Source organism: Carassius auratus, chromosome 1, assembly GCF_003368295.1.
Source record: "Carassius auratus strain Wakin chromosome 1, ASM336829v1, whole genome shotgun sequence".
NCBI lineage: Eukaryota > Metazoa > Chordata > Actinopteri > Cypriniformes > Cyprinidae > Carassius > Carassius auratus.
The window spans coordinates 17738243-17809853 of NC_039243.1; the positions used below are offsets into that span (position 1 = coordinate 17738243).

Consider the following 71611-nt stretch of genomic DNA (forward strand, 5'->3'; position numbering starts at 1 on the left):
CGATTATTGTTAGATGTATAAGTAATACTAAAAATCATCTTAATTTAATTTTGCATTTATTGTACATTTACATAAAATCACAAACAAGCTATCAAAAGACTAATCGCTCCAAATCGTTTGTTGTTTTATGTTTTCACAGTTTTTATATATGACACTATATATATATATATATATATATATATATATATATATATATATATATATATATATATATATATATTATAAAAGTGTTTGGCTTGAACATAAAATATGGATACGCTTCACGATTACACGTGTCATCTTTTCTCTGTATTTGTCAAATTTTTGTATACCCAATCTCGAGCACATTCAAAATAATAAAATCTCAAACCTGTTTGTCGTTGTTAACAGTCCCCCCAGTTTGTCTGCAAAAGGCTGTGTATCATCAAATTGTCTCTGGTATCATGCAAACCATTGTTTAGTTGCTTACAGTATTTAGAAAGACATATTTCATAGCAGTTTCAACTACTGTAACGTTACATTTATAAATATAATACATTAGAAAGGGAGCGTTCTAAAAAGGCTGATGTTAGAGTTTGCAAGCAGGCAAATCCCTAATATAAATGTTTAATAATTGTGTTTTCTTAAATTTATTTAATTTCCCAATATACTTAAATCCAGGACTTTTATCAAGCGGATGTAGTAGGTCGTAAAATGGAACCGGAAATACATTTACGTAAACAAAAATTTTGCGCGAAAATTTCTATTGTCGATTCGTGTACGCTCTGTGACTTATTTATCTATATGTCACATCAACTGTAAATTTCTTGTCCGAACATAAAAGAGACCACAAACATGGATGAATATGATGAAATGTACGGGATTGAGGATGATTTTGAACAACAGTTTGCTGATGAATTGGAAGTCATGGCTGAAATGGATCGTAAGTTCCACGTTTAACGTTATGTGTAACTTATGTGTAACTTATGTGTGCTTTCTGTCTGATGGTAGAACGAGCAGTCGCTCCTTTTAAAATTATTTAAAGCTAGTTTACATGCATTTGAGTTATCTTTGTTATGCCTAAAATACATACAGTGGGTATGGAAAATATCCACTCCGGAAAATAATCACGTTTTGTCGCTTTGCAGCCTGAAATGACGACGGAACCAGTTTCTGTTTTATCCAGCTGTATTTACTCCGTGCAACTTGTAACAAGTGAAAGAAATAACTCCAACATACAAAAAGTTGGAATAAGGATTACCCCCTTGTGTCAGTATTTAGTTGTTTCTGTTGGGATTTGTCTCTACTAACTTTGCACATATAACGTTAGACTTTGCAATATTTCCCTGCTCTGCTTTGCAGAACTGCTCAAGTTCCATTACATTGGTGACTGTTTGTGGACTGCAAGTCTTCAAGTCATTCCACAGATTTCAATGATGTTTAAGTCTGGGCTGTGACACGGCCATGCAGGGGACATTCACCTTTTTCTCCTTCAACCACTGTGCTCAGTTTTGCTATGTGCTTTGGGTAATTGTCATGTTAGAAGGTAAACATTTTTCCCATTATTGACAGCTTTTTGGCATTTCCAATCCACCAGACATTGTTTGGTGTTAAGGCCAAATAATTCAATTTTAGTCTCTTCTGCCTCAGAATCACCAAGGTGTGTTTTGGCAAAGTTCAGACTTGTGACTGCATGTGGCCTCTCTTGAGGAAATGGCTTTTTTCTTGCAACCCTCCCCTACAAGACATATTAGAACCCATATTTGATTGATTGCTTCAGTTGCACTACCATGGACTGAAAAGCTCCAGGAAAGCTCTTTTCATGCTGAGCTAATTGAAATGACCACAGCTGAATGTCAAATGGCTTTATGTGCCATTGAGAAGGTGATTAGCCACAACAGAGTTTACAAGACATTTTTAGGAGGGTTGATTCTTTTTTCAAGTTAGTTGTTCTGTTTAAAAAAAAATTCTGACATGTTGGTGTTATATTTTTCACTGGGATGATATAATTTGCACTGAGTAAATACAGCTGGATAAAACAAAAACCATGTTGTTCATTTCAAGCTGCAAAGCAACAAAATATGATTATTTTAAAATGGGGTGATCCTTATCTATACCAACTGTATACCTTAGTGGTAAATATTATGTGCCAAGAAGGTAAACATTGCTCTTTGTTAGTGTCAGAAAATGATTCATGATATTGCCATGAAATACATGTTGCATAATTTGTAAGTGTGTGTGTGTGTGTGTGTGTGTGCGTGTATATATTTAAATGTATTTTTTTTAAATCAATTTTGAATGTATGAATGTGTCTGTATGTGTCTAGGTGAACATCCTCCTGGTGTGAAAGTGTCTGAGTTCCGCAATAAGAAGCCGATTCCACAGACGTTTGAGGAAGCCATTGTGTCCGGTGACGTGCCATTGAAGAAATCTGTAAATAACCAGTATCCTGAGAGCATCTCACCTCCAGTATGTGAGGAGGAGGAATCTCTGAGTGAGTGTGTTATGTTTTATTACGTTTCATGTATTGAAACAATAATTCAGAGCTACACTATTGTTTAAAAGTTTAGATTCGGTAAGATTAGTTTTTTCATGAATTTAAAAGAAGTCTTGTAAACTCACCAAGACTGCATTTTAACTGCAAAAATACAGTTAAACAGTAATATTGTGGTTAGTACAAATTAAAATAACTGTAAAATATATTTTAAAATGTAATGTAATGTGATGGCAAAGCTGAATTACTCCAGTCTTCAGTCTACCGTGATCTTTCAGAAATCATTCTAATATGCTGATTTGGTGCTTAAGCAATATTTATCATTATCATTATCATTATAATATTTTTGTGGGAACCATGAGGCATCTTTTTCAGGATTCTTTGATGAATAGAAAGTTCAGAAGAACAGCTTATATATTTTAGCCTTTTTTAAATGTACGGTATTTATTTAAATTGTTTGGTAATATTAACCTGAATTTATTTTAGATCTCAAGTAAAAATGTTTTATATAATAATTACAAACATTTATGGATTATAATGCTGATTATGTTTGCCATATTAATAGCCCAGATGCTAACATACTATTAAAAAATTAATGATCAAACAAATTTAAATCGTTTGTAATATATGTTCTTATTCTCACTTTTGATCAATTTAATGTATCCTTGCTGGATAAAACTATTAATTTCTAAGAAAACGAAACAATCTTACCCCAAACATTTGAATAGTAGCATAAACTTCGACTGTGAAATGAGTGCGTATAAAAGTAATGCAGTGTCTAATTAGTTTGTGGTTTTTCACAGCTCCTAAACCCAAGAAAAGGAGACAAGATGTGGTGAAAAAGCTTCAGTTTGGTGTGGAAAACGGTGATGACATCACTCCTCCATCTTCACCTGAGGTTTACGACAGACCAGCAAGAGAAGGGTAAAAGTTTACGTACAGCACAGTTAAACTGTACTGCTGCGTGGAACACATTTCACATCATAACATTACAGTCATTGATCGCAGAGTGAGTGTTTTTATTTTATTTTTATATATCTGTTCACAGGCCTGAATTTTCTCTGTCACTGAGTCCAGATAGACCAGCAGCCACAAAAATAACAACCAATGTGTTGGATATTAGCGGACTGGATGCATTACATGAGTCCCCAAAGCAGGTTACCACAGCAAGACGCCATGCCCAGAAACGGCCCCCTGCAATCGGAGATTACATAACCGTCACAGACTCCATGGGAAACAGAGTCTACCTTAACAAGAAAGAGGATGAGGAGAAGGTTTCAGACCACACCAGCAATTCTACTTGACATCTTTGCTGAAATACAATGTGTATATTTCATTTATTGACTTTTCGAAAAAAATTTTCCCCAGGTACCAGACCCAAGAGCCTTCCGTAACTCACTGAATGGACTAGGACTGTTAGCGGTTCCTGTTGAAGTGCTGAAAGAACAAATTGCAGAGAGAGTAAGAATATGTGTACACATGCAAACAAACCTAAATGAGTGATTTGGAGGAATTCTGTCTGAATTGGTTTTGTTTTTCAGCGCCATCGGCAAGTGGTGGAGGAGTCCCAAAGATTGACAGAGCTTATGAATAGGTGACATTTTTGTTTGTATTGTATCTGTCACTCAGCCTCAGGCCTTCCAAGAGCAAGTGATGTTATGCTAAATTTCTCCAAATCTGTTCTAATGAAGAAACATCTACATCTTGGGTGGCTATTCCTGGAGCACAACAATTTTTTTTACTCTTAATGTTTTAGTGGTATAAGTCCAGAGCTTCTTGCAGAAGAGCAGACAGACTCTGGTGTGGATGGTGATAGTGGGGAAGATGAAGGCTCGTCCTCGCGGCTGTGGGTGGATCAGTTCTCGCCACAGCACTATACTGATTTACTCAGTGATGATGTGAGTCACAGACACTCCGCTTATTCAAAAACTAACTGCTCTAATCAGAGACGAAGATTATTGGCAGGAATTTGCCTTCTAATTATTTACATTTGTCTCTATCTCTATAGTTTACTAACCGCTGTCTGCTGAAGTGGCTGAAACTCTGGGACACCGTGGTCTTTGGGCGAGAGAGGAAACCCCGCTCTGTCCCTGCAGATGTCAGATCCAATTTCACGAATGCTCAAAACCAGAACCAGTCCCAGCGTTTCAAAACCAAGTCCCAAATGACAGAAGAGATACTAGAGGCTGAGCTGGACCAGTACAAAAGACCTAAATTTAAGGTGAGTAAAACGGATTTGTTATATTTATATTGGGTTTGATATCGGTAAATGAAACTTTTTCTGTTTTATAAACGTTGTACTTTTTATAAACCAGTAAATATGTAACAACAATTCTCTTTTAGATCAGTATTTTATATTTTGGCAGTTTAGGTTGCTAAAATTTTTTTTATTTTTTATAATTTACTAATTTTGTTTGTCAAATGTCAAAGGTTGGATATTTGACAGTGAATAGGTGATATTCATTGTAAAATATGAACATAAGCTGCAGTGTGCATGGTCTCACCATCAGAGAAGTAGTGAATGTAATGCGCAGAGTTGTGCAATTCTTATTTTTACCATGTTAAATGCAGTGTTAATTTTGACACAAAATTTTAATTTAGTTTTAATCTTAGTCTTTTGACTATAATTCTTTTTAGTTTTAGTCAAGTTTTAGTCATCTGATTTGTTTTAATTTTAGTCTTATTTTAGTCGACTAAAATTGCTTGATATTTTAGTACCAAGCAATTTTAGTCGACTAAAATAAGACTAAAATCAATAACAGATTTACTAGACAATTTTTTACAGCTGGTATAGGAAACAAACTTAACCAAAATATATAAAACACAAATTCAACTTTATTTCAACACAACTGTGTTTTTATTTCGATTCAAAAGCTTTTATGCAGCAACAAACACTGTCATGATAATGTAAACAATAACTAGCTGCCAATTGACCATCAAAAAAAGAAAAATAAAGTTAGGTCCAGGACCTTACAGCTGAGCTGAACAATAAGTGCATACATTTAAAGTAAATATTTAATAAGTTGGGTGGATAAAAAAGTAACAAGATTTTATAAGGTATTCATTTGTCTAGCAATATTGTATGTTTTAAATACTACAATATTGCTAGATTAGTATGTATAATGATAGGATGTGAACATTCACGTTTCACATGACTAATATAGAAATATTTGTGATATTGTCAACAAGTAGAACATTATAAAATATACTAAACATTAGTATTAATCAAATGTATGTATCATAATATTACGTATTAGGATTGTGCTCTCATCTAACTTGAAGAGGGGGCTATTTTACAGTACTTTTCAGTTCGTAATATTTAATGCTACAACATCTACGCACTGCAGTTTTCCAATTTTGCTTAGCTCAATAAACAAAAGAACATCGTTGTGAAATTACATTTGAGAAAATGTCCAGGTGGCTCGTCTGTAAATGTGTTTTCAAATTGGTTGTGTTCTTGCCACGAATGAGCGCTCCGCGTGCTTTACGCTTTGTTTTGTTTTGTTCGTCGTCGAACGTGAAGTGAGCTGTGGACATTTTGTCGCTCTTTTAGACATCACCTCTCTGAATGTCGACTTCCCGGGAGCTCATTTAAAAACTGAAAACCTTCGCTTCACGTCTCAATAAGTCAGGCTCGGATTGGTTCTCTTCTCTCATGCAGTCTCGCCTGTTCCGTTTTGCCGGTTCTTTTGTTCATTCCTCGCATCTCTCCCATCTGCTGATTTGATTTTCGTCACAGTCTATTTTCGTCTCGTCCTTTATTCGTTGACGATAATGTCAATCAATTTAGTCATAGTTTTAGTCTCCATCAGTGCCTTCTTTTTTAGTTTTCGTTTCGTTTTCGTCCGCAAAAATATATTCGTGACGAAAATAATGACGAAAATATTTAGTCAACGAAATTAACACTGGTTAAATGTAAGATGTTTAGCTGTGTTTATCAATCTACACAGGTGGCACTGTTATCGGGTCCTCCTGGACTGGGGAAAACCACGTTGGCACACATTATCGCAAAGCATGCTGGCTACAATGTTGTAGAAATCAACGCTAGGTAAGAGGATGCAAGCCCTGATGGTGACCAGTCAGAAGCATCCACTCACAAGCTGATATGTGCCAATCTCTTCTCAGTGATGACCGCAGTGCAGAGCTCTTCCAGAAACGTATTGATACCGCAACACAGATGAAGTCCGTCCTGGGAGCCAATGAGAAGCCCAACTGCCTTATTATAGATGAAATTGATGGAGCTCCTGCTGTAAGACCACCTTTCGGTTTTATCGTTTACTTTTGATTCAGTGGCTTGTCTAATTTAAGCTGCTTCTCATTTTTTTGGCTCAGGCTGCCATTAATATCTTATTAGCGACATTGAACCGGAAAGATAGCAGAGAAGGGGAGGAGTCAGGTGTTAATGCCTTGAAAAAGAAAAAGAAGAAGCAGTCTGTACTGCTTAGACCAATCATCTGCATCTGCAATGACCTGTAAGTCCCACGGTTAAGTGGCATAAATAAATATTTTTGTAGGATGTAAAATATAATTTACTTATTCCAGTGAACTGTTAAACATTCAGAAAACACACAAATAATATCACTAAATTAAATAGCACAACATTTCTGAACATTTGATTTTTGTTGTGCATCCCCTTCACAATGGATATTATGACTGGAAAATCAATCCAGAAACGTTTTACATCGATGAAGGAAAACTTGTTTACTTGTACTTTTGTCAGGTATGTTCCAGCTCTGAGGCCCCTGAGACAGCAAGCTTTCCTATTGGCCTTTCCTCAGACTCTCCCCTCTCGCTTAGCTCAAAGACTAGCAGAGGTGATACGCACATACACTCACGTGTCTACGAGATGATTTTGTAAGCTCATGAATACGAACCCATGAATGCTTTTGTTTCTGTTTGTAGATCACAAGACGTCAGGGTATGAAAGCAGATACTGGCACTCTGATGGCCTTGTGCGAGAAAACTGACAATGACATCCGAGCGTGCATCAACACATTACAGGTGTGAGAGATGTGTGCTTTAAAACATGTCAGAATTCATATATGGGTTTGCTTATGCTAATGGTTTAAAATATGGGTTTGCTTATTTCTATGTTTGTGCAGTTTTTACACCGTCGTGGACAGAAGAACTTGGATCAGCGCAGTGTCAATTCAATCTCAGTGGGATTGAAAGACCAAAACAAGGGACTGTTCTCAGTTTGGCAGGAAATCTTCCAGCTTCCTCGACTGAAACGGTACTCCAAAACAAAATATGCCATACTCAAGCTCATGCTCTTTGATATCTCCCTCTGATATCTTTAAATGAATGGTCATAATAAAAGCATTGTGTGTTGCTGTGTTATACAGAATCTATTAAATTCTTTAGTATTCTTACACATTTATGACCCCTTATTAATGGAAAGTCTACATGGATTATTTGTAATTAGTAATGGTGCATATGTACCATTTTAAATATTCACTTGTAACAGCATAGGCCAACATTTAAACATAATTCTCGAAACATAATTTAAATTGTAAATAATTTACCTGGCTTTGGTGTTTTTACATTTGTATGTTTTATCAGATTGTAACCAAGTATGGCATTCTTCATTTTATTATGACCTCTGTAATTGTTTACTGTTGTTGTGATTTAGGAAGCGGATTGGTGGAGATCCTTTTGGTGGTTTAGATGAGGCAGGACTTAAAGATGGCTCACAAAGGCTTCAGCACATCTTACATTTAGTCTCATCTAATGGAGAGCACGAGAAACTCACTCAGGTAGCTACAGACATGCTCTACTTTGGGCTCCATTTGATGAAGAGTTCGAAAAACATACTTGAACCCTGGCTCCAAAAAGCATTCAGACACAAATCACACTTCAAATGCTTGAATTACTTTGCTTAAGATAACAAAATGTCAAAATAATTTACCACAAATAAAAATGGGCATGTTCCTATCATGCTTGACAACCAAAAAGTGTAATTTTGTAATGACCATGCCGTGTATGTTTTGTCATTTAAAACTTCACAAATTTATTTTTTTGTGAACTCCTTTTACTTGAAAAGGGTGCTTTCTTCCTTTTTTGTTTTATTTCTTCTTCTTTTTTTCAATGTCCTGCAAAATGTGTGTGAAATAGTGACGTTTCAGCCAAAAGTAATATACTCTCTCTTCCATAGGGCCTGTATGATAACTTCCTCAGCATGAAGCTGAAGGACCCTGGGATGCTGGGTGTGTGCTCAGGTCTTGACTGGTTGTGTTTCTCTGATCTGCTGAATGAGTGCGTCTTACACGGACAGAACTATTCGCTCATGCGCTACTACCCTTTCCTGCCTGCTGCCTTCCACCAACTATTTGCTGCAAACTCTGTCCCACGGATCAATTATCCACACAGTCACTATGAGGTGAGAGAATGCAATAGACAGAGAGAGCACATGCTGACTGTCCACCCTTATCCTTAATAAGCTAATGTCCTGTGGTTCCCTCTCTACCTTTCATCAAATAAAGGCACTCTGTCCCAGTTACACACTTGACTATAGAGCCTCAAAACACGCCACACGTGTCTCTATTCACTATGACTGCAGTTATGCCACTGAGCATCTGTTTTTCACATACACTATTGTTCAACAATTTGGGGTCATTTATTATTATTATTATTATTTTTTTAGAAGTTAGTGCTTTCATAAAGCATGGATGCATAACAGCTTTGTATATTGCAAGTCCAAAGGACAGCTGTGTGCCCACCAGTGTAAATTTCTGCATGTATGTTTGACAGCCTACATCCTTCATAGATGGACACGTCAGTAATTTAGATTAAAAAAAATATGCATAAATACTCGGTACAAAGCAATAGTGACCACGTAATAAAAACAGTTACTAAAAGTAGTGTGATGTGACATGTCGGATCCAATGTAGTCGACATAGAATCGTCTTTTAGTTTCAATCTTTATGAAAATCTTGCACCAAATTGTGCTTTGTAAACGAATCCTTTAGTCCTTTAATTAAAAAAGTTACAAATGTTACAGTTTTTTTTACAATTGCAGCAGCTGTGTTAATTTAAGCCATTTTACTAGCTTCAACCATATGCCAAGGGCATGCCATTTAAAGACGTGTTGGCAAACTCCGATTCTCTGAGAATTAAAAAATGGCCCACACTTTCAAAGGCACTCAGAAAACTAGCCAGTCAGAAACTTTGACTCTAAATAATTTTGCATGTTTGGGATTGATGCTATAAAGATATATGAAGTGATGTCACAGTGTCAGAAAAAAAATGTGCGAAAATTGCAAATTTAGGATCCTCAGCTCTAGCCCTTGATTTCCACTTTCCACCAGAGTTTAGCGCCAACCTTAATGAAACACAGATAATCAAGGCCTTCAGGATCACTAGAGAGGTACAGGCAGGTGAGCTTGATCCAGGTTGGAGCTAAAACCAAAGCCACTGAAAGGCAGGACTGCAACCTTTTGCTAAAAAAGCATAATGGCTAATGCTAACACTTCCGCTTTGGTGGTATGCAGGGAAGGATACCAGAGGCAATTTTGTTTGAATGTAAGTCAATGGAGGAAAGGCTTCACTGCACTAAATAAACAGCCTTTTTGAGGAAACAGACAGCCTATCGGCTAATTTCCAACATGTTTTACACTAAACAATAGTTTTGGACTATTTTTAGTTTAAAATGGAAAAGAAAAGTTTTATAAAACAAGTCACTGACTTTTTGTCACCGGTGGGATTCATCTTACAGCATTTAACATTCATTCCTGTAGTATCCGTAAACGGCAACTGAGTGTCACACAACTCTTTGAATCTCATGATTGGGTATCAAGGCACACGTGATCCTATTTGAGGGTTACACTTTCTCAAATAGTAAGTAATACAGACCCTCTCATCTCCCTATAGTAAGACAATCTCTGGCTAAACAGCAAAAAGTGGACCTCGAGGGCCAGAGTTGAAAACTCTTGTTTGGGGGGAACAGCAGTCTATGACTGGGGCAGTAGGTGTTCCTTTGAAGGTACTGCCCCATTGACAAGCTGTTGTGTATTTGGATATAAATTAAATTCATCTTAAATTCATTTCTAGGCTTTCACTAAAACTCAGCACACCAAGAACGCCCTGCTTGCCATGTTGAATGAGATCCCACCTGCTGTACAGAGCCGCATTTCCATGAGCTGTCTCTGCTTGGACATCCTCAGCCTTCTCCTGGAGCTCATCTCCCCCAAACTACGGCCGGTGAGTGATGTTAAACTCCTGCAGCCCGCTGCTTCTTTCAAACTTTGGATTTATCAAAGAATCCTGAAAACACTATATTACAGTTTCCAAAAAAAAGCAGTTTTAAACACTGATAATATTAAGAAATGTTTCTTGAGAAGCAAAGCAACATATTAGAATGGTCTCTGAAGGATCATGTGACACTAAAGACTGGAGCAATGATGCTGAAAATTCAGCTTTGCCATTCCTGGAATAAATTAAAATGTAAAATGTATAAAAACAGAAAAGTTGTGTATTTTAAATTGTTATAAAATTCCACAATATTGCTGTTTTACTGTATTTTTGATCAAATCAATGCAGACGTAGTGAGACATGTGATGTGTTTCTTACAGGTCAACCCACAGCTTTACAGCACTAGGGAGAAGCAGCAGCTCTATGATTTGATTGACACCATGATCAACTACAACCTGACCTACAGACAGGACCGCACACCAGAGGGACAGTACACTTATGTGCTGGAGCCGTGAGTACATGCACATACAGTACACTAACAACATGATCTACAGACTCACTGAACATATTTTTCTGTTTTTGGGCAGATAACCGTGCTTGCTTGCTGACAGGACTTTAGTTATGCAAATGAGACTCCACAGCAAGAATACGCACTAACACACACAGCGCTTGAGAGATTCAGATTAGATGGGGAAAACCCTGTGCATGTTTGTCATGATCATGTTTCTGAAGTATCTCATTGATATACGCGTATGTTTGTTCTTTAGAATCATGCAGCAAGGAGATGCCGGTCACCTTAAATTAAATTAAATTAATGCATTGAGCAGACGCTTTTATCCAAAGCGACTTACAGTGCATTCAGGCTATCAATTTTTACATATCATGTGTTCCCAGGGAATCAAACCCCCAACCTTGCGCTTGATAGCGTAGTGCTCTACCAATTGAGCTACAGGAACACGTTTATGCATTTCCTATATCTTCCTGCCATCTCTTATTAAGCTCTGCTTTTTTTTTCTCTAATATCCCTCCTCGTTAGATTCCCTTGTTCAGGTTCACCTTGGAGTAGTGCCCAATAATAATATTATAATGTTATGTAAAAGTCTGTGCTGTCATTGTATTATATTGCTTTCAATGACTAGTTGTCCATTTAAAATGACCTGTGTGTTTGATCAACAGTAATGTAGAAGATGTGGTGCACTTTCCGGGTTTGCCTCCCCGGAGACAGTTAACCTATCAGGTGAAGCAGCTGATCGCCAGAGAGACCGAACTAGAGAGGATGAGGAGGGTAGAGAGAGCCCAGCAGAAACGAAACCCACAGAAGGTAAAACACACACACACACATATAGCCTGTACACAAATATGAATAGTTACTTAAGTATTGAAATATTATAATATATATATATATATATATATATATATATATATATATATATATATATATATATATATATATATATATATATATATATATGTATATGTATATATATATATATATATATATATATATGTATATTAGTTACTCTTAAAAAACTATAAAATCAGTTATATCAGTTTTTTTTTTCCTTTACTGCAAGTATGATGCTTGGCTTTAAGTTTTTTTTTAATGTTATTTTGTTTGGTTGTGTAGATAATTTTTTTTTAGTCTTAAAAAATAAACAGTCTGTTTATCCATCATTTCCAGTGTAAACTTGAAATACATTCACATGCACTTTTTTTGGACTGCAACATTATGACTTTGGAAGTGTCTACAGTTTTGTCCGACTTCAGTCATACCAGTCCAAACCTTTGCAAAGTTGGACTAACAGACCTAGATAATGACCTCGACCTTATCTAGTATGTACACTAGACAGAAGTGAGGCTCAAAATGTATTTAATCCCTTAAGTGTTGGGTTGTGTGTGTGTGTGTTTTTATATATATATATATATATATATATATATATATATATATATATATATATATATATATATATAACACAGGCTTCAGCTATACAGCATATAATATGCAGAGCTGTAGACAATCATGTTTTGTTAACAGGATTATACAAGTTACGAAACATTTGTTCTCTGCATTCAGATGGAGACCGGTAAAAAGGATCAAGAGGAGAAGAAGACCGAAGTGAAGAAACAGACGAGCAGGAACCATCAGCAGAGGCTGGAGAACATAGTTAAACAGACTGTGGTGGAAAGCAGGGTAAAGCAACTATATTAAACCACCTTAAATCCTTTACATCTGTCTTTAAACAACCTCCCTATACTCATAAAAATCCCATTTTAAAATGTATTTTCCACTCCCCCATTGAATATTATCATAGCTAATTCAATGCTGGGATTGGTGATTCACAACTTCACTCTGACATTTTGTCAAACTGATCTACAACTAATGAGTTTTACATTATTGAAGATAATATTTACAAAATATGTTTTTAAAAATTAATAAGTAAATAAATAATTTGTAAATATATTCAATAATATAAATCTAATTGTGAATGGGCAAAAAGCAAATAGATTATTGAATATAACCTCATTTAAAATTCGAAATCAGAGAGATGTTGGTTTTTGCTCTGAACTATTTTGAAAAACCAATTTTAAGTGATTCTGTGCCGCCATGTTATATGATTGTCCTTATACTGGCTCTCTTTGCATATGCTTGACTTATGCTTCATAATAATCAAAGATTAACTGGTTAATAGCGGATCAGGGTTGAAGTGCTCACATGTGATGACTTATTTATCCTTTTCATGTTTATAGCCTGAATTGGATTTCTTTGGACGAGCCATTGCACCCAAGGAGAAACCTGTGATCACCACTACAAGTGAGTTGCTGTTTGTGTGTGTGTGTATATACACACATTCTTACAATAAATCGTCTAAAAAAAAAGTCTCAAGCTGATCTCATTTCTCTTTGCAGGTGAAGATGGCAAAGTAGGTGGAGTGGTGCATATCGGTAAAGCTGTGGGTAACAGTGATGTATGGTTTCGTTTCAATGAAGGTGTGTCCAATGCAGTGCGCAGAAACGTTTACATTCGGGAGCTACTTTAAAGTGATGTGGGTGAGAGAGAGAAGATGAAGCTTAATGAATGTTCATTTACCATCTGAAAACTTAAAACCCCAAAATGTTCTGAACCTTGTACTTCATTGTTAAAAATCAAATATATACAGTGTGTGAAAATGACAAAAGCACTGGTTCCTCTTTTGTTTTTTGTTTTTTATTGTTGTATAGTTGTCTTACACTTTTATAAATACATGTTTTCACTGAATAACGACAGTTTTTTCTTTCTTTCTATTTATAATGTCGTGGCATGAGAAGCGTACACAACAAAGCAGATTAACATTTGCGTGTTTGTTCATCCTAGTCAAAGTCGGGGCAATGTAACCATGAGAATGGGTGGAGTCACTCTTGTTGCCATAGTGATGAGTGACAGCTCTTGCGCTATGTTATAACACATTTGCTTGACTCCACCCACGGGTTGTCCTTCAGTATATCTGGATTCAGAAATGGATCCTCATTCATTTTCTCCTCAGTCCATTTAATTAATCTGAAAATGAATAGATAATTAATAGATAAAAAAAAGCAGCCTGAGATTTCTTGCTCCCATCAACCCGAAGGACTTATTTAGTTCACAAACTTGCAACTTCACAAAGCAAAATACATGTTTGAATACCATATTTCATATTTTAATATTTTGAGCACAAATATATTGATTTATATTTATACACAATGATTTGCATTTATAAATGATTATTATCTGTGCAAATAAAAATACTTAAGTGTGCATTTTTAAATAGATAATCTTTTCAATTTCTTTGAAGTTTTATGACAGTAGTTTAGGGTTTGAAAAAAACCATTAGTTGGAAATCCCTGATTTGAAACAATCCATTGCAGTAGGTGTTTTATTTTTGATACTCACTCTGGAATCGAGACAGATGTTTTCTCTCTGTTAAACTTTAGCTGCTGCTTCAGACTGTCCACATGATTCTTCAGCTGAGTCTCATCCAGCTCATCCATCTGAAAAACCAGCCATCATGTTCGTTTAATCTTATGTCAAAGTCTTAAACCTATATTGTCTGTATTTGATGGCTAGGTAATATAAAATAATAGTATTTAAAATATACAATTAGCCTACCGTGATAAGGTCCGAGTTAAGTAGCTTAGAAGTGAAGTGAAAGGATTGTTTGAAGTCCTCCAGCAAATAGCCTGAGTATGAATGCTTGAGGTTATGCAGCATTCAAACTACTTTGTTACTCAAATTCTCTCTCGTCAACAATCGTGAGTTGTCGTGGGAGGGATGTTTGGACTCTTTACATCTATGTAAAATACATGCAAAACTGTTCAATGATGTCCTTCTGGCTTCACCTAGTTTTTACCAGAGAAACGATAGAGTAAATGTTATGATGTTATCAAGAGGCTAATAGTCACTTGATAACATTGGTAAAGGTTATTTAAATGTCCCCCAAAAGCATGAAGTTATATTTTGTGATTTTATTATTATTGCACATTTAAATTTTTACACGATAGTTGTCTTGATTTTGACACTTGATTTTAGTGCCGGGGTGTCATCTATATATATATATATATATATATATATATATAATGCGAATAGGCAATACCGCCTATATCTATATACGATCGTTTGAGCACATCTGAAAAATTGCAGAGGACACCGAGTGAGCTACAGCATAGAGTGCATAATCCAATTTGTTCCAAATGAGACATGCTTATATTAAGGGCCTTAAAATAACTTAAGTTTAACACGTTTAGTTTAAAGTGGCTCGCCCCATCAGATGATCTGACAGACTCATATGCTGCTGGCAGAGATGCTACTTGTGCTGTTTATTGAGATGTGCTGTTTTCCTCAGTGCATAACTTGCATTTCACAGATATATTCTCTATCTTTAAATGTTAAAAGCCATAGAAATATTCCCATTTTGCTCTCAGGAGTGCATGACCCTAACTTACGCAAAACTTCACAGAATTCACTGAACTAGTGCCGCCAAACAGACAGAGCAAAATAATTCTGACCCAAATATACATTTCGCTAAAATATTTGTAGTTGGACATTAAATGTGCCATTTGTAGAATTTTAATATTTTATGATAGCAGTAACTGTAAAGTGACTATTGCAAAGGGGTAATCAAAGTGTAATGCAATTAATCTGTGCCTTTGTTTTTATTCTTTTAATTTTTAGTCAAAATATTTAAGTCAGATCATACCCAAAACAGTGAAATGTTCCTGTGAAATGTGAAAAATCAAACAAGGATTTTATCATGGTTGTTCAGTGAAGAATATTTTCTACATAATCTGTCCAGAACTCTTAAAGGGGTCATATGATGTTGCTAAAAAGAAAATTTATTTTGTGTATTTGGTTTAATTAAAGGTTTATGCTGTTTAAGGTTAAAAAAAAACACATTATTTTCCACATACTGTACATTAGTTTCCCTTCTATGCCCAGCCTTTTTGAAACACATCGTTTTTTACTCATCGGTCTAAAAAGTGAGGTGTGCTCTGATTGGCCAGCTATCCAGTGTGTTGTGATTGGCTGAATGCCTCAAGCGTGTGATGGAATTGTTACACCCCTTGCCATACTGTGATGCATGTCCCAGTCAGAACACCGGTGAGACCAGACAAAAACAATAAAACCCATTACAAACGAGCAGTGGTGTCAAAAGTACTGGCATTCATTACTCAAGTAGAAGTATAGATTCTAGGGTTTAAAAAGACTTTTGTAGAAGTTGAAGTATCAACTCAAGCTTTTTACTCAAGTAAAAGTGTAAAAGTACTGGTTTAAAAAACTACTTAAAGTATAAAAGTAAAAGTAATGTAAGGGGAAAAAAATGCCATTAAGAACAAAAGCTTAGGCCGCACCACAGGGGCCTATTGTGCACTACCCCTACCTCAAAAACCATTTTTCTAAAGGCCATAGGCCATAATGACTATAATGTTATATTAAAATGTTCATGTTGAAAAATTTGGGATGCACTAGGCTTCCTGTTTCAGCCGCATATATGAAAATACAAAAATGGTGTGCACATCCCAAACATCCAATAGGACGCAGGTGCAAGACAACTTAATTATATAGACAAATGAAGAAGTGAAGTCTGAACACTGAAAACTACTGCTCCAGAGGAATTTAATCAAGCAACGTTTCGACCTTCAGGTCTTCCTCAGCCGCATATATGCCCATTTAAAATGAACGCACTTTAGTACAATGCAAATACATTAAAGGACTAGAGATATTATGACTAGTTGCCAATAAGTATTGTTATGGTGCAAAAAGTCAAACTTCAGAGGCTTGTCATCAATAACTTTTAATGGAATGTACATCCATGATTAGCTGCAGGAAGCTGTGAGGGCAATGGACAAGAACATTGGTGCAGGCTTAGTAACAATTACACTTGTATGGGTGTCTATTTACAGTAAACATTATAGTGCTGTCAAAATGAATGATTAATCCAAGTGATTAATCAAAAACTAAAACTGAAAAAGAAATCATAATCCTGATACTTTCTTGATTGATACCTTCTTGTATTTGGTACATACGTCTGCTATGTCCAGTGTTCGGGGGGTAACGAGTTACAAGTTGGTATAGCCTACTTATTACAACATTGTCAATCGCATCGTCAATCGAAAGCGCTAATTTATTAAAACGTCTCGCTACCGAACTACCTACAGTAGCTTAATTTGTGGAGGACGAAGAAAAAGCACTCATTTGGTTAATGAGCCAGTGAGAAATAATAACTTTTAAGTACGGTCCAGTGCCTTTTCAATACTTTTAAAATGGTACCGGCTCCTAAACGGTGCCTGAACCGATACTTTAAAAAAAAGAACCACAAAAAAACTATGGATAACTTTAAACAACATTACAAATATTTAAAATAAATCCATAGCTTGTTGTGCAAGTTGTGCTTCCCTTAATCTAAGGCTAATGTATTTCACAATCTGGGTCATTATTTAATACAAAACCACACATAATGTTTCTACTGTATCTCTGTCACTCACTCTGATATTTAGTTAAGATGAGTGCTGTCTGTCACTGTCTTAAATCAGTTCTGTGAATTGTTGTATGGTCATTAATGAATTCTTTATAAAGTAGCAACAATGTCGTTTTTAAAATACAGTACTGTGCAAAAGTCTTATGGAAAAAATAGTATTTTCTCCCCAAAAAGGGTTTTAAGCCAGTTATTTATATCTGTAGTGTGTCAGTAGGAAATATCAGTTTGCCATTAATTTTAATAATAATCTAGTGCGATTTTGAATGCACAAGCAGTCTGACAACGGCAAAATGAATGTTTGGAAATGTAAACTGATATTTCATACTGACACACTACAGCAAAATATATAAATAACTGTCCGAACACCATTCTTTTAAGTGAAAATACTAAAGTGTCTAAGACTTTTGCACAGTAGTGTATGTATAAAGTACGTATGATTAAATTAAGTATATTTAAATAAGTTTAATTAAAGTATGTGTTCGTTCATATGTGTTAAGGGCTTTACAGATGAGAAACCGACTGCTACCTCGTGACCTTTTGTAAACTGTATTTATGACAAAAAACTGCACAGATATGGATATTCTAACAATCTATCGATAAACACATACCTTGTGTCCTCTATTTGTTTAAGTGCGCATGCGCTGCTCCGTTCGCGGTCTGCGCCTCTGCGGATTGAAGAGCGCGCTGAAAGACGGAGAGGAGTCCGGTCTGACGCTGGTTTCATGTGAAATTTAAGCGGACTGACTCTGAGGCGATCGGATACCGGTTCCATACCCAACCCTACTTTTAAGAAATATATTTTTTGATAAACGAACCCAAAACTGTCTATGTCCTGGCTGGACTGTGATGTGATTTGTGTCATGTGCAGGTGCGATGGATCGCGTACAAACCAATAGGGTGTCGGAATGGTATATGTTTATACTTATCATCCAACCACAATCAAATTCACTCCATCCGGATGGCGCGATTTATCTGGATAGGTTTTTTTTTTTTTTGAATGATGACAAGCCGGAATGAAAACAAGCAGAAATTAAATAGCAGTAACGAAGCTATTTTTAAAATGTAAGGAGTAGAAAGTACAGATACTTGCCTGAAAATGTAAGGAGTAGAAGTAAAAAGTCGGCTGAAAAATAATCACTCAAGTAAAGTATAGATACCCCAAATTTCTACTTAAGTACAGTAACGAAGTATTTGTACTTCGTTACTTGACACCTCTGCAAACGAGGCATTTGCTGCATCCATTGGGGACATAATTACCGATTATAATGACTTATACTGTGTTTTTACACATAATCCCATGCATTTGTGATCTGAGAAACAACAAACAACAAGTGGTACTCTACTCCAGCGGTTTTCAATTCCAGTCCTCATGCCCCCCAGCTCTGCATATTTTGCACACACCTGATTCAGATAATCAGCTCATTAGAAGTGAGCTCCGTGAATGAACTGTGTTCCCATTGTTCATTGCTGACTACTCCCTGAGCAGGGGAAATCTGTTGAAGTTACCTTCTTTAATCTTTCAAGCTGTTTAATGAGACTCAGTGGGTGTTGCAGTGCATAAGTCCAAAAGAAGTGAAATTAAAAGCTCCCTGCCATAAAATAAATGTCTCCTATCCCCTGGGGGGTGAACAAAGGTCTCCTGTATCGAATAGTTATGTTTTTGTAAGAAATAATATCCATTTTGAAATGTAATAATCACTTTAATGTAGCTTGCGCCAACAGTTTTACACGGAATAAGGAGGACGAATGAGGCCGTTGTTTCATGAAGTTTCATGAAAAACATTTGTTAACAGGAGCAAATGAAGCAAAGTTTCCTTACTTTAGCAAAGGAAAACCAGTCTCCTCTTGGCTTATATCGAAATCATCTAACTTTCTTCTTTACAGAATTCTTCTTTGTACTTTTAATTAGTGACTTGTTTTGTTTTGAACTCTCGCCTGCGCTTCCATGTTCATCACTTGTGAGCGGCTCATGCTCAAAGCTGACCTCATGTCATTTCCCGGAGCTGCTTCCATGTACTACTGTGAGTGCAAGTTAGATTAAATTGATTATTACATTTTAAATATGGTTATTTTTCTTAATTTTTCTTTTGCATTGATTCGCAATTAATTTGTTAACCCCCCCCCGAGCCATGTAAGAATTTTTACTAAGGATGGGCGCTTTTTATCTAACTTATTTAGGACTGATGCACCTTCGAATGCCATTAAACAGTTTGAAAGATCGAACACTTTTTTTTTCCTTTTTTTTTTTACTCCAACTGGATTTGTTTGAAAGACACCAAGGATGACAAGAGGGTGAGTAATTTAAGGCCCAGTTTTTTTTTTCTCGGTGAACTGACCCTTTAAGGTAGTAATGCATGTGCACTAAGAGGTTGATTGATTTACAAATCTTCTTTTTCATCAAACAGGCTTGGGTTTAAACATTTAAACCCAACTTTGGTATTTTGGTATTGTCGTTCTAAATACAAAATCCCAACATGACATCAGACAAGATTACAGCATGTTTTTTTGTAAACGTTGCAATTTCAGATCTAAAAAGGCTGGCCTCGGCTTAGATCAATGTGCTTGTCAAGTATTAGTATATCACGTTTTTAAGTGTTTTCCCAATTAAAGGATTCTAGAGTTTACTGAACCTGATCTATTAAAGAGGTTCCGCAATCTCTCTCACATACAGTCTGTAACTTTAGGTTTATTTTTTGGGATCAGGTAAAGGTTCCTCCTTCATGCTGTAAGTCTGTGTCATAACACATCTTTTTCTTTTCTTTTTTTTAAGGAGTTTAAGTTAAGGAGATATTTGTAATTACAGTACCTGGTGCTAAAAAGATCTTTCTGGATTGAGTAATGGGAGTATATATAGGCAGAGTTCTCATTCAGTTGTCGTTTTATTAAACAAATGAACTGTCATCATTCTACATGAAAAATTTTCTCTTACTGTGGGTACATAATTTGTGTTTCTTTAGCTGTATTGACTAGTGGTGTAACGATATTCAAACCAAAAAACGTTAAACTCCCACGTCTGTTTGTGTATATGTTTTTCAGTGCTCTTGATAAAGAACAGAGTAATTTGACCAGTCATATTCCTTGACTAGAATCCATATGTGCTTTGAAAAAGATCATATTACAACATATAGCCCTCAGAGACCTGCAAGTTGTTTTAATGGTAATATGAAGTTGCAATGATCAGTTTAGGGTGTAGGCAGCACTTTGGAACAGAGGCTCCCTCTAGTGAAAATTAAGTGTGTGTGTGTGTGTCAATTGTCTTTTAAAAGTAGATTGTAGTGGCTTATGCTGTACAGAAAAATAATATCCTAAACATGGTATCAGTGGGTATCCAGCCAGCGCTATAAATATAGCGTCTTGATTTCACACATGTACATATGGAAAATACTACTTGTTACATTCATGATTACAAAAAAATAATATATTGGAAAGAGTTAATGGTAGTTTTGAAGAAATCAATAAAACTGCTTTAGTTCTTGTGATTACAGTGAGTGATCAGAGTTCCTCTTTCACAGCAGCCTTCTGTTCATTCAGATATTTCTTCCTCCGTTCCTCCTCCTGTAGTATATACAGTGTGAGCGTGCATAATGAATACAATCCATGTCTATTAATATGAGAGTGTGAAAGCTTACCTTGGCTTTGTCCGTTTTGGCTTTTTCAATCTCTTTTTTCATAAATGTTACAATAGGCTTCAGCTTCCTCTTGCCAGAATATGGCACAACCTGGCAAATATTACAAAATACTCATGGACTGTACTGCTAAACAATACAATACAAGCATAACTAGTTTCTTTAGCCCAAAGACTAACACAGTAATGTGGCTGTCCTAAATTGGGATTTCCAGTCAATGTAAGATCTGAAATATTATGCAGAACAATGTAAACCGTTAATTGTAAGAGATTGCTTACCCTTTCTGAATAAACAGCAGGAAAGAATTTGATGGATGGGTATTTTTCCCTTAGATGAATGTTTACATCATTTGCAGTAACATCAATCTTGGCAACAACAACATCTTCATTTTCACGAAAGTGTTCAGCAAGCTCTTCCCACAATGGAAACAGAGCATGACTTTCGCTGCTCCAAGGTGCATCTATTGAAATTCGGTGTACATTTTTTCAAAATGGAAATGTCAGATAAAGAGGTACAATCATACTTAATAATCAAAACAGCTCATCTAAAATCTGAGGTACTTACAGAACAAGACAATGACATTTTTGTTATGGTTGAAGGCCACCAATTCAAAGTTCATCCCGACCAACTCTTTCACTGGCTGTGTATCCCAGTTTTCAGGAATTGACTCGCTCTGCAGTTTAGGCTATAAATTACAGAGATATTTGAGCTTTGAATATTATAATACAAACGTTTTGTATAGATTAGTTTTTTAATAAATTAAAAAAATATCTTAATTTCTATTTTAGTAATTGTTTTAGTTTTAATTACTATTATTTTTTAATTAAAAAAAATAAGACAAAAGATACTCACCTTTGCTTTCCCATCCAGGTACTTTAGGCAGAAATCTAAAAGAGTCTGTGTGTCAAACTTATCAGATGGCAGCTGGTATTGAACGTGGTCTGATAAATTGACCATACGGATCTGAGGCACTTCTTCTGATCTCACACGGAAATACTCCATAACACGGCCATTCCGTGGCTCAATCACATCAATCATCACAAACAGAACCTAAAGATAGAGTTTAAAGAAAACAGAAAGCCTTCACTACTGCCATCCACCAATATCATAATAGTAATACACTATATTCCATTGGTATTGCTATTGTTGTTCGGAGATGTACTGACCTTCCCTCTGAGTTTTTCCGCAGTGGTTTTAAAAGCAAGGTATATCTCTTCAAATCCTTCCTCAGTCTTATTAATAAACAGAAGGAAATGGTTCAGCACCACTGAGTTCAGGATCTTGGATGCTGTCTGGGAGGAGCACAAAAAGGAAAAAGGTTTGTTTATTTCTATACATCTATTATATGTCCTAATGCCTATATATTAAAACATACATATATAAAATTACCTCGCCATTGTACTCGGTCACAAGTTCCATCTCATACAGTCTGATAAACTGAACAAGATCTGTCTTCACCGTGCCGCTTCCCATCTCAAACTGCTCGTCAGGTTTAGACTAAAAGGAATGATAGACATGGGTGAGAGAGACATTTCATAATGTGCTGTAAAAAGAAGGCAGCTTATTCTTGTTTTTGGGACATTTTATTGATATGTGGGGGGAAATGTTAAGTGAAATTCGTACCTTTCTGATGAGGAGAACGGTATCTCCACTGATCTCATACTTGCTGAAGATCTCATCATTTCCTGTGACTCCAAAGGGCAGGTCTGCGATGTCAGCGGCTGTTTCATAAAACACTTTCACCATACCTTCCTCAAGATCCTGTAGTGTATGATCATCATTAAAAAACTGTGGCTAATACAACAATGCAATAAAAGATCTTGGAGTTATTTATCCTTCAATTAAGCTTTTTCTTTTGAAATAATTTGTCAAAATAAATGTCCACATGCTTTAAAACATCTTTAGTTATGACTGAATTATCAATGGATCCTTCATTTGAACGGTTTCTTTCAAAACACTTTAATAAAATTTGCTAAACATTTGGTAATATGTTTTAATGCTTTGTCAATTTATATTTAAATAATAAAAATACTAAACAACAGGTTGAGAAAACATTTTTTTTTTTTTTTTGATACATAATAACTTAGGACTTCTTTGAACACACACTTTTTTTAGAGAGAGAGAGAGAGAGAGAGATTATTGAAATCTGTGAAGCATTTTTTTTTCACTGAAAATAACTGGGTCAAAAGATCCACTAAAATAAATTACCAAATTACCTTAAATAAACCAAGCACCACAAGCTCCTCTTCTCCTACGAATTTTTCCAACTGTGTGAGATTACTGATGATATCAGCGCTCAGCCCTTTTCTTCTTTTAAGCCATGTCAGGATTGTGGCAGAGCTCTTAAGATCTGGTGATGGAGTCACACAAAAAAACATTCATGAAAAACTTCCTAAAATCCTAAAGTTCCTAAATTTTGCAAAGGCACAATGGTCAGTAAAAAAAGGACATAATCTTGTCATATTTCAACATTACCTGGACAGTACACTGGATTATTCTTGTTTCCAGACAGGTACAGCCGTAGTGATGGTATTGCTGTGACATTAAGGGAGGCAGCAAGATCTTTTTCCTTTTTCACATCCACTCCTCCCAGTCTCACTTCAGACTCTGCTTGCTTCAGCGCACCGGCTGCTTCTCTAAACTCAAGGATGGAGCCAAGGGACTGGCCGGAAACAGGCGCATCTACAGCAGGTACAAGTAAAAGCTGCAACAGTTTACTCCTTGTTGCAAATACGCACCATAAAATGTATACGTTTATTTTGTAGTGGTCCCAGATGTGCTAACTTTAGTTTGTATTCTTTATACACTGTGGCTTCATTAGTATGTAAATAGTCATTCAGCAGATGTCTTCATCCAAAGCCACAAACAACCCCCATTAGGTTAAATGATTTACTAAAAGGCACAGTGGTGATAGCTCATGGTTCATTTCTTGTGAAGATCAAACTAGCAACTTTCCTAGCCCTTGAGATTTACCAGCCCTGAGATTCAACCAACACCACCATTATTAATCTTTGAAATGGATGTTGAAATCTCAGGGAAACAATCTGAGGGGTCTCAATAAAGAAAAACAAGCATTACATTGACAAAAAAAAGTACTGTTAATGTTTTTACTTCGATTTGAAATATTGATTTGTCACCTCATGGAGCTGGATTTATGACAGGAATGCCATAAAAACACACATGCGAGAAGATATACTCACAGAAATGGACCAATAGCTGCTTGTGCTGTTTAAGAGCCCATTCGAAATTGCTTTTTGTCAGCACTAGAACATCTTTGTCCTCGAGGATTGCATCAGGGTCACTCTCCACCAGAGCTTTGCATAAATACACGCTCAGGCAGAGCGTAATGTACACCTTCATACTGCCTTCAGAAGCTGGAACAGACTCTCCGACCTTTGATTGCGTGAAAGGCGTGTGGAGTGTACAGGTGATATCAGTGTGTACTTTGGCAATGGACCGTTTGTAGCCAATACGAAGAGAGATACAAGTCTAATAGTCTGAGGGTGACTCAGAGAACAATAGCTTCTTGTGCTTTGTGCACAAATCTCTGTAGTCCACACAGAAAAAGGTGCAGCTTGAACTCCATTAACACTGTAAGCTCGAACAGTTTCCTAGACAAATTTATGGTCGCTGTTCATTAAAGGGATAGTTCACCCAAATGTTAAAATTATGTCATTAATAACTTACCCTCACGTTGTTCCAAACCCGTAAGACCTCCGTTTATCTTTGGAACACAGTTTAAGATATTTTAGATTTAGTCCGAGAGCTCTCAGTCCCTCCATTGAAGCTGTGTGTACGGTATACTATCCATGTCCAGAAAGGTAAGAAAAATATCATCAAAGCAGTTCATGTGAAGCATCGAAAATACATTTTGGTCCAAAAATAGCAAAAACTATGAATTTATTCAGCATTCAGTCAGTGTACTGTTTGAGAACATAAATTACTCCGGGGACATATGGGAATGGGAATTTTCCATAGACAGTAAAGAATGGGAATTTTCTCATAATTTACAAGGGTTGAAAACATTAGAGATGTTGTTAGTAATCAGCTGGATAAAATATATAACACTAGCCTAGTGTTTTTGGATATTTTACTGCAAATATCTTACAAATTGTACCTTTAAATACTAATTTATATCTAAAATAGCACATTTAGCTTTAAAGTTTCTCAGGTTTCTTTTGTTAGAATGATGCAGCTAGTGAGTTCCAGAAAGACCAAATAATAGTAGGCCGACTTATTTTTTTAGTTATTAACAGAACAGCTGTACATGTTAACGTTCAGATGTACTGCATCACTGGAAGTAATATGATTACAAAAGGAATAACGTGGTAAAAACCAACTACAGCTGTATTCACAAAGTTCTTCATTACCTCAGATTGTGTCTTCAGCAGAGAACACATATATACAGACTGTAATAGAGGTAATTAAACAACAGCACAACTTTTTTTCCAACTTTGCATAGATATGAAATGAGGCTTTACATAATGTTCACTGTACATTAATATGTGCAAAAATGTAGGGGAAAAAGAATACGACACAATTTCTGCTAGAGTAAAAAAAAAAAAAAAAAACTCACTCACCCCAGCCCCCAACACAATTTTAACAATGTAATACTTAAGGAAACTTTATTTTCCACGTTACGTTCAAATATATATTTTTTCAAAGCCATTTATCAGTATGTTCAAAATCAAAAGCCGGTTCATGGTTTCTATATTTTGGAGCATTACTCAATAACTCTAATAATAGCCATTGTATTTAACAGCCCTGAGATCATAACACTGGCATCATTTTAATTACCCAGTCCAACAACAACAACAAAACAAGACAATGTGCAATCTCGGCCTTTGACTAGTACAACAGATTCAGAGTTACTTTATATTTTCATTGCAAACATGTACTTGAAAATAATGCTGTAGTGTGGAATCCCACACAGTGTGGGCCACACTACCTGGAATTCATTGTTGTTCATTTTATTTCATAAATAGGTTAGGATTGTAGATCACCTCTGAGAGAGAGAGAGAAATGGCAATTGAAAAGGTAACAACAGACAAATTCACTCAAGTATCTGCCGTAAGTAAGTGCATTACAGGTCACATGGCTGGTCATCTTATTACTGTAGAAAAATAATTACATTATAATCCTTATACCCATTATTGATCAATTGAGTTTTGATTTCTAAAATATACAAAAAAATGTTTCCTAATTGTTTTTTAATTGTCCATGTTTGATCATATCAGCTCCATCTTCATGATCTTTGGAAAAGTGGCAAATTTTGCTGTAGGTAACAGCTGGCTTTTGTTCCATTCTAATGGCCATTAATGACGTTTTCTCCGAGCATTTAGACCATCTGTGTGGATCTGGCTTCCATCTGTGTCATAAAAACAACATTTTATTTTATCTTCCAAAATGACATTGATGTGATTGTTTACTATGATGCTCGCTTAATTTAACCAATCAACATGAAATGACACTCATGAACCATTTAACTTCCATAATTTGGCATAAAGAACGTTTGATGATTTAAAATATGCCATGATCTAATTTCATTCAACGAATTAATCGTTTTGAAAAATAAATAAGGCACAATAAAACCAGGAACATGTATTATACAAGATATACAAATGTATTAAAGGTAAATGTAGTCCATTTCGATTTAATGTTGATTTTAAAACACTTCAAAACTATAACGCTGACATCATACAGTCTAGTGTATGATGTCAAAAAAGAAAAACCTTAAAATTAAATTAATGGTTTACTATTAAACAAAATTGTGTACCTTGTACTTATTTATCAACAATAACAACAAAAAATGTACCTTAATATTTACTAAATGAAATAGTTGAGACGATCAGCTAAACTAAAGCTCAAGACTATCAGAAAACTCAATGTAGGCATGCAATACTGGTCAAAACAGTCAGCTAAAGAAAAAGCATGGCCAAAGAAATGCATAATGCAAGCAAACATTAAGATAATGTAATATATTGTGCAGCCACAATTAAGACGAAAACTATGAACAATGTAATGTGTTTCAACTGTCCCCGTGAGCTTTCCCAAAGGTGTGTGAATTTACCTAAACCAAAGAGCCATGATGTTAAAGAAGGAAAAGGAGCAGGAGAAGAAACAGGGACAGACAGAAGATGAACTGTGCTAGAGCACAGCATGGAGTTACCTGAAATAGGAAAGAGAGGAGGAAGAAGAGGAAAACCCCAGGATGACAAATGCAACATTACAGTGATGGAGCAAAGTGCTTTACACATGACACCAGAGTTGGGCTTCAGCTCATCCATTCTATCCAATGCACACAAAGACAAGAGTACAAAATCTTTGGTGTATACGAGACAAAAATTATGAATTTATTAAGCACCTGTATGTAGTTAAATGTGAAGTGTGTTATTTGAAATGCTAAAATGGTTCAGGAAGGGAAAACCTCTTTGGAATCAATAGAGTTTTGTTCAGCAGTTGGAGCATAAATAACACACTTTACCTTTAAACAAAGAGATGATGCTTACCAAGTTTCCACTGTTATTTTCAGGATCAATATCTGCTCACCGTGTGCCAGACCATGTTGGAAAGTCCCAGGTGTTGGGCCAGGAAAAACAGCTCCTTTGCAGGCCTGAGGCTGTCCAGGAAGTTTGGTGCCATGGCTGAGCCCAGGGAATGGGAGAGCATGCAAGGGGGCAAAGCTCGGTAAGACACCCGGCTGTACTGTGGTGGGGTAGGAAGATGGAAGGAGTGATAGAGAAGGGGTGGGAAGTGCTGGGTTTCCACGGGAGATTTCACCAGCTGCCTGAAATACAAGCAAAGAAAAATGTAAGTATTATTCAGTCCAACTATAACTAAAACCTCAGTGCTTTAGACAAATCCAAAGTAATTGACTGAACTTTTTGGGAGAGTGCTAGGGATAATAATACATGCATTATATTGATAAAAAAACGACAGCAGTTTTTAATATTACAAAGGCCTTTCAATAAATACAGAACTTTCTATACATTAAAAAATGTATAAAATAAATCTCGGCAAACAGATTCCACAAAAATATTAAGCAGTAAAACTTTTTCATAATAAGAGTTGTTTCTTGAGCAGCAAAGCAGCATATAAGAATGATTTCTGAAGGATCATGTGACACTGAAGACTGCAGTAATGGCTGCTGAAATTCAGCTTTAGATCACAGAAAATACAATACATGCATGTATATGTATATGTGTGTGTGTGTGTGTGTGTGTGTCTATTTTTAAAATCATAGTCTCACATATTTTTGGTCAAATAAATACAGCCTTGGTGAGTATAAAGAGACAAAAGCACACTTTATTAGGTTCACCTGTTCAGTTGCTATTTAACACATATTGCTGATCAGTCAATCACATGACAGCAGCTCAGTGCATTTAAGCATCTGGATGTGGTGAAGACAACTTGCTGAAGTTCAAACCGAGCATCAGAATGGGGAAGAAAGGGGATTTAAGTGACTTTAAACGAAGAATGGTCGTTGGTGACAGACAGGCTGGTCTGAGTATTTCAAAAACTGCTGATCTACTGGGATTTTCACACACAACCATCTCTAGGGTTTACAGAGAATGAAAATATCCAGTGAGCGGCAGTTGTGTGGACAAAAATGCGTTGTTGATGTCAGAGGTCAGAGGAGAATGGTCAGACTGGTTAGAGATGATAGAAAGGCAACAGTAACTCAAATGACCACTTGTTACAACCAAGGTACTGTATGCATAATACCATCTCTGAATGCAATACATGTCGAACCCTGAAGCAGATGAGTTACAGCAGCAGAAGACCACACCGGGTGTCGCTCCTGTCAGCTAAAAACAGAAAATGGAGGCTACAGGCTCACCAAAATTGGACAATAGAAGATTGGAAAAATGTTGCCTGGTCTGATGAGTCTCAATTTCTGCTGCGACATTCAGATGGTAGGGTCAGAATTTGGCGTAAAGAACATGAAAGCATGGATCCATCCTGTCTTGTCTCAACAGTTCAGGCTGGTGGTGCTGGTGAAATGGTGTGGGGGATATTTTCTTGCTACACTTTGGGCCCTTAGTACCAATTGAGCATCATTTAAACGCCACAGCCTACCTGAGTATTGTTGCTGACAATGTCCATCCCTTTATGACTACAGAGTACCAGTCTTCTGATGGCTACTTCCAGCAGGATAATGCACCATGTCACAAAGCTCAAATCATCTCAGACTGTTTTCTTGAACATGACAATGAGTTACATGACACTTTCCTCAAGTGGCCTCCGCAGTCACCAGATCTCAATCCAATAGAGCAGCTTTGGGATGTGGTGGAATGGGAGATTCGCATCATGGATGTGCAGCCAACAAATCTGAAGCATCTGCGTGATGCTATCATGTCAATATGGACCAAAATCTCTGAGGAATGTTTCCAACACCTTACTGAATCTATGCCACGAAGAATTAAGGCAGTTCTGAAGGCAAAAGGGGGACTAACCTGTTACTAGCAAGGTGTACCTAATAAAGTGGCCAGTGAGTGTGTGAATACAGTTTGTGAGTATATATACAAACACACACACATTATATATACACATTATCACATTATTACAGATAAGTGGACAAACTAACTGTGTTTTCAGACCAAATTTGCCTGATAAGCTAGCATACCCTTAGTAAGTTAAATAACATACTACCAAATTTAATCTTCAAGTTAAAGTTATTAGGATCAGGATATAATTATACACAATAATACAAATTAATTAATTCATTAATGGCACTACAAAAAAAAAAGGTCATACTCGATGTACTGTAATATCCCACACTGGACAAAAAAATAATTTTATTAAATGTTTAGGTTTAAGATTTGTATGACACTGCAATTCATGTGATGAGCCACATCAAATAGTAACCAATATGTGTCTTGTATTTTTCTTTTAAATGACTTACTGCTGCCATGGAAACAGGAGTGTCGCCCGCTGAGGTGGTTGTGAGCAGCCTGGCCACTCCCTGCACCACCGATGGACAGTCACCCTGAGCAGCATCTGACGGTGGCGCCACCAGCATCAGTTTGTGAGCCGCCCTCTCTCCAACCTGGAGCCGCTTTGAATCTGAATCCATGGTAGACTTGTTCCACATAATCTGGACTGATCCTGCCCTCTCTGCATTCACCGGAGTGCTTGAATGGTGGTGCTCAATCCTGTTACCTTCTTTGTGGCTCTGATTAGATGGGTGGGTGAAGAAGATGGCAGAGGTTTGTGTGTTTGATGGCGTTTTGGCAGTGGTGCTCAGCATGGCTTCAGGTTGCATGCTCGCAGGTACACTCAGACGCTTGCGTTTCAGTCCTGGAGGGCCCTGAGTTTCTGGGTTATTGTTACTGTCCTTAGGGGTGGTGCTGAACTGGGCATTACACAGTGGAAAGAGCAAGGTTTGGAAACAGACTTCCAACTATATTTTTTCTAAAGAATGCAACATGCAGAACAGTACTCGAAGACTGGGATTTTTGTTTTTGACATACCTTTTTTAGTTTAGTTGTACCCATTGGCTTCTTCCTTGCCCTGTTAAATGAATAAAAAGGGAAATTTATTTACACTTTGGTTAAGTTTAAAGTATTTACCTAGGAGGGTTCCACTTGTTTCATAACATATGAAAGAATATAATTATACTTGTTAATCATGAACAATTACATTTTTTTTCAGAGGGATTGGTTAAATATCTAGGAAGTGTGTGGTAGTGTTAAAGCATTCTTACACAACACCGGTGATATGGCCATGTGCTTTTCGGGTTTCTATAAGCAGAATCCTATTGAGAACATGACAGAAATTCAGGATGTTATTAACAACAATTACCCTTTTTAACCATGTCATACTGTCTTATATACACAAGTTGTCCTACCTAATAAGGACTGAACACTGATGGTTGTTTTTTTATGATCTGCTAAGTGATTTTTTTTTTTAAAGAAATTGTGGCGAGTGGGGCGGGGCCGAGAGGCGTGGGAACGAGGAGTGAGGCCAGGTGTAGTGATTGAAGATGAGCTGCACCTGCGCCCCACCGCCGATATCGAGTCCCACGTAGGAGATGGAAGGATATAAGACTGGAGCGACGACCGTGAAGGACGAGAGAGGACCAGGCCTGGGACATTATTTTATGTTTGCTTTTTATTTTGAGCGCACCAGTCGTCCGTGAGGGGCTGGTGTGCTGTTTTGTGTTTATTTTTGAATTATTTAAATGTTTTGATTGTGCGCCGGTTCCCGCCTCCTTCTTCCCGATGAGTATGGAGATAGTATCGTTACAGAAATGTATACTTTTATTCAACAATAATGCATTCATTAAAAGTGACAGGAAAAGATATAGAACAAATGCTGTTTATTTTGAACTCTCTATTCAAAAATCTATGTTTCCACAAAAACATTAAGCAGCACAGTGGTTTTAAACACTGATTAAAAAATGTAAATGTTTCTTGAGCACCAAATCAGCATATTATACAACTCTCTGAAGGATCATGTGATACTGAAGACTGGATGATGCTGAAAATTCAGCTTTTAGTGTTTAAGAGCAATAGAAATCCACAGAACAAAGGGACATTGTGACTTGTATATATATTGTCCATTAATTTTCATTTTCAATTATGACCAAGTTAACTAGGCCCTAGAGATTTCACTTACATATCCAAACTTTCAGATTATTAATGATTTGCTTTATATACCTAGATTGCATCCATCCTTTAGGCCAAAGTGGTTTAACATCAGCCTCTAGGAATCCTTTCAGATACTCTTCCAAACTAGAGCATGCTGGCGACTCCGAGTCATAAATAATCATCTTCAAATTCACAATCTCAAAGAGCAACTCCCTGCAAACAGTGAAATTGGTTCATTGGTATCAGCGCTCACATAAATGATACTTGATTTTATGAAGAGATCTGGTATCCATTAGATCACACACTCATGAGACCTGACCTGATCTCTTCATTCCATCTGAACCTCTTGCGAGGCCCAAACACTCGTTTTCCACTCCTCTCCTCTTCTTCCTCATCAGATCCATCAATTACCCTCTCTTTCTCAGCCTCGAGTCTTAAAACACAAGAACAACAAATACATCAAAGTTGCATTCTAATTAAAAGAAAACTGCATACCAATTAAAACATCAGTAAATGTACAGTGATACAGTGAAAGTGATTGAGGTTTCATGAATTAAAAAATGACTGAATACTTGGCAGCTCTGGCTTCAAAGTGAGCTTGGCAGTGATTCTGGAAACGGGTGATCTGTTCTGGCATGGATCTGCCAAGCGCATCCTCCAACTTCTTCAGCAGCTCCCGTAGCTGGTCATCCTGATAACACACACACATTAAACTTAAAGAGACATTAAAGTGGATTTCAGTTACACACACATCAGTAAGATTTTTTTAATATTTCTGTCTCTTATACTAACCAAGGCTGCATTTATTTAATCCGAAATACAGTAAAAACAGTAATAGTGTGAAACCTTATTACAATTTCAAATAAAGGTTTACTATTTGAATGAAAAAATTAAAAAGAATGACATTTAATTGAAATAGAAATCTTTTGGGACATTCGAAATATCTTTGTCACTCTTCATCAATGTAATGCATGCTTGAAAATAGTTTTAAGTGAGTTTTTGATGGGTTGTTGATGTTTGCTATGCCGAAGTGCCTTGCAGTTTTGTGCGCACACAGACCTGTTGGAGACTTTGGAGTCTTTTGGCTCTTTTGACCAGAGTGCCTTTGCTACAAGACATCTGTGACGCCAAGTATGAGAAGATTCTGGATCTTACTTTTCCACTTAGTAGTTTAGAGTTCACCTCCACACTGAACAAACAAAGAGAGACACAGTGAAGGAATCAATTTAAGATTATACATCTAATTATAATACAATCAACATAGAAAAATAACATGCTTTGCAAAATGTTACCTATTTTATAATAAGTGTAATATAACTTACTCTAGTAGAACACTGTTGAATTCTGAAGACAAAATCTCCATCTTGTTTTGTCCTTCAATTTTCCTGACGGCCTACAGAAAAAAACGAGTAGTGTATGAGAATAAGTCACACATTCTTGCAAACTCTTGTTTAATCCTTGTAAGAGCTAACAATACCTGTGAAAGTTCTTTAATGTGTAGCTCTAGTGTAGGTGGAAGGCCATCGGGAAGTAATGTGTGGGGTTTTTCATCGACGGACACTACCAGAGCATCTCTGTTATCTTCGAAGCTTGGAGAGCAGACGTTCTGTGGCTCGCCCAAGAGTCCATCGAAGTCAAAGTCTTGCTCTGATGCTTTGACTGCTTGAAGGAGGTCGTCTGCACTGGCAGAACCAATGAGTGTGAGAAGAGGGTCGGCTGATATGGGCGGTTCTTGAACCTCTGCTTGTATAATGAGACGAGTATCACTGAGAGCGTGCAAAGCTCTCTCTGTAGCGTTGAACATCTGCAGCTGCTGAAACTTGTCCTTATGGAACTTCTTCAGCATCTTATTGATACTTAGTGAACTCTTGTTTTTCTTCTTTGCAGATGATTTGTCTGGTGGGGTGCTGAGATAGAAACCAGATTAATGAAAAAGCAAACAATGAGGGTATTTAAGGAAGAGTCAGTGAAAGCTTATTCCTAAAGCATGTCATGAAAAAATAATGTTTTCTTAACAGTAAAATTAAAATAATTTGCAGCAGCAAAAACCTCTTCCTGGATTCTTCCTCTCCCTTCTTAGCAAGCATGTCTTCCTCTCTCTTTTTCTTCCTAATTTTCTTCTCTTTTCCTTGCTTAAGCTTTCGTTTCTGAGAAAGGAATCATACTAAATATATGAATCAATATATGTACATATAATGGAAAAATATTTTGCATAAGCCAGCAGAAACTGTACACAACAAGCTGGCAAAATCTGATATTTTTGTAGAAAAAAAAAAGGTAGAAGGGACTTCAAACGTGTTTGCACACCTTAGGTTTAAACCCACTGTCCTCAAAATCATTCTCGTTCTTCTCTCCCTCATCAGAGGCTGGCCGGAACTGCAGAGTTCCAGAGTTGATGTAGAAGCCTCCATATCTGGTGGTGAGACAAGCTGGGACGAGCTCATCATACTGCGGCATGTGGCAGCAGAGAAAAATAAGACTTGAGTAAAACATTCTATAAAGGGAATAACCTGATAAAACTGTATTTATCATCTGGCCTGAACTTACAGCCTCAGAGTTGTCAATAAATGAATCAGAGCCATCATAACCAAAGCCCATATCCACCAGGTCCTGTAATCTGTCTTTTTTTCTTTTGCCAGCTTCATCCTAAATAAGAAAATGGTGGCTATTCATGTATAGCTTAAAAACACACACGCAAATCACAAAATGTTACATATTTACTTTACCCTGTCAAATTATATACATGTGCAGTGTAATTAAGATCTGGATATCTGGATGTAAATCTGCACTTGCATTTTGACCTCTGAAATGTATTTGACTATACAAAACTAACAACACTATAAAGAACCTAGAAATATAATCTTGGCAAAATTCATACTCGCATATTTTGCTTCAAACTTTTTTGCAAGCGCCTCCAGTTCATCTCTCTCCTTGCCCTCTGACACCTCATCTAACGTTTGTAGTTTTTTTTTTTTTTGTGGTTTCCTTAAAATGAGAAAACAAGACCATGATTTTCCCAAATCATTCTTAATTTCCAGAACTGGTTTAATACTGAAGGACTTGCAGCCAAATTTGCCGAACTATACTATGCAAAAAAGCAATTAAAGTTATTTTTAACTAATTATTGATAAAATACACATTAAGGTTGCTGATCTCACAGCAACATTTTGGCAGGAGTTCGAAAAGAATAAATATTGAATATCAAATGTCACCACTTTTTATATGTAAACATTGTCGATGTCAGTTGCTCACAATAATTAATCAAACATAGTAACTTTCCAATCAGGGTATCTTCCGTCCATTCCAAATCCGTTTCAAATTAAAAAACAGAAAACGAAAAACTCAAGAGGATTCAAGTGAGAGAACATGAATTAAATAACGAGAAATGGAAAAATGGCTCGTTTATTCGTTATTCCATCTAGGTTAACAAACGGAAAATGAGTTTTTGACTTGATTTCTCATTTTGTCGTTTGGGGTTTAAAAAACGGTTTATGGCTTCAATATTTCATTCGCACTTGTGGGCTGAGCTGAAACGCTCCTTTCATCTGATTGGTCGGTTCGCTCCGCCTTCAACTCGAGCTTACATTCTTTCAGAATAAGAGTCTTATAAGAGTAGTGTCTGAAACCACCGCTCACTGTTAATTAACATAATATTTGAGTCAGATGTTGCTGCGCACATAATTCGTGCTGCTGTGACTTGCAAGTCACGCCTTTAAATTATTTCTAGGTTATAGTATTGTATGAATATTGTCCCACTGTAAATACAGTGCAAATAGTTTTGTCTCCTTGGATAAAAGTGAAGAGGAAATAAAAATCAATAATAGACTGAACAGTTCCATGATAATATGTCTGTAACATTTACCACTCTCATCTTTTAAGTCAAAAGGCAATAGGTAGGTGTGTTTGTGACATTAATAATTAATTGGGAAAATTACTATAGTTAAATTTATGAAATAAATTAGTAATATTCGTTTTATTACATACTAAATTGAATGGTTTTTCTTTTAGTCTTCTTTGTTGGCCTTGAGAAAGCCGACATATATTTGAACATTATTATCATTTATTATGAGAGTAATTGACAACGACTAAAAATTTAATGTTTCACCAAATTTCCTTCTCAAAAAATCCTAGTGACTTTCATTATCTGAGCAATGAAGGTCTTACACTTAATGTCCACTAGAGGGGGAGACAGGATTTCTATTTACGTAAAATGGCAAATAAATACATTAATTTCATGTGTACTACCATGAATATGCCATATCTGTGTACAAGAATAAACTTCACACTTCAAGCTGTACTTTAAAACTTCCCATTCTGGCTTTTTCAACCTACCTCCAAATGTATTTTAATATATTTTTTATTCACACTGGTTTATGCATTTAATGTTTGTCCATCTAGAACTTTTATTTTTCATGAGCTGTACATTTTAAGATGTACTCAGTGTTGATAAATTACATGCACTGAATGTAAGTGCTAATGTCAGGACTCTCAGTCCTCCTCTTGGATGGCCAGTGTCCTGCAAAGTTTAGCTACCCCAAATAAACACACCTAAGCTAAGCAAGGTCTTCAGGATCAGTAGCAATGTCCAAGTAAGTGAGTTGGAACTGAACTCTGCTACTTTGTACAGTTGGGTGTCTGCATGCAGAGGTGTACTTCAGTAAGTACAATGTAAACTGTAATCTATAAAGACAAAATCTTCAGATCAGCATTAAGGCCACTGCCTTGAGGTCTCCATCCATTGGTCAAAACAGACCTCGCACCCCACCACACTCCTGTTAGCTGTCAACATTAACTGCGGCTGGTGCCAAATAAAAATTATTATGTATCCCTTGTGCATTGTTCAAATTCACTACCCTTTCGTTATGTTTGGGATTAAAACATCCACTCAATTAAACTGCTATAAGCATTAGATTAAATTTTCTTCCCCCAATTTATTGTTGGTGGCTGTTTTTGCTCCATTGACTTCCATTATAATTACCTTTTTGATTGCAAAGCCATGACACATAATCATGCATTCTTTTGTGGTTTTCCCTGTTGGGAAGAGGTAACATTTGTTATTTTTTACAGTTGACCACTAGATGGGACCATTAACCCTTTAGATAGGCCTGTGCAAATAAAAGCTTAGTTTCTGACTTGTCTATGAAGCTATATGGAGTATAACAACATATTATATTGTGTGTATGTGTGTAAGAGAGAGAGAGAGAGAGAGAGAGACCTCTGCGCACTTACTTTGATGTATTTGAGAACATCACAATGTACACCTCAGCTCTCAGAACTACATGGAGTAAACAAACGTGTATTTATGCACCTGCTGCCTTTTAATGGTGGTGATAAGTATAGACTATACAAAAACAAAGTACATGGACTTAAACACTTGCATGCCATCCTGCTGGTCATTTAATGGTGAGAAGAGCAGTAAGCAATACGGGAAAGGGCTTGACTTGAACCAAAGTTTTAGAAATGATTATGCAGTTTGACCCCTCCAGCGAGCTGCAGCTTATTTGAAGTTGGTAATTGTATTTTGGTCCATAATAAATTATGTTCAAATTATTATTTTTTTACAGGATTTAAAGGTTTTAAACTGGCTTTACCATCAAGAAAAGACAAGCATTTCACACATAGGCCATCCATACTTTTCTCCATCAAATGGTAGCAGGTGCATAAGCACACTTCTTTTTTTAATTTTTAACTCCATGTAGTTCTGAGAGCTGAGGTGGATATTTTGATTTTTTCAAATACATCAAGGTAAGTGCACAAAGGTCTCTCTCACACACTCTCTCTCTCTCTCTTTCTCTCTCTCTCTCTCTCTCACACACACACACACACACACACACACACACACACTCACACTATAATTTGCTGTTAAACTCCATAACTCTAGGCCTATCTAAAGGGTTAATGGTCCCACCTAGTGATCAACTGTAAAAAATAAAAAAAAAATTACCTTTTCCCAACAGGGAAAACCACCAACAATCAAGAGTGCATGATTTTATGGTGTCATGGCTTTGCAATCAAAAAATGTCATTATAATGGAAGTCAATGGGGCAAAAACAGCCACCAACAATAAATTAGGGGGGAAAAAATTAATCTAATGCTTATAGCAGTTTAATTGAGTGGATGTTTTCATCCGGAACATAACGAAAGGGTAGTGAATTTGAACAATGCACAAGGGATACATAATAATATATCAAAGCCAATCTTGTTACTAATCTTTGACATGCCCAAGACTGTCATAAAAGGTAAAATAATATCCAGTCCACAATCACTTTTTATATTGAAAATATGTCATTTTGTGTGTTTTTTTTCTTCTTCCCAAATCAGTGACATCATTTATGAACTTGGTAAATAAAGAGTTAAAATCTTGGATTTTTTTTTTAACATTTGGTAATTTTGATCAGGACTGAGGTTGATTAATAGATTTACACACAAAAAAAATAAAAAAAATAAAATAAACTTTATTTGATACATTTTTACTGCAGTTTTATTTAGTGGGTGTTTTCATCCCGAACATAACGAAAGTGTAGTGTATTTTCCCACAGTGTACTGTGTACTGTGAGTTTTTTTTAAATATCAAGCATTTTCCCAAAATATGTGTCAAAATAAGATTTGTCACCAAAAATCATTCCATTAGCTGAAACACAGAGAAAGTTGTGGCCAAAATAAGACTCAACTTTACCCCCTAGTGGACGAAAACGTCCCCAACAACGCATTAGTGGTATTATGTAACAGCAAGTCATTTGTGCAAGTACAGACTTGCAGTTTTCCAAAACGTAATCATTTTTTATTTGGTACCAGCTGCAGTAGTTAATGTTGTTTTATATTATACAGCTATCATTGAGCTAAGGTATACCCCCTCCCACCCCATCTATCATTGAAGAACCTGTGTTACACATGAAATTCATGTATTTATCTGTCATTTAAACTTACATAAACAGAAATCCTGTCTCCCCCTCTAGTGGACCTTAAGTGTAAGACTTTCATTGCTCAGATAATGAAAGTCACTAGGATTTTTTGAGAAGGACAAAGTCTGACCAGTTACAGCATGAGTCAGACGAGTCTGAAGATCTGAGCTGAATTTGGTGAAACATTAAAATTTTAGTCGTTGTCAATTACTCTCATAATAAATGATAATAATGTTCAAATATATGTCGGCTTTCTCAAGGCCAACAAAGAAGACTAAAAGAATAATATCATTCAATTTAGTATGTAATAAAACTAATATTACAAATTTATTTCATAAAATGAACTATATAAATTTTCCCAATTAATTTTTAATGTCACACACACACCTACCTAGTGCCTTTAGACTTAAAAGACGAGAGAGGTAAATGTTACAGACATATTAACATGGAACTGTTCAGTCTATTATTGATTTTTATTTCCACTTCACTTTTATCCAAGGAGACAGAACTATTTGCACTGTATTTACAGTGGGACAATATTCATACAATACTATAACCTAGAAATAATTTAAAGGGGTGACTTGCAAGTCGTAGCAACACGAATTATGTGTCAAGCTACATCTGGTTTCAGACATTGCTCTTGTAAGACTCTTATTCTGAAAGACTGAGGAGACCGAGTTGAAGGCGGAGCGTTCCGACCAATCAGATGAAAGGAGCGTTTCAGCTCCGCCCACAAGTGCGAATGAAATATTGAAGCCATAAGCCGTTTTTTAAACCCAAAACGACAAAATGAGAAATCAAGTCAAAAACTCATTTTCCGTTTGTTAACCTAGATGGAATAACGAATAAACGAGCCATTTTTCCATTTCTCGTTATTTAATTCATGTTCTCTCACTTGAATCCTCTTGAGTTTTTCGTTTTCTGTTTTTTAATTTGAAACGGATTTGGAATGGACGGAAGATACCCTGATTCTTTCCAAGTGTTTAACCTCTAAATTTCTAAATTCCAAAAATGATTAGTGATTGAAAAATATTTAATAGAAAACTCAAAAGCATTTATAAAATGCCTAAAAACCATGATTTCCATAACAAGTATGAAATTTAGAATACTTCAATGTCAATATTTGTTTACTTTTGCGCTGATTAAATCTGGGTAGCTAAACTCTGGGCAGCGTTGTTCGTCCGACTCGAAGAGTTTTAATTCCACTCTTGTTGGAGGATGCGCGGATGGGGGCGATCCAACCGCTGGCCTCGGCGCAGGTAAACCTGGGTTGACAGCTTGGTCACTGGCATTTGTGACGGGGGGAAGAGGAAAGTGTGCATTGCTTGAGAGTGCCGTGAGATGAATTCTTCTTGGAGCGGCCATTGCTCAGACCGATAGCAACACTCCACGATTATTCAAGGACAGGTGCGCGTTTGGTTGATGAATTATGAACCTGTGAAGCCAATTAAAGTAATGTCATTTTCCGTCCTAAAAGAGAAGTTGGGAGCAAGCAGCGCTTTTCAAGCATGCTTCTGGAGGCATATACACTACACAATTTGCATGTCTCAGCTGACAAAACTGGTTAAGGTCTGGAGTAACAACTAAGGAATTCACATTTTTGGTTTTGGTTGCTGTTGACGCAAAACATCAGTAACGATTAAAAATGGAAGTATAAATAATAATATTTAAAAATGCAACCACAAGTTTTTAGAACTTTATTCCCTTCTTTTAAACTTAATATGTGCCAACAACGGATTATTTACCAACTACCAAAAAGTTAACATAACCGTTTAAAACTGAAGGAAAGCACTTTGAGAGTATCCTAGATATTAATACAATTGTATTCCTAATGTTCTGGTAGGATATACGCCTTTAGGCCTATAACTTTAAATCTGCGTGTGAGTTATTTTGAAGATGTATATACCATGAATAGACAGAACCGAAGTGCCTCCCCCTGTTTATACTTTAAAAGTAGCTCCGTACGAAATTGAGATGGACCTTTTTTGGTAAAGAAAGTGCAGATAGAAAACCCTTACTCTGAGGGGGACAAAGAAGGAGAAAAGAAAGAGGAGTTAGAGAGAGAAAGTTTTTTTTTTTTTTTGATGGAGAGCAAGGGGAGGTTTGTATTAACCTGTATTTAATCTATTACATAATCACTTAGATTGTGATGTGTTCATTTAATGTTTAATTAAAGTGTAAAGAATGCACAGTTATTATTAAGCACGAATTGTGCTGTTAACAGTACAATGGATGCATGGATGCTGTCCAGTTCTGAAGTCGTTCACCTTTGCATGTAAAAGATTTGTGTTGTTGTGTTGTGGTCACTTGTATTAAGCTTGTGTCTATTTTGTTGAATAAGCCTATTTCTGGCGCCCTGCCTGTTTGAAACATAGTCTTGTGACAAAACGGTGGTAGTGAGGTTCTGAAAACGCACTAAAAACATATTTTCGATTGATCATATTAGCTATATATATGATAAATACGTTGGCATAAATTATTCACAATTTAAAACATTTCAGAGTGTTATTATGCTTGCTGGGGCGCTAACGGGTTTTCTATGTTTTATAAAATGTCTCCTGGAACCGGTTTGAAAACTGAGACAACTGCATCTGGAGAAACAGCTAGAAATAAAACATACCACGGATGTTTATCCATGTCATGTTATGGTGAATCGTTGATATGCTGTCTTGCATGGCATGTTCTGATGAAGTCTCCAACACCCAATCTCTTCATGAAAGCGCTCGTTTCATTCGGTCTCCGCGGCCCTAAATAGCGTAGCCATCGTCACGCCGATAGTCGACTACTCCCCATGAAAAATTCGCATGAGTTATCATGGCAAAGGAGAATTGTCGTTTTCAGATGCAGATTGCAAATAGGAACCGGTTTTTATATCCAATATGGATTGGTCGATTGTTCGTTCCCCTTGACGACCACAAGCCTTTATGTTTGATCTAGTAAAGACTATTAATTAATTTTGGTAGCAATACATTTTAACTAGACAGTTTTCACCACTGATATGGACACCCACAACTATTTCCAAAATCACAGTTCAATGCTCTCATTGGACGGACCACTGCCTAGTCATTGTAGTCGTCATCATCCCGCGCCTGGCTTTTTCATGAGGAAATGTACATTATTTGTTCTGCTATACCATAATCACGTTGTCTCATGTTGTTACTGTGGTTAAGCTGATGTAGACATACAGTTGGAGAACAGTAGCCTACAAATAGAATTTTACTGTTACTGATTATATATGACATCCTAATTTTCGCATGCCATATTGCTATTATAAATCTCGTGACCAAAACGGAATTAAGTAGCAGATTGCTTTTGACCTTACATTAGATGAATTGTAGGCTACTTTGATTTATGTAATGTCCACGGTACAGTACTATCGTGCAATAAGCAGCACCATGGCGCTGTCCATGGTACTGAAAGGAAACTCTCAGTTTATGTGCTGATGTTGAAAGACATTGACCACTAAATACGTATGGACAAGTCTGTCAGATACATTCACTGCAATATATACTGTATTTTTTTGACGTAGTTATGCTCTCTCTCTCTATTAATAATAATAATACAATTTGAAGAATGTGAATGACCGTTAATAATAAATTAATACATTTAATGATCAATTAAATGTAACGCTATATAAATAATAAAATATTAATAATTTATTAGTTATTAACTAAAAATATTAATCAAAATAATAAATTAATTTGAGTCATAGAAAAATTGTTCCTTTTATCCTTATTTGGATCCAGTCCAGAGCTTGAATTAAGGAAACGCTTTCATATTCAAGCTTCTGCTGTTTGGTTGTAAAATTGACCAGTAGATGGTAGCAGATCTCTTAAAACCTACGAATAAAGTATATGAAAATGGCAGTCCCATAATGACGTTACGGGATAAAATTATGAGCTTTTAAATATAGTTTCATTTCATTCTAAAACTTTTAGGTTAACTCAAAAAAAAAAAAAAGATAAAAAAGATAAACTGACATATTGACAGGTTCTAAATTCTAAAGTAATTTAATGATGTAACTCTCAAAATAGTAATGTGATTCTTACGCTAGAATTGCGCCTATTGAACGCACACGCACGCACGCAAGCACGCGCACACACACACACACACACACACACACACACACACACACACACACACACACACATATATATATATATATATATATATATATATATATATATATACATACATAAATTTATTATTATTTCCGGTATTATTGTTTATTTGTGTTTCAGCCTTGGTATGTATGTATGTATGTATGTTAATATCTCGTAGGCCTATACGAGATCGGTTCAAAGCGTCTGGCCATTTCATAGATTGGAACAAACAAACGAAGGCAGGTCATTTTACCGACTTTATAAAGTTGCTCGTTCTGCTTTTCGTTTCCTCCAGTCGAAATTTCTTAGCCTTCTCTACTTTTAGATTCACCTCACCTTCTTCTCCACGTGCGCTCCGTGGAACGAGCCTCTTATGAATCGAATTTGACAGTCACAAAGGCGTCATAATTGCAGTCTGTCGCATTCCATTCCATGTTAACATATCACAAACGTATTCAAACGTAATTCGGGACGCATATGCTTTAGCTATCTCTCTCCCAGCTTCCCTCTCTCTCGCTAGCAATTATAAATGAATTTCACGGTGTAGGCTTTTAATGCTAATAAGATCCCCCTCCCCGCTGGCTTGCGAACGAACAGGCCAGTCTCTACTGACAAACAGGGCGCGAAAACCCGTGGTGTACGAGAGAGACATGTCTGGCCTCAGAGAGAGAGAGGGGACAGAGGATCAGATTGCATCTCTATTGTTTAACCAGACTCTTGTTTCAATGAGCTAATGGAGCGGAAGAGATTGGCGCCCCGCGGCTTGAGAAGGCCGACAGAAGCGCAGAATTAAAAAAGGTGTCAATAAATGTGTGAAAGACAATGAGCTAAAATACACACGCTTTATAGTGAGGACAAAGAGGGACAGATGGAAAGTGAGGAGGGGGTTCCGACCAGTGACAGGACCCCTCAGCGTTTCATCAGAGCGCAGAGAGAGAGTTACAATATTGTCCTGGGTTGATTTAAGGCGCTCTGGGACACAGGTCCCCAAAGTGAATAATTTAGTCCTTTTATTAACTTGAGCAAACATGAGCTGTTTTTAATTAACCAGTTAGATCAGAGCTCGACGACCAAAATGCATCTATCAATGGGTGGTTTAAGAAAAGGATTAAAGTTAAACAAGTTTGAACTTCAGTATTGAATTTGCTTCAACAAGTTTTGGGCAAGATACTAACTCCCATAGCTGCTAATTGTATTTTATGCCAGATTTTAGTGGGATGATTGTGTGCAGTATGCTATGAGCATATGGTTTTATTGTTATGAGATCTATCAACGATATCATAATTTACTGAGCTTTATGGAGGACGCGATGTCTCTGGTCACCACTAGGAAGCGCTGTGACTATCATGAGAGAAATCTGCTGAGTAGCCTAGTTAAGCAAAAAATTAAGTAAATTTAATTAGTCAAGGGTCCCATAAACACAATTATGATTTTAATTGATAGGCTTCTCTAATTATTCTGTCACACATTTACCACTTCCTTTACTTTAACTGTGAATAACGTCACTGAGAACCATCTTTAGGTATTGAGCAAACATAGATGGAGAACAAATGATTGAAAAAGTGCTGAAAATATGCTTTTTTTTTGGTAGACAACATTTGTTACAATAAAAAGATTTGTAAATAAAAGGTCAATAGAGTAACAAAAATATTTTAGTCTTTCTTCTTAAGTTCTTACGTTTCTGAGTGAAAATTTTCACCACTATTTATTTATTTGCTTGTTTGTTTTTCAATTTAATCTAAAGTTTGGAGATCTGAAAAGATTTACACAATTTGGCTGCCTCATTGAGCGGACATTAACCTCTAGTAACCTGATGATATATATATATATATATATATATATATATATATATATATATATATATATATATATATACTAGTGTCATAAATAAGGGAGAGACCACCAATATGCAAATACTCATTGACAAGGATTAAAAGAGTTTTTGGAGGAGGCCGAGACCAGAAGCACTTTTGGGCGCCTTAATTAAAACATCCTTGCTAGTTTACAGTGTGGATACTGGGGCGTCTCTGGGGTGTTGGGTTTCCTGCGTGCAGCAGATGGCCGTGCCGGCTGAAAATAATAGTTGACACTCCTCCTACCATGCTTCATTGTACCAGATCCGAACAACCGTGAGCCTGCAAGCCATCAGGGAATTAGAAGAACGTGGATAACAAAGATATATTAACTATTCAGGGCCCCCACTAAAGACCGCGGTCAGTAAACATCAAGGACCTGACTGATATCCAGGCAAATGACACGAGTCACATGACGTGTAGGAGATTTGTTTATTTAGAGCAAAGCAGGGGTGTCCAAACTTCTTAAAAGAAGGCCAGATTCGATGACGTAGACACACCGGGGGCCAGATGCTTCTCTCTCTCTTTCTCTCTCTCTATTAGAAGAAAACAAAAATGCATTGTATTTGTTTAAAAAGGCAACATTTTACACACACATATGTTTGTTTTTGTGAAAGTGGGGGCATCCCATAGCCGTAATGGTTTTTATACTGTACAAACTGTATATTCTATGGCCCTACACCAACCCCTACACCTTACCCTCACAGGAAACTTTGTGCATTTTTACTTTCTCAAAAAAAAAAAAAAATAAAAAAAAAAAAAAAAACTCATTCTGTATGGTTTATAAGCATTTTGATAAATGGGCACATGAGTTATGTCCTCATAAGTCACCCTCTCCTTGTAATACCTGTGTCATACCCAAGTCATTATACAGAGTTGTGTCCTGATATGTCACAAAAAAAGAGCACACACACACACACACACACATATATATATTATACACTTTTAAAACTTAAGTCATAATATAAGTATTTTACATCACTTGACATCTTCAAATTGATTAAATCAACTTAATGTTAATAAATGGTGAAAAAGTTTAAAACCGAAATACACACACAGTACAGTTCTATAAATATGCCAAGTTATTTAAAAGTGTTTATTATTATAATGTCGTTCTGTTATTATCTTGGGTATCCTTATTTGTCACTGACCCTTATAACCTTAGATAAATAAAATGATCGACATCATATGTAACCATGGACCACAAAAACAGTCTTAAGTGTACATTTTTCGAAATGTATATGTATAAATAAGCTTTCCATTGATGTATGGTTAGGATCTGACAATATTTGGCAGAGATACAACTATTTGAAACTCTGTAATCTGACAGTACAAAAATATTAAAATACTGAGAAAATCACATTTGAAGTTGTCCAAATTAATTATTAGTAATACATATTACTAATCAAAATTTTTGATATTACGGTAGGAAATTTACAAAATATATTCATGGGACATGATCTTTACTCAATATCCTAATGATTTTTTGCATAAAAGAAAAATCCACAATTTTGACCAATACAATTTTTTTTTTTTTTTTTTTTGGCTATTGCTAAAAATATACCCCAGCTACTTAAGACTGGTTTTGTGCTCCAAGGTCACATAAAGTTTTGCGCACTTTTTGACAACTTGACACCGTACGTTAAGCCACATAAAGTCACACGACGCCAGGTGGCGTTAAAAGAATGGAAAAAGATAGATTCAATATGTTTTAGCACAAACGCAGCACATGAGTACAGAGACACAGGAGCCGGCACTCCACATTAATGTGTCCTCAAGTTTCAAAGTGATTAACGGGAGAAAATAGTGGACCGTATAAATATGGAAATTACTCTCACAAAGGCTCCAAAAAAGTGGCGTCATCGCCATTGCTCAAATGATATTATTACTATATTTTGAAATGTTAAATTGTTCAGTGGATTTCCCTGGGGAGGCAAGTAAATTAGTTCTATTTCCGTGCATACCAGCGCGAGTCAACGGGAAGTGACAAGCGCCTTCGATTCGCTGATTACAATTAGACAATCCCTGCTCGGGATTCATCAAGCATTGATAATTTTTGCCACATTAAGCACGTTTTAGCAAAAGGTGATAAGTCAGTTTTAATTTTAATTGTATTATTAATTTAATAGAAGTTTGAGTTATTGTTATTAAAGAGATTCAATTTTGCCCTACCTCATAATTGCAGACCAAGGTAAGATTTCTGAAGAGCACTGTCGGTCGTCAAGACTGAATAAGGTAATTTGAAGGGGAATTACGCCCCCCTTCTCTCAATCAGAAATGAAGTGAATTAAAACTCTGAATCACGGGAAATACACGGGAAAGTTTTAATTGCATGATTGGCTGAAGTGGGATTAGAAGGAGATTTGCCTGGTGGGATAGCCTAGTTTCCTATAAAACACCAAACTCTGTGCTTGCGTGAAACACAAACACAGAAAGTAAAATCATTTTATACTTTAATTGGTTCCATTTGTGGATCAAATGACTTTTAACAACTAATTTACATTCCACACTAATAATCTGTGCACCGACTAACGTGCAGCTAAGTTATGAACTACAAATAAATTCACATTAAGTTAATTTAGTGATTAAGACCTTCAAAAGTAGTATATTGATATATTTATTTTAATTGAAATGTTTTATTCGATCCTAATGGTTATTTATGATTATCGTTTAAAAATAGTTGTTTCAAGCTTCAGGGTGCTGAGAGTTTATGAACAGCCCACTGCATTTCATCTTCATGGATAAACTTTGTATTTATGTTAATAAGTTATATATAACTACATAAACATGCAGGACCCCTTCAACCTCTTTAAAATGGGTTTGATTCAAACATGTATATATGTGTATTTTATATTCCGATATCCTACACGATGTAAACATGCGAATTAAGTATTTAGAAAACATCCAGTTGGGTTTTCATACGTTATAAATTGATTGTGCAAGAAGTTTAATTTTCACACGTGTTGATTCTTTACACGTTTTTATAATATCGCCTTCAGATTCAGACTGAAAGTATAAAGTGTGATAAAAGTGGGCGAAAACGCACTGAACCCTGACCCTTGTGTGGCTTCCGTGCGTATTATTATCAAGTTAATTAAAGCCCGCACATCTGACACACTCACTCTGTCAGATTAAAAACAACGGGCGCCTTGCAACACTTCGCAGGGGTCGCGTGTCAAGGGTTGTCTACCAGGAGCCGCGTGCGTCTAGCGGATACAGCTTGCTCAGAACCGGAGGGGTGCCTTTTCAAGAAGTGGTTTTCAAAAAGCAAACGACAAGAAGCCAATTATTGAACTTAGATGTCTGGGGAGGTACAGAATGAAACGATTTCCATAATTCATGTATGCGAAATAGTGAAATGTTTAGGGATAAAGAGTGGAGGAGAGCAATACAGACCAAGTAGCATCAAAAGCGCGCTCACACAGAGAATGTGTGCTTTGAAAACTACTAGCACTTGAAGAAAGACCCTTTTTTATTTATTTATTTATTTTATGAAAGTGTTGGTTTGAAAAGAACACATTGAAATGCAGAGAGGCGGCCAGCCAACAGACTGCAGGGTCAAGTGAAGAACGGATTATATGCTTCTTCTTAATAATATTAATTAAACAATTTGCATGCTAATAAGGTAACAATTATCGCGCCTCTCTGTTGAAAGATTTAGGTTATTACTACACGCCATCCGGGTGCTGCTGAGGGTCAGCGCAAGCAGGCGAGTGTGAGAAATTTCAACTCAAATTAACATTCTGGCAGCTGGAGAAATTGGATAAATAAAGTGGAATTAATTCCCGGTAATGGAGGAGGAGAGCAGGGAGAGGGAAAGACCCTTGTACTTACTTTATTCATGAACAGGATCGATTACCATCCTGTATTCAGAACCATCTCTCTCTCTCTCTCTCTCTCTCTCTCTCTCTCGTGCTCACACACTCCACATACTTTTCAAATCCAAAAATAAATAAATAAATAGTTTAGGTAACCTACACTCTAACGTGTGTGGGCAATAATTTACATACATCCGTATATAAAATATTGTCCTTTACATTTAAAATAAGTCAATATTTATTTATAATTTTTTTTCGTAAAATTTATAAATATGACCTTCTCACACCACACTTCCTCATAAATGATCAGTGGAATCCAAGAATAAATAATTATTTGCACGAAATGTCTCAAACATTGATACAACAATCAGTGATACAATTCTTTACCTCAGTATAATCGAAATACGAAAACACGTTTGTTTTCATATAGCTTTCCCCCTCGTAGATATTCTATCAGACTCACTTTTATTTCAGATGTTGTTTTTTTTCATAACACCTGCCAAGATCATGGCCACAGTAATCAGAACAGGAAATAAGCTCAAAAGATGCGAGGAGCGCTCGATATTAGAAAAGCTGAGGTGCTTGTAGTTTTAAATTCATCTTGACAGCTCGTGACAGTGTGGGTGATGCGGGGTGAAACCTCCGCGTAATAGGAAAACATCATTTTACGCATTCAGAAAGAGACAGACTTTCCTTTAAAAATTTAGGGGCAGCCTACTTGACGTTTTCGGTTGTTAGACTTTTTCTCATAGCTAACAAATTTAACGTTCAGAGCAGAACTATTAGTTATTGGAGCAGAATCATTGTGTGTTTATGCAACGGCTGTTTAGAATTCAGCCAGGAATCAATCAATTTACCGGTTTCGCCTCCTCCTCTTTCTCCTCCCTCTCGCCTAGTTGTGATGTCTCATGTCGTGTTGTGACAGCGCTAGTATTGTTTATTGAGGTGGATGTCAGGTATAATTAGCAATAGATATGGAAAACGTTTGTGTCGTGGCTCTGACGTCACCGACGATTAACGTTTCTTACTGGTCGCGAATTCCCCAGCGCGAGAGCTGGTTATTTGGACTAGAGGAGAGTTGATGTTGACAAAGTAGGAGAGAGCGAAGACCCCACACGTCTGCCTCGTCTCCTTATTTCTAACTCGGGAGCGCAAAGCATGTCAGCGCCGCACGTCTCTTCACGGGTGCTGCATGCGCTCTGAGGGAAGTGTTGGTGCTTGCTTTGGCCAGACAAACGCTTCCCTGATTCCGGAGATGCAATGATGGATAGCCGGATCGTCGAGCATCCTCATGCCCAGTTTGGAGGTTCTTTGGGAGGCATGGTTGGAATGGGTTTCCCCTACCACCTCGGTCACCATCATGTTTACGATATTTCCGTACACCAGCTACAGTCGGCGGCAGCTATACCTTTTTCTATAGACGGATTACTCAACGGACCATGCTCTGCGTCTGTTGCAAACTCCAACCCATTGCTCGGATCTGGTTGTGTTGTAAACGGGGATAGTCAGTATAAACTCAGCGGTAAGTGAATGGTTATGCGCTTCTTGTTCCATTAAGAATATACTACGCTATAACAGTTATTTTAGCAGTTACGTTACGCGAAGACTATTGCAAAAGGAATTTTGAGGAACTTTAGAAGCAAAAGCTTTGTTTCATTTTTTCAAAAGTTCAGGTAAACTGGAAAATAGTTCACTTTTACTCGGACTGATAATACACGATAATGAAATAGCCTACCATATTATTCTTCTCGTGATAACTTTAGATTATTTTTCGTGTGTTTAAGGACGTTTGACTTATTTGTTACTGGCATATTCTATTTGTAATTCTAGACTTGTTAACAAGCTTATAACCACACTACAAAAACGGGTTCAATTACTGTGAAATAAAATACGACATTAAACAATAATCATATTGCCTTATATTTGTGTAGGCTGTATTTTAAGAAACATATTATTAGCAATCACAAGAATATTCTTACCTATATTATTAAAATCACATTTCACTGGCTAGTTGGTCAGGCACTGTATTCTTGTGGTTGTTGTAACATTTTAATGTATAAATAATATGTCAACACAATTTCATGTAGACAGTTCCAAGCAGAATTGCTAGAGTGTGTACGTGCATGTTCATGTTTGCATGCGCGTGTTCTCACAGACTCTGTGGTCCTAGATTCCGGAGACCCCGACAAGGAAAGTCCTGGTTGTAAACGGAGGCGAACGCGTACAAATTTCACGGGCTGGCAGCTGGAGGAACTAGAAAAAGCATTCAACGAAAGCCATTATCCAGACGTGTTCATGCGCGAGGCTCTCGCGCTACGTCTAGACCTTGTTGAATCACGTGTTCAGGTAAATGATGGTTTGTTTTTGTCATAACATCTTTCATTGACCTTTATTATAATAGCCTATTTATGGTTAATCATAGACAGTATGAAATATAACCATGCTTTAAGTACCATATACATTTTATTTTGCTAGCTTAAAAATGTGATTGAAAATGTAAGTTTTAATTATTACATAAAAATTGCATTAGAACAGGATAGACAATTTAATTTAATTTCAATGTTTAAAGGTTTACTGCTCAACCACCATTTTATCAGTTAAAAGCATTAATCGATCATATAATATTAATATTATTTGATCATAATTTATGTTAACTGATCACTGTTTTAATGCATGTAATTCTAAAACAGATTATTTTAAACAACTGAATAATTTGTTTAGATTAGAAATGTAAAAATACATTACATATATTTAAACTAATATATTAAATCAGTTTTGTCAATTCTTACTAAATTATATTTAGGCCAATGGGTTGTAGCCTAAATGATGACCTTACTACTGCAAGCGTTAGACGTGCAGCCTTTGTCTGCATTTTGTAGAAAAAATTTAGATGCTGGATGAGAAGCAGTCTTGTTTGGGGAGTTAAAAGCTTAGCTTTGTATTATTCTTATTTCTTAAGGAAGATTAGTCTGCGTTATCGTAAGGCTTGTGTGCTCACAGATTTTAACGACATTTACATTTCATGTGTATAGACAGCTATTGTCATGTATAGCCTCGATGTCTCTATGTTAGTATGCGTATTAGCCTGCTGGTGGATGCTAACTCTCGTGTTATCAGCGCTGAACAGACGGCAGTCGCCATGTGAGGGGCCTGGTTGTGAGGTGCGAGCCTGCTGCTCTGCCTCTTCTGGGCCAAATCTGTCCTAGCGCTTATGCGCGCCTAAATGAACTTTAGGGGACAGGCCCAAATTAGCCACGCAAGAACCAGGCTTAATTGAAAGACTGAGAGTGAGCCATTACATTGAATCAATTGACAATTAAGACAAGTGCATCTGTGGCATCTGTGGCTTTATACTAGAAAATATGGTTAGATGAAAACATTTCCTCTGTCCATATTGTTAATGAACCTTGGATATGTATCAAACAGAAATAAACAAGACGTTTCAGAAACCTATAGCATCTTGACAGATTGTCAGACTTTTATGTTTTTATTAGAAAAAGGCTGTTACTCTCTTTTTTATTTAAATGAATAATAAATAGCAAGACACCATTCTGTGCTTTGTGATTATAGTATAATATCGCAAAAGAATCAAAATATTTGCAAATTGCAGGTTATTGTAATATTTATTCAAACATTTGTTTATGCTGTATTTGCCTTAATAATTTTTGCCAGTCGAGGTTAATTACATTAGTCTGATATGTGCCTACCTGCTAATGAAACTGACTGAAAAATCTTCAACCTTTTCTTTCTAGGTGTGGTTTCAAAACCGGCGAGCTAAATGGCGCAAAAAGGAGAACACGAAGAAAGGGCCCGGTCGACCGGCTCACAACTCTCACCTCACTACCTGCAGCGGCGAACCGATGGACCCAGAGGAGATCGCACGACGGGAGTTGGAGCGCTTGGAAAAGAAGAAAAGAAAACAGGAACGCAGGCTACTGAGATCTCAGAACAAGCTCTTAGCAGGTGAGCTCTTCCACACGCCCGGATCTGACAGTGACAGTGGAGTATCGCAGAGCACAGATAGCGAGTCCACTCCGCACACTGTGCCTCGGCCTAGCGCGCACCGACAGCAAACAGACCATATATGTGATCAACATCCACACCACCAAAGAACCGGTGCAGTCAACGAGATCCATGAAGAAACCATGGACTCCGTGCGGAACTCTTCTCTGCGCCCCCCGAGCGGCATCACACGCGCCTCCACGCTCCAGAAACTCAGCCCATTTAGTGTGGAGAGTTTACTAGCCGACTCAAGTCCCAGGAGAAAAACTCTCCTGGATTTTTCTCAGCTACCGCCGCAGCGACCACTGGTCGGTAAAGGCCATTTCCTTCTGTATCCCATTACCCAGCCGCTGGGTTTCATTGTGCCACAGACAGCGATGAAACCGAATCAAGATTCAGGCAACTCGGGTCACAACTGTTCCACGACAGACACCTCAACCTCAAACCAGAAAAATATCAATCACTTGTGCAAGGACATCGGTGCGAATGCGGCCACAGACGACGAGCTGCAAAGAGAAAACAAGTTCTCTTCCATGCAAACTTCAAACACAAGCTCAGAGAAATGTTATGCAGAATCGAATTCGCCACAAAATGATTTTGAAAATGACTCTGAGTCCACTGTCACAAACTCGAGCCAGCAAGAAAGCATCTCTCATAAGCTGTCTGAAAATTCTTACACGAAAGCCCGGAGTTCTGCAGACACAAATACAGATGGAGAGGATGTTGACATGGACTGACATAAAAATAGGAAAGAAGCAGTGGCGACCGTGACTTGTCACAATCCCAAAGCTGATAACGACACGCTTTTTATACAATAATGTTTTAATTCGTTTTTATATAGTTTTCATAAACGGATATTCTTTTTTCAGGAGAACTATCGGGTTTTGGCTTAAATCGGCGAACTTGAAGGAACAAGTTCTATGTGTTCATACAAGAGCACATAATCAAATGTTGTCCTATAAATGAAAAAGTATCGGAAATATTTATATATGTAACGTTTTGATAATTATTAATAATAAGAATAATAAAATATTGTGAAAGAAAAGACTGTATTGTATTGCCACCTCGGTGCTAGAATGTCTGTTTTGTTTATCTCTTTGAGAAGCTGCTGTACAGCAGGCTCGTGTTTATTGCTTTAACAAATTCATTCATACAAAACCTCCAGTTAAAACGAAGTCTCACGCCGCGGGCGGTAGGACCCGGTCAGCTCCTGTGGAGTTTTGATATGAAAGTAATTATTTTCCCGGTGGCGGCTGGGAGGATACGTTTTTTTTCCTGTTAGCCTGAAGGGTTATTATACATTACCGATTCCTGCGATATGAAATCACATAAACTTCCAACAATAATAGAATTAGCATGAAAGGCTGGCGAGTCGGATTGAAATGGGGAAATAATAGCCCAGACAGCTGCGAGCATACGTGTGAGGATGTGTGTGCGCGCGCACAGTAAGGCATGCCCGGGTGACTCGCGGGGGGAGTTTTCATGAGGCGCGCGGGTCTGTCAGGGCACGCGTAGGAGGCAATATTAAGATAGATGTTCGATGATATCCCTCATTGTTCTGTCGCGTACATTGATGTCCCTGCCTTATCTGCCTATTGATCATTTGTCGCTCTGTAAAAGAACAGCCCCCTCTCGCTTTCTCTCTCTCTCTCTCTCTCTCTCTCTCTCTCTCTCTCTCTCTCTCTCTCTCTCTCACACACACACACACACACACAGAGACCAATTTAGTCTAATAATGTTACCAATAGTGTCAAAAACTCATGGCACACTAGGCTAAGCATCTGCGCTGGAAAATATTAACGGGGCATAAATGAATTAATAAATATAGGCCTATATGATCGGTATGGGATTCCTGTGTCAAGAAGAAAAGACAGTCGCAGCATGGGTCTTTGCTTCTTAAAGCAAAACCGGACTGTCTAATTTCCTAAAAGAATTTCTCAACACAGTTTAGATTTTGTACAAGTGGGCAGTATTACATAAATGTGAAACCACCACCCACCGGTCAACTTCACTGAGCCCCTGTATTTGCAAATAAATGAAAAGTAAACGGAGGGCTTCGAGCTTTACCCTATGACATCTTCCAGCCTTAATAACATTTACATAATTTCTTATTTCGGGTAAGTGCTATTTGCACTGCACGGGACCATAGCTTAGGAAAAATAATGAGAGAAGGGATCATCTTTAGGGGGATGTGCTCTACTTCAGTGCTGAGAAACATAAATGTTTTAGTGTAGTTATACGAGTGTATAAGAAACGAGTGTAAGGAAGTCTATATTTTTACAGTGGCACATTTTATATGAAGTTAATCGTGAAGGTCTGACAATCCCTCATTACAATGCACAACCACTCACTGGGAATCCTGGAAGCACTAGGCATAATTTATCAAGACAAACAATGAGTTGATTTATAATGAATTAATTAAACTACAGGCTCTCTTCAGGTTTGGCCAGGCACCCCAATGCTGTAATCTTGTCTCGTACACGTTACGAACTCCGTTTATAGATTCAGGGAGTACCGGTAAAAGTTTTCACTTTGTGCCCTGAGACTCATTTTAAACGGAGAACGGCGCAGTGTAAATTGATTTTACGCTATTATCTGTACATAAGCCGCAATTTCTCCTGCTAATTACCAAGGTGTTGATTCTCATCGACAGCCGGCTGCTGATTTTCAATTTAACTGATCATCATACATTAATTTCTCCGCATGATAAATCTACCAGGCCGCCATGCCCCGGGTACTGAGTGGAGAAACAGCAGCGACAGGCGGGTGGTGGTTGGGCTGTCAGGGCGAGTTAATGGGGGAAGTGTATGCGCCAATGAGTGCGGATCAGGCAGCTAATTTACCACCTCCCGTAGCCTTCTATCTCCTATCTCATTTCCTCTTTCTCCCGGGAGGGATTGCCATCCTAGAGCCGCCTGTACAGTCAACGGACAACTGGGTTGTCATTTTAAGATCCACGCATAAAAACCTTAATGTGGATGATGACCCAGAACGTTGTGTTTTGAAACTAGGATATCAAGTTGGTTATGTTTATAATTTAATTGCATGTCACATTTTAATTTAAACGAAAAACCTTTACACAGTTAATTATCAACTTCAATTCTCACTCTCGCTTTCTTTGGGCAGACTTTGCAGTGTTTACGTCACAAGGCATCATAATGGTAGTTAAATCATGACATGTTTATGTATAACGAATTTCCTAACATTAAGATTTTTTTTTGTACATAAGTACAAATATTACACATGATTTCAACTTCCAAAAATGATTTAATATCAATTACCGTGTAGCCTACCATTAAACACTGTACACAGACTGTTTAATGATGCACAGAGGAGGAATACATTATAAGACTTAACCATTGCAGAATTATTTTTTATTAAAAGTAATATTTTAAATATTAAATCATGAAAATAAAAACGATGCAATTCAGGAAAATATGAAATTAGAAATTAAACTATAAATGTTAAATAATTCAAATAATGACAACTACATAGGCTATAAAGAACTAATGCTGCATCTCAGTTACACAAATACCAAACCACAACAGAGCCGCATTTAATACAGCTCAAAGCTGGCTTATTTACACTGAATTTGGAGCAAACACAAAATGTGCTAAGCGCACCCTTACATTTATTGTGTAAAGATGCCTTTAGATAGCCTACATTCAGCTTCATACTTAATTCTGTGCTACCTTCATGCACTGCAAACTGCTTATCTAAATTTACTCTTAATAGGCTATCCATGTGACTAATCTATATAAAACATTTTGCTTATGAACATCACTTTTAATTATGCTTGTAGCAGGCCTGGCCACACACTGACTTGTTAGTCTTTTGGTTTTGGCCAGTGCAATCCAGGTCTTTTGGCGCCTTTAATGTATTTCTTTCTTTCTTTCTTTCTTTCTTTCTTTCTTTCTTTCTTTCTTTCTTTCTTTCTTTCTTTCTTTCTTTCTTTCTTAAATAACTTTTAAATAAATTGATAATGTCAGTACTTAACCAAAAGTGTTAGAACGGTGTGTTGCTATCGTTACTAATGTAGTTTCACTTAGGACTGTTTAGCAACATTGCTTTTTTTTTTACTTAAAAATGCATCTGAAAAGTTCTTAATGTAACACAGGCTACAGTTAGCTGTTTAAAGGGATAGATCACTTTCAAATAAAGTTTTGGTATGTTTTAGCTCACTTCAAGGGCATCCAAGATGTAGGTGTCTTTTTTTCCGCAGTAGTTTTCATTTTCATATTTGTAGGTCAAACCGTTCTTCTGTATAAGAGGTAAAAACAATATAAATTCAATTCGTTTTCTCAAACAAACTCGTTTCGGGACTTAGGCCATCAATGTGTACTTACAATGGGGAATTGTTTAATTTGGACTTCTCTGTGCATGCTCTTTGAAGTGGTGACCATAGACCTGCATTATATGAGTGACAGACAAGAACGGTTTGACCTAAAAATATAAAAATTGAAACTACTCGGAAACAAAGACACCTACATCTTGGATGCCCGGTAAGCTAAAAAAAAAAAAAAAAAAAATTAGTATCCCTTTAATTTGTAGAACCCCCCAAAATGTGTTTTGAGATCCTTTGAGTGGGGGTGGGTGGGGTGGGCCTGTGATGGTCGAGGGAGTTGCACAATTTCCTTGGTCGTGTCTTTAGGCCTCCGTAATTTGGTAGATAAATCAAGCACGTTTTGGTCTCAGGTTTAGCCGTTCAAGCTCGGTGATTGATTCGGGACCCGCGGTACTACTGGGTCACTGACAATCTGGACAAATCAGACCAGTTCGGTGGCCGACTAATGAGACCAGATTATTTCAACAGCCTGAATCGAGGGTGAAAAATAAGGCCTACTTATTCCTGAGGTGTCAAATCGATTCAGCATCACTGTGCAAATACATAGGCCTGCATACATTTGGATCACATGGATGGATCATTGCTTAATTGGACCTAAAGCACCTTTGACCTTTATCATATAAAATTGTCACAGTCCATCTAGCCTGGCGCTCAATGCGCTATACAGAACAGTATTTCACTTAATGTTTTGAGGTAGCCTAAAGGCCTGCTTTGAACATGTCCTTCATAGAAGGCTGACTAATGGGAATTTACAGTAAGAATACTGGAGAGGTGCGCCAGGGAAGGGTTTAAATTAATTAATTAATTAATTCCAAGATATCAGCTATGGTTTTAAAAATATTTTTCTGAAGTGCATTATGCATCTGTCAAGTTTAAAAACAAATACAAAATGATAAATAAAAATAAAATACTAAATAAATTTAATAAAATAAGGAAGATGACTCCAAAATATATAGGCCTATGGTTAATAAAAAAAGTAATTTTAAGACTACCGCTTAGGTTGTACATGAAGCTACTTCGCCCCATACAGGGTTATTACTTAAGGAAAGAATTATAGCATTTTTCTTATAATTTTCAGCAACTAAAAGAAGTTGGCTAACGGTTTTCACTTGCCGCCCAATGAACGTTTGCAAACAGAAATCGTGGAAACCATAGCAACAGGCTAACAGCACGTGGCACTCAGTCAGTATCAAACATTATGTAGGCACACATTACATAGTACATTTTAGTAAAAAGAAAAGAGTGGCAAAAGACAGCTTAGTAGACTCCGATGAGAGTTAGATAAACTTCGACATATTGAGCCAAAAAGACATTTATTAATTCAGAATAAATGCAAAATAGACATTTCTTAGAAAAAGATTACCCCCTGAAACACATTATATAGTCTAATTCGTATAGTGTAGGCCTATGCCCATTTAATATGTCCATATTATGATCGTTTTTTATTCGATATAAGAACAGTTAAAAAATAGTTTGATAAAAATCAGGCTAATGGAAAAAGCATAACTGTTAAATCAAAAAAAAAAAAAAAAATCAAATGTTCAGCTGGTATGGTCTGATTTTGGTTTAAATCAATTTCAAGGGTGTTTCGTTGTGATAAAAGAGTGTTGCTATCACTGATCTATATATGTCATAGATCAGTGGTTGCTTTGCAAGACTCTCGCCCTCCAACAGCACTCCCACTAGTTGTTCTCTCCTCTTAAGTTAATCCTGTTCAATAACTTTATTCAAACCAGTGTAAATCAAATTTAAAATGTTTAAAAACATAAATCGTTATTAAGATGGAGCTGTACTTCTTTAAATGGACCCCACTGGTTTTGTGTGGGGCATGTTGGTGCATGTTGGTAATGATCTCACACCCGCGATTCTGATTCTCCAGTCTTATTGTGTTATTATCACCTGACCAAATGTGTTTCATTAAAGTTTCTCCAATTTTAAGAATTACTCCCTAACAGATAGTCACACACGGTTAACCCTGTATGTGCCCCACACACACTCTTTTTAGTAGATCCCTGTTGAAAAAAACCAGCATATGCTGGTTAGGTATGTTTTGACTCTGGGATGCTGGTTTATGCTGGTCCTTTGCTGGTTTATGTTGGTCCATTGCTGGTTTATGTTGGTCCATTGCTGGTTTATTCTTGTCCTTTGCTGGTTTATGTTGGTCCTTTGCTGGTTTATGCTGGTCCTTTGCTGGTTTATGCTGGTCCTTTACTGGTTTATGTCATATGCTGGCAAAGGATCAGCACAAACCAGCAAAAGGACCAGCATAAACCAGCAAAGGACCAGCATAAACCAGCATCCCATGCAGCATCAAAACATACCTAACTGGCATATGCTGTTCTTTTCAGCAGGGATCTGTACGTGAAGTGACCAATGGAATCCAAGACATGGATTTAAAATGTCAAGGAAGATAGAAAACCAGTCATCTGTAAACTTGTTGAGGTGTTGGCACAGAAGGCATGGGGAGAAGTAGCAGATTGGCACTCACTGAAGCTGGGCTATCTTAATTTTGTGCCAGGGGAGTTCCAGGGCAGAGCAGAGCAGAGCAGTTGGGCCCAGTATCACACACACACATGCCCACTATACCCCTGGCCTGGCATCTATCACCAGGAAACCATGATCTACTGACCTGGGGATGAAGTTGGGGAAATCAATGCAAGTCAAAGGGTCAAGAGAGACAGAAAATGAAAACAGAAAAGAACAAAGAAGGGAAAGAATGATCCCTTGATAAAATATATGGCTACATAGTTTGAACAGAACACTATATAGCTGGTGGAAGTTCAGCCTTGCTATCGCAGGAATACATTTAATTGTAAAATATGTTAAAATAGTAAATATTAATAGAAAGAAATCACCATATTACTATTTTATAGTATTTTAGATCAAACAAATGCAAGTGTGATGAGCATTTAAATTATGATTAAACAAATAAATAAATATTAATTATTCCAAATAGTTGGCTGGTAGTGCAAAATGTAAAATTCCTGATGAAACGGCTACAACTTTATCATTAAAATGTACTTCCTCGCCATCCTTAATCCTAAGAAATAGGTTAATTCCTTATCTGAACACAGAAAAAAATAGGAAAGGAAGATAGCGAAGCCAAAAAGTAGTAAAACAGGGTTGATTGTATATTACAGTGTATAACATATACATATACATATAACATATGTTATCAATTTGATTATATAATTTTTTTTTAATTAGCGCCGGCAGTTCTGCTTGTTAAATGGGCTTTCTCAATAAAGAAAAACAACAATGATAAAAAAAAGAAAAAAAGATATCACATTAGACCCAATTAATTAGATTTAATTTCATTCTAAATGCATTGAGGTGCTTGTTGAATGGAGGAAGAGGCGTGTTAAAAACACCAACCTCTGCTCACACACACATAAACTCACAAGGAATGGTAAATAAACAGCTAAAGCCTTCTTTCCGGTGGAATGGGCAACAGACTCCCTTGGTGGCACCCGGCAACCATAATCTGGCGTAAATAATGACATCTCTCTTCACGGCCGCAAGCTTTAGCCAAATTAAGACATGCACGCACACACATACACACACACACACACACACACACACAGAGAGACAAAGAGCTCCAGCCAGTATCACTAATTATTTAGTTTGGGTTGGACTACACTGACCCCCTGGTCACACCAAAGCCTGCCAGGACCAGCAGGGAGAGTGCTGTGTGATTCAGCCTGCTGTTCACTTTAGTGAGTGAGATATCAGACCCACAGGTGTGTGTGTGACTGAACGAGGACAAAGAAATCTGGGAGTAATGGAGATAAATTCAGGGACTTGCTTGAAACTTCCAAAAGAGAATTACTGGCCAACACCAAGTTTTAGACTTTGAACATTTTGTTTCAAATCTGGGGATAGAAGAAAATAATTTAAAGTGAAACTACACTAGTAGCATGAATTAGGTGACATTAGGTAAAATTATGTTTATTTCTGCTCCATCACAAGCAAGTATATGGTAAAATTATCATATTCAATCTGGGTTATTATGTGATAAAGCCTCACTGGCTGGTGGGAAGTGTTTAGGTGATGATCACAGAAAACTGCAGGAGATTAAAGATTTTTTTGCTTTAATTATCACCAATGCTGAAGAATCTGCAGAATTAGAAAAAAAAATATTTAAAAGAGATTTCTTTCAGAAAAAATATAGATGTAAAGAAGGGGTGATATCAAGGTATGGAGGTGTGCCATGATGTAATCTTAAAAATAAAGCTTTTTATAAGAAATAAGATTTTTTTTTTTTTTTTTTTTTTTTTTTTGCAGCAGCAGCAGCATTGTAAAAGAAGAACCATTTTTCTTTTTCTCTGGAGAACCTTCTTAAAATAACAAATTTCTTTCTAATTGTGAAAAACATTTTATTAATCAGAAGAACTAAAGGTTCTTCATGGAACCACTGATGACAGTAAATAGCCTCTACTCTACTTTTTCTTTTTTTTGAGTGCCTTTCATTCAACTTTAGGTTTGAATGCAATAATACATTTATTCTGACAGCATCAGCATTTAACGCTTTATTGGTCATATGCTAATAGTAAAGTGGATGTCAGTGATTTGCCATTTTATCATAGTGAACATTGCGACCTGCTGAACATTCATACTTGCAATACCTAAAATCTGTTATGTTGAGAGAAGTATAGAAATTTTCACAAAGTGAAACGTCTGAGATCCCATTAATATAAAATTCTTTTGAAGGGGAAAATGAAGCAAACATTCACTGGTATTGCATTTGTAAACAATTATATTTTGTGTAATCCATTAAAGCAAAAAATATGAAAAAGAACAGATAAACACACACACACACACACACACACACACACTTTGGCTCAAGTCCATGAGATATAATGGGTTTTAAGCTGGCATAACTCAAATGCAAAATTAAATTGTGTCCATTGTTTCCAATGTTTCATTTGACAAATCTTATTTCAGTTTCCATTTGCTTTGGTGCGGGCCAGTGGGCATAGTCTTCCGACAATTAAAAAGGAAATTCTCATTCCCTCCTAACCCTTTATTCTCTTTCTCTTAAAACTGTAAGAGTCAAAGAACAAGAGCAAAACAGTTGAGCTCGATTTCAATATTACTGTTTACAAGCAGTGATAATCACCCAAGCAAAAATAGTTAACCTACAATCAAACGACATGGAAAATAAATAATCTGTGAATGACACAATATATAATAAAAATATTACTGGTTTTTATTGATTTATTTATTATTAATGCACTTTTGGTTGTGCATAAAAAAGGAGCTGAAGAAAAAGGAGCTGAAAAAAAAAAGATTAAATAGCCTAAATAATAAAGTGTCTAAACTCTTGTTCACTTTCTGTAGACAGTGGATATAAATTTTTAAAACTCAATAGAGCAGTTGAGATAATTATATTTTGCACTTGACAGTTATTGCTAATCTGCTGTGATGGACACTTTGATCAGATTGTTTGAGCAACTACAAAAAAAAAAAAAAAAACAAAACAAAAAAAAAAAAAAAAAAAAATATATATATATATATATATATATATATATATATATATATATATATATATATAAATATAAAAAAAATATAAACAGCTTCTCTGCAGACTAGGCACCTAATGACAACTTTTGTCATTTTAACAGCTTACTAAACAATGTTTACACAGTTATTGTCTTTGAACATTTCATTTTTTTATCTTTAATTATCACCAGTCCTGTATGCTAATAGCTATATAACAGCAGCAGTACTTCTGGACTTCTAGGCAAAGCACTCCAGCGGTTCGCAGTATAAGGCGTGACTAATGTCAGGTTGAACTCTGCTCAGGCCGCTAGGGTGAGCAGACACAGTAATAACAGCCATAGCTCATTTACTGTGCAACCTACCAAGGACATCGAGCTAGCACACACAGTTACACTTCTTCACATACACCAACACATACACAGGCATGTGTACTCACACATTTTATATGCGTTATCTTTGCAAGTTGTGTTTTGTCCCAAAAGGTTTCCAGGTTTCGGATGCTATTTCCCTAAACACCCGAGTGCTAAATGGGAGCTGATGCATCTTCCAGGGACTGTGAACGAGCTGCGTGAATATTTAACACTAAACAACAGAGAGAGTGAGAGAAAGAGAGACAAAGAGAGCCAGGAGCCTCGTTTAAAATTAGTTTTGCCCATGGTTTCTGTCAGGAAAGTCAAGAATCAAATGTCACCAATCCAACACACACACTCCAAAACAAACAGACATTGAAGGTAAAACGCCTGTGATTCCATTTCCTCTTACTGCACTATTTCTCCTACCTGTTAAAATCAAAATGATCCCCGAGTTAGGTCTCACACACACACACACTCAAAACCAACACAATAATTGAAATATTTTCAACCTGATTAAACCTAGCACCCCAGGCAATGCCAGTTGCTATGGCTCTGCACCTTGGTTGCTAGGGGGACTAAATCATGGTGCATTATTTGATTTTCGTAATAGATATGAAAGCTTGATTCGGCCGATTAAATATCTCCCCGTCTAGCACCTATGAGACCTGAGGCTGAGTGAGAGAGAGTGAAAAAATGGGAAAGAAATGGATATTTGATTTGGTTTCAAAATTCAATAAAATGTTAATGAGGAATAAAAAGTATAAAATATATTTATGGAAATATATATGAAAGAGTTAGTAATATAGTCACATATATTCATTTTGTAAATGAATATATAATATACGTTTAATATATATATATATATATTAGGGGTGTAACGGTACGCAAAAATCAAGGTTCGGTACATACCTCGGTTTTAAAGTCACGGTTCGGTTAATTTTTCGGTACAGTAAGGGAAAGAAATGGAAACATTAAACTGCAGGTTGTTCATAACTATAAACTTTTTTTTAACAATTTGTTTACACTTTTATAAAATACTTTTTAATAGAATATATATAAAATTGAAAAAGAATAAGAAATAAAATACTGCTGCAAAGTTCTCCACAAAATAAAATACTCTCAGTCTCAAACCAATATCATATAATAAAATATAATGAAAAATATAAATAAATAACTATGATTACAGGGCAGCATTACCAATCCCAGCTTGTAGGCCTGCTCATATTTACAAATATATATATAACTTTTCCAAAGTGCAGCATCAACAGTTTAAGTTTTTAGACCTGCTCAGATTTCGTAATAGCGTTGGACCGATCAGAATTAAGAGCAAAGGTCTGTTTAAATGCAGACGGGAGCTGCGTTTGAATTACAATAGTTTTTTTCCTAGTTGTAGTGATATTCACACTCGCGTGATGCCTTTTGAAAACCTTAGGGCGGTGACACACTGGCATATCGCACCTGTCAAACATATTCTATGTTTGAGGCTTTATATTTATGCTCAACTTGAAGTATAGTTATTGTTGTCGTGAAGACAAGATCCTGGTCTGTCAGGGTCTGTCGGCACCTCGGCGGCCTCCCTCTATGTCACCTACAGTAGCAACAGCGCGCCAGCACCGCATCAGGCATGTTATATATATATATATATACAGTTCTTGGAACAAAGAACTTGTGGACTGTTGACTGCAATGATAAAGCTTGGAATAGTAAGGACAATTTTTTATATAACTCTGACTGGATTCATCTGAAAGAAGAAAATCACAGGCTAATTTTAATTCTAGGTTGAACTAACCCTTCCATTAGTTTGAATGTAACCCAGTGTGTTTTTATTGTTAACATTTTTACACAACAACTATATGTAAAAAAAATAAAAAAATAAAAATCCCCAAAATTACCATAATTGAATAAATTTTTTAACCAAATGTTAGAAAACGAGAGCAAGCTAATGCTAGAGAAAACACTTTGTGTAACTGGCCTTCAAAACCTTAAGAGCTCTGAAATATAAGCCTTGTGACAAATCCTGTGTGAAAACTAGCCCCGGTCTCCTGTTCTGTTATATTTTCACACCCTTAGATTTCAATGTTATTCTTTACTGAACATATTACATTTTGCATTATGTCTCCCTGAGCAGCTTGTACATTATCCACATATTGAATCAAACTCTTTATCTGGTTAAAATGCAGAGTTACATATTCCTCTCCCCAGTTTTATTAGCTACATTATCTTTTATTGAGTGTTGCATTATAACAGTGGAGCTCAGTCATCTCCTAATAGACCAATATATCTATCAAGGTTTTTAATTGGCCAATATTCTATAAACAAGCAACTTGTACACAGACCACCATTCAAAAGTGTGTGGTCAGTAAGTTAATTTTTTTGAAACAAATTAATACTTCCATTCAGCAAGGATAAATTAAATTGATTGAAATTGACAGAAAATACATTTATAATAAAATATATCACGGTTTCCATAAAAATATTAAGCAGCACAACCATTTTCAACTGTAAAAAAAATACAAATAAAATAATATATAAATATATATTATATAAAAAGAAAAGTTATTTTAAATTGTTATAATATTCCACAATATTATTCTGACATAACATAAATAAACATAAAGCATATTTGCTTCACCTTCACATTCCTACATTGTCATAGACTTTCCCTGAATTTTGTTTATTTACATTTTTTTTCCCCCAGAACTGTCTGTGAGAGTATGCTTTAGGCTGATAGATTTTGTGATGTCCAGTAGGACACCAGGAACATTCAGCAAGAGGAAGGGGCAGGAAGGGGTATACAGTGGCACCAGTGCAGCTGTACTAGACGATGACAAGAGCAAAGGGTGATTGGCAGAAGTATAATTGCACTTGAAGTGTGGATGTGCATAAAGTGTTTGTGCTGAAATATACGATTGTGCGTGCACTAATTAAAGCCTGACATCCAGCTTTATTCATCCTCTATGATTCTAATTAGCAATGAGCTGTGCTCTCAAAAGACAGTTCTGAAATACACTACACAAATCACTATAATACCGCTGTTGACATGAGAGGCAGAGAAAAAGAAGCGAGGGAAGAGTGTGGGAGAGAGAAGGAGGGAGAGGATGGTGTGAAAGCGGGGTTTGAGAGATTAGAAATTTACATATCTTAATAGACAACCACATACTCACATTATTTCTTCAGGAAAGTCCCAGTACAGCACTGGAATTGTGGGTAGTGGACTGGCAAGGCAGAGAAACTGATTGTCTAATAGCACACGCACACACACAATACATACAAGAAAAGACCAACTCTGGTCTTATGGAGCAATTAGAATTTTGGAGCCAAGCAGAATAAGCATTATGTGTCAAATGGAAAGAAAAGGAAGAGTTAAAAAAAAACTTTTAAACTTTATAGACATGACTAAGCTAACTATATGTAGCCCAGATGCATAAATATGCAGGTTATATTTAGTTGAAGTTATTCTGGAATACTTGAGTCTCATTGGTCAATTGGAGTTCATTGTATGTTATGCTAGCCAAACAATTAATTACATATCTGTGTTAATTTCAGTCCACAGACTTTCTCACATAATACTCAAATCCATATTTCATGTACATATTTACAGTATTTATTGCAAGTAGCCCGATCAGTTGATCATTATAGCAAATAAATAAATAAAAATCAACAGAGAAATTAATTTAAATATAATTAATATATTAATATTATCTTAATAATATAATATAATATAATATAATATAATATAATATAATATAATATAATATAATATAATATAATATAATATAATATAATATAATATAATATAATAATATAATATAATATAATCAGCCACCTGGTATTATATTATATTATATTATATTATATTATATTATATTATATTATATTATATTATATTATATTATATTATATTATATTATATTATATTATATTATATTATATTATATTATCAACCATGGTAATTTCCATTAACAATGTTCTTACACCTTATTGTGAGTTGTTTCGGTAATAAAGTGTCTAAAAATATGATAAATAAACGTACTACAAAAACAAATATTCACATAATAAATGTCCAGGCACATATGATCTTTCTGGACTTATTAGTTGACTTTTTATTGTGTGTGTGTGTGTGTGTGTGTGTGTGTGTGAATGCATATAAGTCTAGCGGTGTCTGACACTTTCCTCTCCTCTGGAGAATATGACCTCTTACCCAGTCTCACTCAGTAATTGGGTAACTAATGTGTAAAGAGGGAGGAGGGGATGAAACTGAGATGAGCATAATGTAGGACAGCATGTTTCAGTAGTGCAACCAGTGGTAAAGTGACTTTATTTAATTTCAATTGGCGCTTGAGCTCCATTTCTGAATGTACATACTTCCTTGTTAACCCTGATTAGCTCATTGAGCGCTTGTCGATGTGGAAGGAAACTGATGGGGCCGTTTACATATAGGTGTGTTTGTTCGTGAGCGTTCTCAGAACGTGAGCTCTAAACTGTTTTGGCAGGTGTTGATTGGAGGTCATTGGTCTTGCTGTAGTCTGGACGCTCAGATCAATAAAACACTCCAATCTCTTTATCTACCACCTAACAGCTATCAGAGAGTGAAACAAGAAAAGAGGGTGAGACAGACACAAAACACAGAAAAACGGGGCTGAAAAGAAGTGTTCTCTGTTTCCTTGCAGATTACATTGAATCTATAGTTGAATGTGAGACAATATTTGAGTCACCTTTGAGTAACCAGGATATACAAATGTTTTGTATTCATGATGTTCTCTCTATCAAATTAATCTGTTTTGGTCTAACATCAAAGTTACAAAACATTAACTTTAAAAAAATTAACTTTGTTAAAAGAATAGTTCACCAAAAATATATGTTTATTAATACGAACAGATTTGGAGAAATGTAGCATTACATCACTTGCTCATCAATGGAACTTCTGCAGTGAATGGGTGCCGTCAGAATTAGAGTTCAATCAGTTAATAAAAACATCAAATAAGTAATCCACTCCATCAATAAATGTCTTGTCAAGTGAAAAGCTGTGTGTTTGAAAGAAACAAATCCATTATTAAATGAAAGTTTAACTTTAAACTGTTGCTTCTGGACAAAATATGAGTCCATAATGGAAAAAGTCCATCCTCTGTTATCATATCAAAAATCACTGACACATTGATGTGTGCAGATTTCACTCTTGATTCAGACAAGACAAATCTTCCCACAATAGTATGGAATGTTTAAGTAAAAAAAAAAAACATCTTAATGATTGCTTTACAAGTTGTTTATTGATGGACTGGAGGTTTTCAGAACTCTTATTCCGATGGCAATTATTTTCTGGGCCATAAGGATATACAGTACTAAGTCATAGATTGTGTTGTGATACCACAAACCCCTTTGTTTCTGCTCAAAAGCTAATTTTATTACCTCACAAATTCCTCACATTTTTGCTTAACTTCAAAAGTTCATACATTTAATTAAAAAGAATTTGGATGCAACTAGTTTCTCAAATGACAGCCGTTGTGTAGATATGGTGTCTGGGTAGTGCAAAGGAAATCGGCTTGGCGTAAAATTAAAAAAAGACTTACAATGTCAATCATGTACACATACATGTGTGCGCTCAAATGCATCCAGATTCAGATGGTTACACTCCTGCATTTCCTCCATTAAGTGGTGGCCCTATGAGTAGATCAGGTAGAATCCAATGAGCAGTAAATGACTGAGACATTAGAGCTGCCTTTCTTTCGCTCTCACTTGTTAGTGTCCATTGAAAAAGACTGCCAGAATAGATGACCCTAAACATGCTCTTAACTCCACATGAGTGTGTGAAAAGAAAAGAAAGACTGAAGCAGAGGAAAAATCAAAGAAGGATATGAAAGAGAAAAGAGCTGAGTTACTGCTGGTTGGGATGTTACATGTTAATTGAGCAAACACTGATTGCTAAGAGACTCTATATGTGTTTAAAAATGAAAACAAGATGACATTAGAACTTCACTGATCACCAAAATTTTGGAATTATATATATATATATATATATATATATATATATATATAAAAATAATACTGTAAAACAGTAATATTCTGAAATATAAAATTATTACCTTCAAAAATCATTCTAAAATACTAATTTGGTGCTCACAAAACTGTACTTTGTATCAATGTTCAAAACAGATTTGCTGATTTTTTGTATTATAATAGTATTTATAATAAAAATATTAATTTTTACAATATATATATATATATATATATATATATATATATATATATATATATATATATATATATATATATATAAAAAAAAAAATAATAATCCTTGGTGAACATAAAGGACAATATTAAAAAAACATTAAAAAAAAATCCTAATTATTCCAAAGTTTTGGCCAGCAGTGTATATATGCCAGGCAGTACATATCTTAAAAGAATAGTTAACTTTTAGGTGAACTTTCCCTTTAAGGTAGCAATGTTAAAGTATAAGCTTCTAAAAGATCCTCTATATAATATGCTTGGTCAGTGTGACCACTGTAGATAGATCGTTTCTGGACCTACAACAAAGCTCTTCACTGGGTCCCTTAAACTAAATGAAATTTAAAGCTATATGCATCTAATTACAAATTTTTAATTAAGTAAAAGATTATATCATTGTCCGATCTGCCCATCTCTAAACCACTGAGCAAATGAAAGCAGTGGTTTCAGCCATTTATATTCTGATTGCTTGTTGTGATTAGATTAGTATTAACTGGATGCTGGATAGTAATTACAGTCTGCCATATTTGATTGATCGTTGATTTGTTACTGAAATATGTTATCTAAATATATCATATGCCAATTTAGTTTTACCAACATTGGGCCCAGCATTGCGAGCATTTCAGCCTTTTTCACATTATGGGTTTCAACTTGTTCCTAAAAACAACCATTTGATATGAGTGACAGCCATGAGAGCGAGACTGCATTGTTGGGGTGAGGCACAGGCACTTAATTTGTTTGATGCGCAGTAAGTGTGTAAGTGAAGCACTGGGGGCTAAAGCTGTTTTTGATGTGTATAAATTGCACCTCTTTGATGTAGCTGCTGGTTTTTGAATTCCATTTGATAAGCTTGTCAGTCGCCTCATCTGCAGTAATTACTGTCATTTCTCGTATCCTTGTTGATGAACAGACTATACACAGACTCTGCCACAGAGATGTCGCTCATAAAAAGAGAATGTCATTACATTTATCAATGAATCAATTAATCCGCTGTTTAATTTATGAAACACATTTGGTAATGTTAATTCCCTCAGAATCAAAGTAGGTACTTGGCTTTCCAGCAAGCTTTAATTTGACTGCCGTGTATCTGAAATCCAATGCAAACTCGACTGAAAAAATACTAAATTGGCATTGGTTAGAAAAGAAGAACAAAGGTGGAGATTAGGACTGCTGCTTTAATTTACTGAAATTCAGGCTGGATTGTTTCAGGCACCAGTTTCCTGTATATTGTGGGATAAATCATGTCATAGCAATGATTTAAACGATGCCTGAGTACATGAAAACAGTTATTATTATTTTGACATATAGTCTATTCATCCTGATTGGATGCTGCCTAGATTTGATCTGAAATCCTTTGACGTGCTGTTAATAAATTAAAACATATCCCTAAAACACACATTAAGTCAATTATATACACTTGCAATAATACTAAATGCTATATCCATTAACATAAAATACCTCATATCTCTTTCAAGCACAAATTGAGTAGACTAATGGTGTTTAAAATGCAAATGCCTCAAATTTACTGCCATTTGAGATACTGCAATTATCATTTGGCATCTTAATGCATAACAAATATATTAGAGTTGTTGATGATGACTTAATGGCATTAAAGTTAACCGTTGATTTTAACAATAAAAACTTTGCAGTGGAAATGTGCAAAGTAATGACAAGTGAGAAATTTTAGAAACTACATTAATGTAATTTCACACAAGCATGATCTGAGCATAGAATCATCAAAACAAATTACATTTTTCATATTTTTTCCACGTATATGTTTAAAAGTTTGGGGTCTGCAAGATAAAAAAACTTTAAAAAAAAACAATAAACAAAAAACAAAAACAAAAAAAAAAACAAAGGGTGCATTTACTAGATAAAAAATACAGTAAAACAATAATATTTTGAAATATTTAAAGATAACAGTTTTATATTGTAATCTATTTTAAAATGTCATTTAATTCCAAATGACAAAGCTGAATTTTCAACAGCCATTACTGGACAGCGGTTACATCAAAATGTAAAAGTATTTACTAATGTGTCCTTGCTAAATAAAAGTGATCACTCCTTTCAAAAATAAATAAATAAATAAAACTAAAACAAATAAACACAAATCTTGGACTGTAGTGTCCCATATTACATTATGTTATATTAGAAACTTAACATTATTGTCATTTTGCTTTGTTAAATCTGCAATGGTAATGCATGTGATCAAATGTGGTTGTGTGTGTGGCTTTGTGTAGCTCATATATCCTGTACTGATAGACAGGGAAGCTATTGATTTCAGAGCTTGGAAGGTGAACTCATTGTGATAAACACATTTAAGATCAGATATGACAATACTGCACATATTGCTAGCTGGTTAAAGCATGGACGTATCCTCATCTTTATATAAAGATGCACTATTGCATTAAATCATATTTATTAATGTATAAACAAAGACATCAACTTTTATTTCACTTTTACTTTATTGACATCAACTTACTATTGCTAATTCAACATTTTCTGGGATCTTGTCCAAAGTCTGATACACTGAAACAGTGTATAATGCCTAAAGTAATTTCCTTTATATTGATTTATGCATAAACACGCAACTGGGACACTTCAGGTCAAATGAGCTCTAGTGATCCATCATACATGCCCCTGCCAATCAGTCATCATGAGT

The 71611-nt window shown here is 36.1% G+C and overlaps 5 protein-coding genes across 7 annotated transcripts; 2 read left to right on the plus strand and 3 right to left on the minus strand.

The window, feature by feature from the left end:
- Positions 1–682: 682 nt before the first annotated feature.
- LOC113094082 (CTF18, chromosome transmission fidelity factor 18 homolog (S. cerevisiae)) lies at positions 683–13898 on the plus strand. Its single transcript, XM_026259770.1, has 22 exons — positions 683–901; positions 2285–2452; positions 3256–3376; positions 3501–3726; positions 3821–3913; positions 3994–4046; positions 4209–4350; positions 4461–4673; positions 6403–6500; positions 6578–6701; positions 6785–6924; positions 7173–7266; positions 7355–7453; positions 7555–7685; positions 8085–8208; positions 8607–8831; positions 10502–10651; positions 11023–11153; positions 11819–11963; positions 12717–12833; positions 13391–13454; positions 13550–13898. The coding sequence occupies exons 1-22, from the start codon at positions 814–816 to the stop codon at positions 13678–13680; spliced, it is 2877 nt and encodes a 958-aa protein (XP_026115555.1). The 5' UTR covers positions 683–813; the 3' UTR covers positions 13681–13898.
- Positions 13899–14020: 122 nt separating this feature from the next.
- LOC113094167 (guanine nucleotide-binding protein G(I)/G(S)/G(O) subunit gamma-13-like) lies at positions 14021–15177 on the minus strand. The gene is made up of 3 exons (XM_026259882.1): positions 14766–15177; positions 14550–14647; positions 14021–14177 (listed from the first exon to the last, which is right to left on the minus strand). The coding sequence occupies exons 1-3, from the start codon at positions 14865–14867 to the stop codon at positions 14072–14074; spliced, it is 306 nt and encodes a 101-aa protein (XP_026115667.1). The 5' UTR covers positions 14868–15177; the 3' UTR covers positions 14021–14071.
- Positions 15178–19760: 4583 nt separating this feature from the next.
- On the minus strand, positions 19761–24916 carry LOC113094236 (protein disulfide-isomerase). Its single transcript, XM_026259959.1, has 11 exons — positions 24458–24916; positions 23733–23939; positions 23474–23607; positions 22881–23018; positions 22647–22754; positions 22424–22549; positions 22110–22307; positions 21822–21942; positions 21536–21717; positions 21261–21350; positions 19761–21186 (listed from the first exon to the last, which is right to left on the minus strand). Exons 1-11 carry the CDS (start codon positions 24615–24617, stop codon positions 21124–21126), a joined length of 1527 nt encoding a protein of 508 aa, XP_026115744.1. The 5' UTR covers positions 24618–24916; the 3' UTR covers positions 19761–21123.
- Positions 24917–25869: 953 nt separating this feature from the next.
- On the minus strand, positions 25870–41763 carry ubn1 (ubinuclein 1). 2 transcript variants are annotated; one of them, XM_026260056.1, is made up of 17 exons: positions 41372–41763; positions 39883–40186; positions 34397–34495; positions 34157–34297; positions 33899–33996; positions 33327–33756; positions 33172–33242; positions 32909–33038; positions 32422–32540; positions 32169–32282; positions 31919–32062; positions 30964–31014; positions 30731–30770; positions 30163–30612; positions 27807–28044; positions 27328–27426; positions 25870–26625 (listed from the first exon to the last, which is right to left on the minus strand). In XM_026260056.1, the coding sequence occupies exons 2-17, from the start codon at positions 40114–40116 to the stop codon at positions 26573–26575; spliced, it is 2511 nt and encodes an 836-aa protein (XP_026115841.1). In that variant the 5' UTR covers positions 40117–40186; positions 41372–41763; the 3' UTR covers positions 25870–26572. The 2 variants fall into 2 exon arrangements, with proteins under 2 accessions (XP_026115841.1, XP_026115857.1); XM_026260072.1 differs by lacking the exon at positions 27328–27426 and having other exon boundaries at positions 27767–28044.
- A 7702-nt stretch (positions 41764–49465) lies between these two features.
- LOC113094513 (homeobox protein unc-4 homolog) lies at positions 49466–53572 on the plus strand. Of its 2 annotated transcripts, none has more exons than XM_026260120.1 (3): positions 49466–50047; positions 50681–50871; positions 52278–53572. In XM_026260120.1, the coding sequence occupies exons 1-3, from the start codon at positions 49786–49788 to the stop codon at positions 53262–53264; spliced, it is 1440 nt and encodes a 479-aa protein (XP_026115905.1). In that variant the 5' UTR covers positions 49466–49785; the 3' UTR covers positions 53265–53572. The 2 variants fall into 2 exon arrangements, with proteins under 2 accessions (XP_026115905.1, XP_026115974.1); XM_026260189.1 differs by having other exon boundaries at positions 49470–50047; positions 50696–50871.
- Positions 53573–71611: the final 18039 nt, after the last annotated feature.

What these genes read in the sequence shown, in the direction of transcription:
- LOC113094082 (XM_026259770.1), top strand. Translation starts at nt 814, where the DNA reads ATGGATGAATATGATGAAATGTACGGGATTGAGGATGATTTTGAACAA. An exon ending in AGCACGAGAAACTCACTCAG is followed by an intron (nt 8,209 to 8,606) that starts GTAGCTACAGAC and finishes TCTCTTCCATAG; the next exon opens with GGCCTGTATGATAACTTCCT. An exon ending in ATCCACACAGTCACTATGAG is followed by an intron (nt 8,832 to 10,501) that starts GTGAGAGAATGC and finishes ATTCATTTCTAG; the next exon opens with GCTTTCACTAAAACTCAGCA.
- LOC113094167 (XM_026259882.1), bottom strand. Translation starts at nt 14,867, where the DNA reads ATGCTGCATAACCTCAAGCATTCATACTCAGGCTATTTGCTGGAGGAC. An exon ending in TTAACTCGGACCTTATCACG is followed by an intron (nt 14,648 to 14,765) that starts GTAGGCTAATTG and finishes CTGGTTTTTCAG; the next exon opens with ATGGATGAGCTGGATGAGAC. An exon ending in ACATCTGTCTCGATTCCAGA is followed by an intron (nt 14,178 to 14,549) that starts GTGAGTATCAAA and finishes ATTCATTTTCAG; the next exon opens with ATTAATTAAATGGACTGAGG.
- LOC113094236 (XM_026259959.1), bottom strand. Translation starts at nt 24,617, where the DNA reads ATGAAGGTGTACATTACGCTCTGCCTGAGCGTGTATTTATGCAAAGCT. An exon ending in CCGTTCTCCTCATCAGAAAG is followed by an intron (nt 22,755 to 22,880) that starts GTACGAATTTCA and finishes CATTCCTTTTAG; the next exon opens with TCTAAACCTGACGAGCAGTT. An exon ending in CCAAAACGGACAAAGCCAAG is followed by an intron (nt 21,187 to 21,260) that starts GTAAGCTTTCAC and finishes TATATACTACAG; the next exon opens with GAGGAGGAACGGAGGAAGAA.
- ubn1 (XM_026260056.1), bottom strand. Translation starts at nt 40,116, where the DNA reads ATGGCCGCTCCAAGAAGAATTCATCTCACGGCACTCTCAAGCAATGCA. An exon ending in CAGATTTAATCAGCGCAAAA is followed by an intron (nt 34,496 to 39,882) that starts GTAAACAAATAT and finishes TTTCTTATTTAG; the next exon opens with GATGAAGCTGGCAAAAGAAA. An exon ending in TTCAACAGTGTTCTACTAGA is followed by an intron (nt 33,039 to 33,171) that starts GTAAGTTATATT and finishes TTGTTTGTTCAG; the next exon opens with TGTGGAGGTGAACTCTAAAC.
- LOC113094513 (XM_026260120.1), top strand. Translation starts at nt 49,786, where the DNA reads ATGATGGATAGCCGGATCGTCGAGCATCCTCATGCCCAGTTTGGAGGT. An exon ending in TAGTCAGTATAAACTCAGCG is followed by an intron (nt 50,048 to 50,680) that starts GTAAGTGAATGG and finishes GTGTTCTCACAG; the next exon opens with ACTCTGTGGTCCTAGATTCC. An exon ending in TTGTTGAATCACGTGTTCAG is followed by an intron (nt 50,872 to 52,277) that starts GTAAATGATGGT and finishes TTTTCTTTCTAG; the next exon opens with GTGTGGTTTCAAAACCGGCG.